We start from the raw sequence: 72,089 nt of genomic DNA, 5'->3' as shown, positions 1-72,089 counted from the left end.
AACTTTACTGGGTGTTTTTTATAGGCTGCCCAATAGTAACAGGGATATCGAGGAGCAGATAGGGAAACAGATCCTAGAAAGGTGTAATAATAACAAAGTTGTCGTGATGGGAGGTTTTAATTTCCCAAATATCGATTGGCATCTCCCTAGAGCAAGGGGTTTAGATGGGGTGGAGTCTGTTAGGTTTGTTCAGGAAGGTTCCTTGACATAATATGTAGCTAAGCCAACAAGAGGAGGGTCTGTACTTGATTTGGTATTGGGGAATGAACCTGGGCAGGTGTCAGATCTTTCAGTGGGAGAGCATTTTGGAGATAGTGATCATAATTCAATCTCCTTTACAATAGCATTGGAGAGAGATAAGAAAAGACAAGTTAGAAAAGCGTTTAATTGGAATAAGGGGAATTATGAGGCTATCAGGCAGGAAACTTGATGCTTAAATTGGAAACATAAGTTCTCAGGGAAAAGTACGGAAGAAATGTGGCAAATATTCAGGGGATATTTGTGTGGAGTTCTGCATAGGTACGTTCCAATGAGACACAGAAGTTATGGTAGGGTACAGAAACCATGGTGTACAAAGGCTGTAACAAATCTAGTCAAGAAGAATAGAAAAGCTTATAAAAGGTTCAGAGAGCTACGTAATGTTAGAGATCTAGAAGATTATAAGGCTAATAGGAAGGAGCTTAAGAAGGAAATTAGGAGAGCCAGAAGGGGCCATGAGAAGGGCTTGGTGGGCAGGATTAAGGAAAACCCTAAGGCAATCTACAAGTTTGTGAAAAGCAAGAGGATAAGACGTGAAAGAAAAGGACATATCATTTGTGACAGTGGGAAAGTGTGCATGGAACCGGAGGAAATAGCAGAGGTACTTATTGAATACTTTCCTTCAGTATTCACTATGGAAAAGGATCTTGCTGATTGTAGTGAAAACTTGCAGCAGACTGAAAAGCTTGAGCATGCGGATATTAAGGAAGAGGATATGCTGGAGCTTTTGGAAAGCATCAAGTTGGATAAGTCACCGGGACCGGATGAGATGTACCCCAGGCTACTGTGGGAGGTGAGGGAGGAGCTTGCTGAGCCTCTGGCGATGATCTTTGCATCACCAATGAGGACGAGTGAGGTTCCAGAGGATTGGAGGGTTGCGGATGTTGTTCCTTTATTCAAGAAAGGGAGTAGAGATAGACCAGGAATTTATAGACCAGTGAGTCTTACCTCAGTGGTTGGTAAGTTGATGGAGAAGATCCTGAGAGGCAGGATTTATTAACATTTGGAGAGGCATATTATGATCAAGAGTAGTCAGCATAGCTTTGTCAAGGGCAGGTCATGTCTTACGAGCCTGATAGAATTTTCTGAGGATGTGACTAAACACATTGATGAAGGAAGAGCAGTAGATGTAATGTATATGAATTTCTGCAAGGCATTTGATAAGGTACCCCATGCAAGGCTTGTTGAGAAAGTAAGGAGGCATGGGATCCAAGGGGACATTGCTTTGTGGATCTAGAACTGGCTTGCCCACAGAAGTCAAAGAGTGGTTGTAGACGGGTCATATTCTGCATGGAGGTCTGTCACCAGTGGAGTGCCTCAGGGAGCTATTCTGGGACCCTTACTCTTCTTGATTTTTATAAGTGACCTGGATGAGGAAGTGGAGGAATGGGTTAGTAAGTTTGCTGATGACACAAGGTTGGAGGTGTTGTGGATAGTGTGGAGCACTGACAGAAGTTACAGCGGGACATTGATAGGATGCAAAACTGGGCTAAGAAGTGGCAGATGGTGTGCAACCCAGAGAAGTATGAAGTGGTTCATTTTGGTAGGTCAAATATGAAGGCAGAATATAGTATTCATGCTAAGGCTCTTGGCAGTCTGGAGGATCAGAGGGATCTTGGGGTCCGAGTCCATAGGACACTCAAAGCAGCTGTGCAGGTTGACTTTGTGGTTAAGAAGTTAAGAAGGCATACGGTGTATTGGCCTTCATCAATCGTGGAACTGAATTTCAGAGCTGAGAGGTAATGTTGAAGCTATATAGGACCGTGGTCAGACCACACTTGGAGTACTGTGCTCAGTTCTGGTCGCCTCACTACAGGAAAGATGTGGAAGCCATAGAAAGGGTGCAGAGGAGATTTACAAGGATGTTGCCTGGATTGGGGAGTATGCCTTATGAGAATAGGTTGAGTGAACTCAGCCTTTTCTCCTTGGAACGATGGAGGATGAGAGGTGACCTGATAGAGGTGTATAAGATGATGAGAGGCATTGATCGTGTGGAGAGTCAGAGGCTTTTTCCCAGGGCTGAAATCGTTGCCACAAGAGGACACAGGTTTAAGGTGCTGGGGAGTAGGTACAGAGGAGATGTCAGGGGTAAATTTTTTACTCAGGGAATGGTGAGTGTGTGGAATGGGCTGTTGGCAACAGCAGTGGAGGTAGATACGATAGCGTCTTTTAAGAGACTTTTAGATAGGTACATGGAGCTTCATAAAACAAAGGACTATAGGTAAGCCTAGTAATTTCTAAGGTAGGGACATGTTCGACTCAACTCTGTGGGCCGAAGGGCCTGTATTGTGCTGAGGGTTTTCTAAGTTTCTATGTTTCTATGTTTCTAGAATTTCCTCCTCATCTCTGTACTAATAGTACATCCGTCTCAACTGAGGATGTGTCCTCTTGGTCCTAAATTTCACTGTAGAAAACATCTTCTCTACATCCACTTTATCTAAGCTTTTCACTATTCGATGGGTTTCAATGAGATCCCCTCAGTCTATGAAGCTCCTGTAAATGGCCGCACATTGTTGCAACTGGCAGAGCTGAAGTTTCAAGTCTCAGCTTGATTCTGTCCTGCAATGTTGTGTGTGTGGAGTTTGTACATTTTCCCTGGGACTACTTGGCTATCCTGCAACTATTCCACTTTCTTCCCAGGTACCAAAATAGTGCAAGTTCCCAGGTTAATTATTCAGTGCGAATTGCCCCTAGTAAATAGTTGGTAAAAAGCTTTGAGAATGTGATTACAGGCAAGATTAGGGGTGGAATGAATTGGAAAGGACAATGGGTTAAATGATCCCTTTCTATCTTGTGAGCAACATGGAAAATCTGTGTGATGTACCTATGATTCTATGTCAGTAATTGTCAATTTCTGTGAGTGAGGAGTGTCTGAAAGCATCGATCACAGAATGATGGCGGGCCATGAGGGAATTTATTTGTTGATTTGTGGCGACCCATTTTCTAGCACACACGAACCGGCTCACAACAACGCGCGCAGGCAGAGGGCCGACCCCAAAAAGGGTGCCAGGCCATCTTCACCAGCAGGGGGAAAATCCCGCGCGTGGAGAGGCTCTGGGATTATGCATACCCCACAGCAATCCCGCCTCAGGGAGGGCGGGAACGGGAAGGCTTTAAAGGAGGCCGCGAAATTTGAATAAATCTCTTTCATCGCAACTCTAACTCACCGACTCCGTGTGGTTATTCTAGCGCTGTGTGTAGCACACTGCTACATTTGGTGACCCGACGGCCCAAACGATATTTGGACCGGAGATGACCGACGCCGCATCTGTTCACGCTGTTTCGTTAAAACTGCCAAGCTTCTGGACGCTGCGATCTCAATTATGGTTCGAACAAGCAGAAGCACAATTCCACATTCGGCAGATAACCTCGGAGTCCACTCGCTACTACTACGTGCTGAGCTCCCTCGACCAAGAAACTGCTGCACAAGTTGAGGAGTTTATACAGTCGCCCCCGGAGGACGGCAAATACACAGCATTCAAAGCCCTGCTCATAAGGACTTTTGGACTCTCACGGCACGAGCGAGCTGCCCGCTTAATGCACCTGGATGGTTTGGGAGACAGGCCGCCGTCGGCATTAATGAACGAGATGCTGGCCCTGGCTGAAGGACACAAACCCTGCCTCATGTTTGAGCAGGCGTTCCTAGAGCAACTGCCCGAGGACATACACCTGCTGCTGTCCGACGCAGATTTCAGCGACCCCCGGGAGGTGGCGGCCCGAGCAGATGTGCTGTGGAATGCCAAGAAAGAGAGAGGGGCGCCCGTCGCACAGATCACCAAGCTGCGTGCCCAACGACAGATCAGATCAGGCTCGGCAGCAGAGCCTACAAAACCCGGCGACGGGAGTGAGGAGCCCAACGAACAATGGTGCTTCTACCACCAGCGGTGGGGCACAGAGGCCCGCCGCTGCAGACCGCCCTCCTGGACAGCCATCAGGACAGCCTCCTGTACGTCTGGGACAAGCAGTCGGGACGTCGCTTTTTGGTCGACACCGGAGCGGAGATCAGCGTCTTACCTCCAACGAGTTATGATACCCGCAATAGAGAACCGGGACCCACCCTGAGGGCCGCAAATGGCAGCACAATACGAACCTACGGCACCCACACGGTGCGGCTACAGTTCAGCTCCAGCCGGTTCACGTGGGACTTCACACTGGCCGCCGTGGCCCAACCACTCCTGGGGGCGGATTTTCTACGAGCCCACAGCCTGCTGGTCGACCTGCAAGGGAAGCGATTAGTCCACGTTAAGACTTTTCAAACGTTCTCCCAGGGTGAAGCACAGTTGCCAGCCCCACACCTGGACTCCATCACGCTGTCCGATGATGAATTCACCAGGGTCCTGGCGGATTTCCCATCAGTACTGACACCGCAGTTCACGGCAGCCATGCCCAGACACGGAGTACAGCACCGCATCCCGACCCAAGGACCACCCCTCCACGCCCGTGCTCGAAGGCTTCCCCCGGACAAGCTCCGACTGGCAAAGGAGGAGTTCAAGAAGATGGAGGAATTGGGGATCATACGACGGTCCGACAGCCCATGGGCCTCCCCCCTTTACATGGTGCCCAAGGCAACGGGGGGCTGGAGACCATGCGGTGACTACCGCAGACTAAACGAGGCTACAACGCCAGACTGCTACCCTGTGCCGCACATTCAAGACTTCGCAACAAACCTACACGGCGCAAGAATCTTTTTCAAGGTAGACCTCGTCCGGGGATACCATCAAATCCCTGTACATCCGGACGACATCCCCAAAACAGCACTTATCACCCCGTTCGGACTTTTCGAATTCCTCCGAATGCCGTTTGGTCTAAAGAACGCCGCACAGACTTTCCAGCAGCTAATGAACGCGGTGGGACGCGGCTAATGGACGCGGTGGGACGCGACCTGGACTTTGCATTCATCTATTTGGACGACATCCTCATAGCCAGCAGTAGTCGGCAGGAGCATCTGTCCCACCTCCGCCAGCTCTACTCCCGCCTGAGTGAATTCGGCCTTACAATCAACCCAGCCAAATGCCAGTTCGGACTCGACACCATCGACTTCCTGGGCCACAGGATTACTAAAGACGGGGCAACCCCGCTGCCCGCCAAGGTAGACGCGGTCCGCAACTTCCCCCGACCCAACACAATCAAAGGCCTGCAGGAATTCGTGGGTAAGGTGAATTTCTACCACCGTTTCTTCCCCTCAGCAGCCCGAATCATGCGCCCCCTGTTCACCCTGATGTCGGGTAAGGGCAAGGACAAGGACATTACCTGGGACGAAGAGGCCGCAACCGTTTTCGTTAAAACCAAAGAAGCCTTGGCAAATGCTGTGATGCTAGTGCACCCCAGAACGGACGTTCCTACTGCCCTCACGGTGGACGCATCCAACACAGCGGTCGGTGGAGTGCTGGAACAACTCATCGAAGGTCGCTGGCAACCCCTGGCGTTCTTCAGCAAACACCTACGACCACCTGAACTCAAATACAGTGCTTTCGATCAGGAGTTATTGGCACTATACCTGGCAATCCGGCATTTCAGGTACTTCTTAGAAGGTAGGCCCTTCACCGCGTTCACGGACCACAAACTGCTTACCTTTGCGTTCACGGACCACAAACTGCTTACCTTTGCGTTCACGAAGGTGTCCGACCTCTGGTCGTCCCGCCAGCAGCGACATCTGTCCTACATCTCCGAGTACACGACGGACATCTGGCATGTCTCTGGAAAGGACAACTTCGTGGCGGACGCACTATCCAGACCTACCATACAGGCCCTGTCCCAGGGAGTGGACTACGCAGCGCTGGCAGAGGCACAGCAGGCAGACGCTGAGATCCCCAGTTACAGGACTGCAGTCTCCGGTTTGTAGCTCCAAGACCTCCCCGTAGGCCCAGGTGAGAGGACCCTACTATGTGACGTAGCTACCGGCCAACCCCACCCCGTCGTCCCAGCAGCCTGGCGCCGGCGGGTTTTCGAGTCCATTCACAACTTAGCGCACCCCTCCATTAGGACAACCGTCCAGCTGGTCGCCAACAGGTTCGTGTGGCATGGGCTTCATAAACAGGTCAGTGAATGGGCCAAAACGTGCATGCAGTGCCAAACGGCCAAGGTGCAGCGGCACACCGAGGTTTGAACCCACCCGCCGGAGGTTCGACCACATCCATGTGGATATCGTGGGGCCCCTGCCAGTGTCACGAGGAGCGCGGTACCTCCTAACTATCGTAGACCGGTTCACCAGATGGCCAGAGGCAGTCCCGCTCACCGACACCGCCTCCGAATCCTGCGCCCGAGCACTGCTCGCAACCTGGATAGCCCGCTTTGGGGTACCGGCCCACATTACCTCCGACAGGAGCGCCCAGTTCACCTCCAGCCTGTGGTCAGCTATGGCCAACCTTTTAGGATCGCAGCTACACCACACAACTGCCTACCACCCACAGTCGAACGGACTAGTGAAGCGCTTCCACCGTCACCTGAAATCGGCCCTCATGGCCCGCCTGCAGGGACCTAACTGGGTGGACGAGCTTCCCTGGGTCCTGCTCGGAATCCGCACGGCGCCCAAGGAGGATTTGCACACCTCGTCGGCCGAGTTGGTGAACTCTCCTGGTAGTCCCAGGAGAGTTCATACCAGTCCCAAGGGGGCAAGAGGAAGAACCCACAGCAGTCCTGGACAGACTACGGGAGAGGCTCGGTAACCTGGCCCCTATCCCCACTTCACAGCACGGACAGAGCCCAAAGACCTGCAGAACTGTAAGTTTCTTTTTGTACGACGGGGCGGACACCGGGCACTGCTACAGCGGCCCTACGAGGGGCCGTTTAAGGTGATCAGGAACAAAGGGTCCACGTTCGTGCTGGACATTGCGGGGAGAGAGGAGGTTTTCACGGTGGACCGACTCAAACCGGCCCATGTGGACTTGGCGCAGCCGGTCCAGGCTCAGGCACCGCGGCACAGGGGCAGACCTCCCAAACAGAGGCCGATCCAGACGATGGACACTGGGGGAGGTATCGCCGGTTCTGGGGGGGGGGTGGTATGTGGCGACCCACTTTCTGGCACCCACGAACCGGCTCACAACAACGCGCGCAGGCAGAGGGCCGGCCCCAAAAAGGGCGCCAGGCCATCTTCACCAGCAGGGGGAAAATCCCGCGCGTGGAAAGGGTCTGGGAATATGCATTCCCCACAGCAATCCCGCCCCAGGGAGGGCGGGAACGGGAAGGCTTTAAAGCAGGCAGCGAAGTTTGAATAAATCTCTTTCATCGTAACTCTAACTCACCGACTCCGTGTGGTTATTCTAGCGCTGTGTGTAGCACACCTCTGCAGATTATCCTTTTATTATGCAGTACAGATTGTGCTTAGTTACGTTCTTAAGTGCCTTGATTCTGGGAAAGGTACACCCAATAACCTTTGGAAGGCATGTTCCATGCATGAGTGTCAGCAACAATAAAATCTGAATTGCACCACACACCAGAGGAACAAATGCAGTGAGAGGGACATTGACCCGAAATAAATTGATGTTTGAAATCACTGAGAAGATATGTAGCTTGGGTGGTTGATGGTTGGGCTGAGTTGTTCTCGAATCGTGGTAATTCACTCGCCAACTCATCTCAGCCATAAATTCATGTATCTGTATGTTGTGAAATTATAACAATCTTGAGGAGCCTTGATACATTCGTTTCTGGGGATGTGCGGAGAGTCCAGGGCCCAACTCCATGGAAAAAGTGGCCAGGTCTATTTTAACACAGAGTAAGTTGGAAATTGGCTTATTATTGTCACCTGTACTGAACTACAGTGAAAAACTTTGTTTCGCCTGCCATGCATACAGAGCATTTCATCATATCAGTGCATTGAGATAGTACAATGGAAACAATAATAGAACTCTGAATAAATCTTTACAGTTACAGAATGTCCAGTCTTGGAGAATCAATAATGCCAATCTCTTAAGCTTTACCAGAATTTCTGTGATGCAAATGAAGTCTCCAATGATTCCCTCAAACCTACATGTGGCCTATATCTTGCTACATCCATGCACTTTGTTTCAGCCCATGTCTGGAGAGGGTTTTTTTCCTGAGAGGAATTAAGGGGAATAGCACTGTGCTGAGGTCACATATTTTTCATTGTCCTGTACGTTAAGATCAGAATCTCTCCCTTTCCAAGAAACCAGAATCACTTCTAAATGCAAACCTATGTTCCACAATTTAGTAAACTTCAAATGTAGCTTCGATTAATTTCATTCTAATTAAAGTCACTCCGTAAGCCACCATGGCTCTTATTCCACCAGAGTGAATGATGTCCAGGGAATGTTAATCCAGCATCCCATTTCCTTCACTATCCACCATAAAAAATTGCTGTCAGTATCAGAAGACTGGTGGGATGAACAGTAAGAAACACCAAGGAGATAATTGTTAAAATGCAAATTGGCAAAAACCTTGTATTTTCAGTATTTAAAAGATTTGTCAGGTCTTTTACATGATAACTTTTTTAATGATTTTACTAGTCAGATTAATTAATTTCCTAAGTAGTTAATGTCAACTTCATTAGCATTAGGGTTATGAATTAGGTGCCAATGAATGAATGGTCTGACTGGGGTTTAATTCAGGTAAGATTGAGGTATTGCACTTTAGGAAGACAAATGAGGTGGAACTTTCACAGTGAACAACAGTGCCCTAGTGAGCAGAGTAGGTTGGAGGGCCATAGGAGTAAAAGTATATGGTTTCCTGAAAGTAGCATTACAGGTGAACAGGGTGGTGAAGAAGTCTTCTGGCACACTGGCAATTGTTAGTTGAGCATAGAAGTTGACAAGTGCTACACATGCCCTTACACTTCCTCCCTTACCACCATTCAGGGCCCCAAACAGTCCTTCCAGGTGAGGCGACACTTCATCTGTGAGTTGACTGGGGTGATATACTGTGTCCGGTGCTCCCGATGTGGCCTTTTATATATTGGCGAGACCCGACGTAGACTAGGAGACCGCTTTGCTGAACACCTACGCTCTGTCCGCCAGAGAAAGCAGGATCTCCCAGTGGCCACACATTTTAATTCCACATCCCATTCCCATTCTGACATGTCTATCCACGGCCTCCTCTACTGTAAAGATGAAGCCACACTCAGGTTGGAGGAACAGCACCTTATATTCCGTCTGGGTAGCCTCCAACCTGATGGCATGAACATCGACTTCTCTAACTTCCGCTAATCCCCCACCTCCCCCTCGTACCCCATCTGTTACTTATTTTTATACACACTTTCTTTCTCTCACTCTCCTTTTTCTCCCTCTGTCCCTCTGAATATACCCCTTGCCCATCCTCTGGGTTACCCCCCGCCCTTGTCTTTCTTCCCGGTCCTCCTGTCCCATGATCCTCTCGTATCCCTTTTGCCAATCACCTGTCCAGCTCTTGGCTCCATCCCTCCCCCTCCTGTCTTCTCCTATCATTTTGGATCTCCCCCTCCCCTTCCCACTTTCAAATCTCTTACTCACTCTTCCTTCAGTTAGTTCTGACAAAGGGTCTCGGCCTGAAACGTCGACTGCACCTCTTCCTAGAGATGCTGCCTGGCCTGCTGCGTTCACCAGCAACTTTGATGTGTGTTGCTTGAATTTCCAGCATCTGCAGAATTCCTGTTGTTATAGAAGTTGAGATGCTATGTTACACTTGTAGAAGTGATTGGTGAGTTTTGGTCACCATGTTGTAGGAAAAAAATGCTATTAGGTAGGAAAGAGTGCAGAGGAGATTAATCAGGACGCTGCTATGGCTGGAGGAACTCATTAAATGAGAGTGGTTGAACAGGCTGGAACTATATCATTGTAGAATGGGAGAATAAGGAGTGATATTATAAAGCTGCATAAAATTATAAGGGGCATCAATTGGGAAAATGTGCAGTCATTTCCCTGGGTGGAAAATCAAGAGTTAGAGGGCAGATGGTTGAGGTGAGAGTTTTTATAGGAACCAAATGGTATCTTTTACACCCAGAGAGTGATCAGTATATGGAATGAGCTGCCAGAGGAAGTGTCTGAGGCAGGTATATTAACCAAATCTAAAATATGAATGGACAGTTTCATGGGTTGGACTGATTTAGAGGGCTATAGACCAAATAAAAGCAAATATGACTAGCTTAGATGAAATAGTGTTTAACATGGACCAATTAGGCTTAAGGACATGTTTGTTACCTGTGGAGAGGCCACAGTGATTGAGCAGGCCACCATCTTACTGAGAGGTTTAGAGAGCATGTATTATAAGGAGAGGCTCAACAAAATGGGGTTGCTTTCTGGGGTAGAGTAAGCATCAGCAACTTTTCCCCAGGAAAAAATATTTAATACAAGAAGACATTATTTATGTAAGATGAGCAGGAAAATTTCAAAGGAGCTGTGTGAGGCAATTTTTTTTAAAATATGGAGAATGGTGGGTCTCAATACATAAACAAATTGCGGGGAAGTAAAAAGAGAAAAATATGGATAAAAGGCAGATTTCCACTGGTGGCTGGTATGAGTTCAAAAACTTAAAGATTCAGTAAATAGTTCAGATAATTGCTTAGTACTTTGGTTTCACAATCTTTTAATTGATTAACTCTATAATTAATCAGCTCCTTTCACAACTTCCAAAACTGGCTCCTCATATTTTGATATTACCTACTCTTGGTGAACCCATCTGTGGTTTGACTTGATGAGTTCTTCACTGAATTCCTGTCTCAGTGTCTCGAATGGTCACTGTCCACAGTCGTCAGTGCTGTCTGTTATCTCTCAGGACACTTTTTGTACATTTCTTTACATTACCTTCCTGACACTGTGTCATCTTTATAGTAAATTATAAGACTGTAAATCCAATCCTTACCAACACACGTTTTGTAACTCTTTCAAAATAAGTGCTTGGGTTATCCCACAACTTAAATTATTATTATCTCTATTTCTCTCTCTGTCTGTCTGTCTGTCTGTCTCTCTGTCTCTGTCTGTCTGTCTCTCTGTCTCTGTCTGTCTGTCTGTGTCTCTCTCTCTCTCTCTCTCTCTCTCTCTCTCTCTCTCTCTCTCTCTCTCCCTCCCTCCCTCCCTCTCTCTCAGCTGCAGGGACTGGAGGAACAGGTGAATGTAATCTGGATCATCCACAAGGCTGAGGAGGACATAATTTGTGTAGGATGCTCTCACTGATGATACAGGCTTCAGGACTCAGGAGAAACAAGGGTAGTTGTAGTCACTGCAATGTTGTCCTTTTGCCATCCCCTCAACAACAGGTGGAGGGGATGTTCTTTCAGGTTTCAGAAAACAGAGATTGATGTACACATTGGTACAAACACAACAGGTAGAGTGAGAAATGAGGCCCCACAGAATGAGTATCGGAATTAGGTAGGAAATTAAAATGGAAGATATCAAGGGAAGTGATCTCTGAATTACTCCAGTGTCATGTGTTAGTGAGTCCAGGAATAGAAGGATAGGCTAGGTGAATGTCTGACTGAAGGGATGTGGGGGTGGGGGGGGGGTTATGCAGGGATTCATGTTCTTGGCTCAATGGGATCTCTTTGGGAGAAGAGAAAAACTGTAGAAAAGGGATGGATTTCACTATACTACTCAAGAAGGTACTAATATCCCATCAGCAATGGTTTAAACTAGATTGGCAGGGGTGGGGGGTGGGGGGGAGGTGTTACTGGAGAGGGCAAAGTCAGTAAGATGACATGGGTATGTGCAGCAAGTAAAGTCTGAAAGGTACCAAGGAAAACATCAGCAAACACGAGGAAATCTGCAGATGCGGGAACTTCAAGCAACACACAGCAAAGTTGCTGGTGAATGCAGCAGTCCAGGCAGCATCTTTAGGAAGAGGTACAGTTGAAGTTTCGGGACAAGACCCTTCATCAGGACTAACTGAAAGAAGAGCTAGTAAGAGATTTGAAAGTGGGAGGGGGAAGGGGAGATCCAAAATGATGGGAGAAGACAGGAGGGGGAAGGATGGAGCCAAGAGCTGGATAGTTGATTGGCAAAAGGGATATGAGAGGATCATGAGATGGGAGGCCTAGTGAGAAAGAAAGAGGAGGAGGGAAGCCCAGAGGATGGGTAAGGAGTATAGTCAGAGGGAGAAAAAAGAGAGAGAGAAAAAGAATATATATATATAATGGATGGGGTACGAGGGGAAGGTGGGGCATTAACGGAAATTAGAGAAGTCAATGTTCATGCCTTCAGGTTGGAGGCTACCCAGACAGAAAATAAGGTGTTGTTCCTCCAACCTGAGTGTGGCTTCATCTTGACAGTAGAGGAGGCCGTGGATAGACATGTCCGAATGGGAATGGGATGTGGAATTAAAATGTGTGGCCACTGGGAGATCCTGCTTTCTCTGGTGGACAGAGCGGAGGTGTTCAGCAAAACGGTGTCCCAGTCTGCGTCGGGTCTCGCCAATATATAGAAGGCCGCATCGGGAGTACCGGACGCAGTATATCACCCCAGCCAACTCAGAAGTGAAGTGTTGCCTCGCCTGGAAGGACTGTCTGGGGCCCTGAATGGTAGTGAGGGAGGAAGTGTAAGGGCGTGTGTAGCACTTGTTCTGCTTGCCGGGAGGGAGATCGGTGGGGAGGGATGGGGGGAGCACGAATGGACAAGGGAGGAAGCGATGCCTGCGGAAGCGCGGAGGGTGGGGGGAGGGAAAGATGTGCTTAGTGGTGGGATCCCGTTGCAGATGGCGGAAGTTCTGATCACAAAAGCCAGACAGGGTAATCCTCCCACAGCTGGATGACCAGGTTATGTTAAGAGAGCTGCCAGAAAAGGCAGGATTAGGTCCCTGGCCGATAGAACCACAGCTGACCTTGCTGACAAATGATATCTGTGTCCTTGCGTAGACTCTGAGAGGCAGCCAGGTATTAGCAAAGAGAACAAGTTCCACAACGTTGAAAGCCGTGAAGACCAGGCCGAGAGAGAAGGAGAGAAAATATAGAGTGAGGAGGTCTGGGAGTGTGTGCGAGCAAATAGTGAGTAGGTTAGTCTCAGGCCTCAAAACACAGGCCCCGAGATTCTGGCTTTGTCCCACACAGACTGGGATCTAGTCTGGGCCATCTATGGTGGTGCTACAGAGGGAAAGATTGTCAGAGGTTGCGACTTCGAGTAGGTATGTAAAATTCCATCCCAGACGATACTCTCAAGTTTTGTGAAAGAATCCACTACTGAACTACGAGCCGATTGCCATCTTTTCCTATTTCTCCCAATTAATAACTCTCTTACTGATCTCAAGTCTATAATGAACAACAGGCTGAAATTTTAATGCCATTTGTGCAATCGCAATACACACTCAGCCCGATATCTGGGTACAGGTGTCGCCAAACCTCACGTCCGTGTCACGTCGCCTCCCACATACCCCAAGATCCGGGCTCTCAATGTGACTGTCTCCAGTCGTGCAGCCCTTCATCAGCGAGAATAACTGCCACACGGCCTCCCAGCTCTCCTCCATTGCTTGTACAGTTTGAACAGGGCAGCCCGAAAGAACGTCAGGAAGTATCGCTTGCAGCACTGGTATGAAGCTAATCCAACCAGCCCGCTCCCTCAAAGACTGACGTCTCCCTCCTTGGGAGTGTCCTCAGTCAGTACTCTCTTGGTCCGCTCTGCCGAAGTTTTGTGTTTAACCGTCATGTGAATTCAACCCTTCAATTCCTGGTTAGAAAACAAACCCTAGTCCCTTTGGCTCGTTGGCTCCCTTTGTCCCAGTTTGTGTATTTCATTCACACGGAGTCCTGAGTTGGGCTCCTCCGTTTTCGCAATTCAGAAACCGTCCGCTCCAGGTCATAAATTAGTGATTCGCTCCATCGCAGAGCGAATCCATTCTTTGCCTCAGTCCGCTCGCGAATCCTGGACCCAAACCATAACCCGGTGTGTTCCTCTCCTTGCCGACTGCTCTATGCGTCTTGCTGGGTCAGAACGAAGCAGAGTCAAAAGTTAACCACATTGCTCCGGGACTGGAGGGAGGCGCATGTGGAGAGAGGACGGCAGTGGCCTCAGTGAGATCGAGGGGTTTTACAGCATCCAGCAGTTCCACAGACCACGCTGCTAACGCCGCTTGATTTATTTATTTTGATAGCTTAGAATTTCCCATAGATGGCGTTGGATTTGAAAATAAGCGTCTCCCAGATTCACCGCTCAGATCTCCGGACAACAGTCAATAACTTCACGCCTGCCACCCCTGTTCTCTGAGTTGATATTCCCTGTACTGTTGGCGTCCCTTGTTGAGGTGCTCTTCTGCTCTACCGCTTACCCTGGGGGTGGGGTGGGGGGCACATACCAAACCTGAACTCATGGCTCTCATTCCCCGTCCCAACTGGTCATGAATACCGCCAACACCTGAAAACCCAGACAGCTTCTTTCGGGTCGTCACTAGTCCCAAGCTGCTGATTCTCCCTTCGGGCCCCTGCTGTCCACCGACTGCGAACCGCGCACGCACAGCTGCTCTGAGCGACATCACATTGTCATGGTACAACTAGAATTCAGCAGCGCTCGTACTCTGAACCCGGAGAACCACACCGGTCCGACCAGTGAAGCGGGTGGGGAGACTGAGACACTCACGTTATTGTCTGAAACTTTCCCGGCGCACTCCATTTCATTGGATCTGGGAGGGTTTGAACGCGAATGCTCCTGGTCAGGGTGATTGAGAGAGGCATAGGTCACTGTAGTGACCTTTAGTGAAACTACACCTTTTCCGAGAACGGGACGGAACGAGGACTGGAACACTGAGATCGGAGCCAAAACAATAGAACGACACCAGTTTTCACACAACCCAACTGTCTGAACAGAAAATTATTGAAAGGCAAAATCGAAATAACAGGTATGATGGGGCGGATCGTTTGAAGTGTGTCTATTTTAATGCTGAGAGTATTCTGGATAAGGGTGACGAACTTAAGCATGGATCAGTACATGGAACTACGGTGTTGTGGCCACTACTGAAACTTGGTTGAGAGAGGGCAGGGAATGGGTGAGTAATGTCGCAGGTTTTTGAAGTTATAGAAAAGATAGAGGAGAAGGTAAAAGGGGGGAGGGGGTTGATGGAGGGAGTTGCACGACCTTCTTCTGGGAAGTCCACATCAGACATGTGGAGGGTGTTTAAGGATCAACCGCACAGAGTTCAGAAAAGGTATGTTCCTGTTCGAAGGAAGGCCAGGGATGGAAAATAAGAGAACTTTGAATGTCCAGAGGGTGGTGAATTTAGTCAAGAAGAAAAAGGAAAAGTATGTCAAGTTTCAGAAGTTAGGATCAAAGGATCAAATCTCTCTCTACTCAGAGCGTGGTAGCTGTGTGGAACGAGCTTCCGGCAGAAGTGGTTGAGGCAGGTTTGATGTTGTCATTTAAAGTTAAATTGGATAGATATATGGACAGGAAAGGAATGGAGGGTTATGGGCTGAGTGCAGGTCGGTGGGAGTAGGATAGCGTAAGAGTTCGGCACGGACTAGAAGGGCCGAGATGGCCTGTTTCTGTGCTGTAATTGTTATATGGTTATATAGTTATATGGGGCACACAAGGAGTATAAGGAAACCAGAGAGGAATGAAGGAATGGAATTAGGGAAGTCAGGAGGGGCCATGAAAAGTCCCTGGCAAGTAGGATTAAGGCAAATCCCAAGGCATCCTATATATACATCAACAGCAAGAGCACATCTCGGGAAAGGGTGGGACCACTCAAGGATAAAGGGGGGAACATTTGCTTGGATGCCCAGAATTGGAGTGATGTACTTAATGAGTGTCAGCATTTAACAAGGAAAATGATAGGAAGAACCGGGAGATCAGTGCTGAGTGTGTAAATACACTTGGGTGTTTAGAGGTCAAGGAGGAGGAAGTGTTGGGCTCCTAATGAATATTAATGTGGATAAGTCCCCAGGATCTGATGTTATTTACCTCAGATTATTGAAGGGCGAAGAGATGAGATTGCTGGGGCCTAGACCAGTAGATTTACAAGGATGTTACCCGGTTTAGAGGGCATGCCTAATGAGAATAGGTTGAGTGATCATGACCTTTTCTCCTTGGAACGCTCAGAGGATGAGAGGTGACCTGATAGAGGTGTATAAGATGATGAGAGGCATTGATTGTGTGGATAGTCAGAGGCTGTTTCCCCGGGTTGAAATGTCTAACACGAGAGTGCACAGTTTTAAGGTGCTTGCAAGTAGGTACAGAGGAGATGTCAGGGGTAAGTTTTTCATGCAGAGAGTGGTGAGGGTGTGGAATGGACTGCCGGCGATGGTGGTGGAGGCGGATACGATAGGGTGTTTTAAGAGACTCCGGGATAGATACATGGAGCTTAGAAAAATAGCGGGCTATGGGTAAGCCTAGGTAAATTCTAAAGTAAGGACATGTGCAGCACAGCTTTGTGGGCCAAAGGGCCTGTATTGTACTGTAGGCTTTCTATGATTCTATTAAGTAGATTAACTCAAACCTTTGGGTTCGCCAGCTTCAGGGGGAGTGTGTGGACAGTTGAGCAGAGAAACCATCTGATTTTCCCAGGGTGCCCAAGCCAAGGAGCTTGTGTGCATCCAGAGAGAGAGGGGGCGACATTCTATGGCCATTAGCACTTTAATTATTTATGTAACGAAAAAGCTGAGGAAAACTTTGAACAACATCGATACCGTAGATACTGGGAAACGTTGCCCCATAACGGAGACCAGTGAATTCAAAGGGCAGGGATTTAAGCGTAAGATGTTTAAAGGGAATCACATGGAACTAAACACAGGAAGAAAATGCCTGGCTTCAGAGCTGACTGGCAGAATAGTTGTGTATAGTAACATAGACAAACTTTGATAATAACTTCAGATTGAAGCTTGAACTTTGAAACAGCAAATTACAACTCTTGTTGAAAGTTTCCTCTTACAGTTGTCAATCAAGAGAAGGAGGAAGGAAGCTGAGATTTTCTGGTTTGTTTCCGGGATAGATAGGGTTCATGTTAATTGGGCCATCAGTTAATGAGGTCAGCCGCTTATTTGGGACAAGGTTTAAAGAACAAAAGTTAATGGAGGAAATTGCCGGAATTTCCTTCCTTGATTTGGGACATGGCCACTTAATTGGGGAAGGAGCCTATTGTCGAAGAGGTCAACTAGCCTTGTTCATTAAGTACAATGGATGAATTCCTATGTCAATATGTTAGGAACTAATGCACAGTATTATTGGTAGTATTCTCGTTTGTTCTATATTTTATTTAAGTACTTAATTTGTTCCTCCGTTTTTTTCTTTTTTATACCTTTTTAACTATTTCCATGAAACTTTGGCTAATTGGGCAAAATGTATTGGTCCCGATGTGTCCCAGTTAACTGGAATTTACTGTATTTCCTAAATGCCCAAGAGAAGACAATGATGTACTCACTGGAACTGCTCTCAGTCTGGAGGTGAAGCTGTTCCTCCAGTGTTGTCAAAAACATTCCAGGACTTTGCCTCAAAGGAGAAACAGCAACACAAATCTAGAGTGGTGGCAACTCCACAGTTGGTGGCCATGTTTTGTCTCCAAGATTTGGATAATTAAAGAGCTCCTGAACTCAGGTTCGGTGTTCAATCATCAGCTCAACTTTGGTTCAGTCTGAGATTGTGTTTAGAATTTTTGTCCCGTTTGGGTTCCTGTCTAGTCTCATCAGGCTCAAATCTAACTTCTTCTCAGGAGCCCTATTCTTGTTTCAGTCTCAAAATCCTCTTGTTTCTTGTCCAGGATACTCCAGCATGTGGGTCTTCACTATCCTCGCCTCGGCCTCTCGTCACAGATACAGTACCTGTCACCTCATGCCTGCAGATTGACTTGGTTGTGGTCAATGCAGGCACAGCTTGTTTTATTATCTGAGGGACAGTAAATTGATGGTAAATTTGTGCAATCAGCAGCAAATATCTCAGCTTTCAATAAAGGAAGGAATATTCACTGATGGTTGGGTTCAGATCACTTCTCTGAATAATTCCTGTCCGGGGGATGGAGTGATAATCCCTCAACAACCAAAGCCAGATTCCGTTTTTTAAGATTTGAATCAAATCATCATACCCATTGACTTCAGTTTACCAGGACGCTCGGTCAAATTGGTGCCGAGGGCAGTCGTTCTCACACTGGCTCTGGGAATCACCTCTTTGTCTTTGTCTTTGGACCTGAATTGTTCAGGCAAACTTCGATAGAATCACTGGGATGCAGGTGATTGGAAATATAAAGACAGCATTTGACAGAGTGTGGCATCAAGGAGAAAGTATCATATTGAAGATTGTTGTTGTTGTTGGAGGTCAGCCCAGGATATCACTGTGGAAATTGCTCAGTTTAGCATCTTCATCCAAACCATTTTCAACTGTGTCCGTAATAAACTTCCTTCCACCGTGAAGTCTGAGGTGAAATGTTTACTGATGATTATACTGTGTTCATTTTGTTTCAGATATTCTCAGCAAATTTTGCGCTCATCAAGTGCCTGCGGCAAGGCCAAAGCAATATTTAATCAAAGGAAAGAAGTGTCCGGTAATATCAGTACAAAAGAAATGACAGGAAATGACTATCATCATCTAGGGAAGACCCAGACATCAATCTTTCTGACACAGTGTCATCGCCATTGTGAACTCTCCTCTTGGTGTGTACCAGTGATTCTATTAATATTTCAGTCCTTTGGCTAAAAGAACAGGTGAAAAACATTGGGTAATTCTTGATATCCAAACACTTTCAACCACCATATGTTTCTGTGAAGGACAAAGGGTGAACAGGCTCAGTGTTGATGGTAATCTGGTGTTTGAATCATGACTATTATGCAAGCTGGCTGTTTTCACCATACAGCAATTCATCCCCCTTCTCCTGTGGTGTGACCTGAACTCATTTTCTTCTGAGTCATCAGTCCATGCCTCTTCATTCCTCATCCAGTTACAGAATCCCTGTTTATTATTGTCACTTGAAAGGATGCTCTGTGGATGGTAAAATAGTTTATATTAGATTATGAGGACACGCAGTCCTCTTTTATTGTCATTTAGTAATGAATGCATTAAGAAATGATACAATGTTCCTCCAGAATGATATCACAGAAACACAAGACTAACCAAGACTGAAAAACTGACAAAAACCACATAATTATAACATATAGTTGCAACAGTGCAGAACAATACCGTAATTTGTTAAAGAACAGACCATGGGCACGGTAAAAAAAAGTCTCAAAGTCTCTCGAAAGTCCCATCATCTCACGCAGACGTTAGAAGGAAGAAAAACTCTCCCTGCCATGAGCTTCCAGCACTGCAAACTTGCCGATGCAGCCCCCTGGAAGCACCCAACCACAGCCGACTCTTGAGTCCATCCAAAAACTTCGAGCCTCCGACCAGCCCTCCAACACCGAGCACCAAGCACCATCTCTGCAGGGCACTTCGCCCCCAGCCCCGGCAACAGACAATAGGCAAAGCTGAGGATTTGGGGCCTTCCCCTCCGGAGATTCTCGATCGCACAGTAGCAGCGGCAGTGAAGCAGGCATTTCAGAAGTTTCTCCAGATGTTCCTCCGTGCTTCTCACGTCTGTTTTCATCAAACCAGGATTGTGCACGGCATCCTACTTACAAATACAATATCATTTCGGAGCAGCCGCACGCAATGTGTCGCACCGCCGTCTTCTCCTCCCCTCCTAGTTCGATCTAAAACCAGTAATTTATGGCTAAACAAGGGCAACTATAACAGGAGGAGGGAGGAGTTGGATCGAGTATACTGCGAACACAGGCTATAATGTGGAACAGTTGAGGAACGGTGGAAGACTTACAAAGAGATTTTTTTATGCTGCTCAACGTCAGTATATTCCAGTGAAAAGCAAGGACATTAAAGGTGGGGAAAGTCAGCCATGGATAACTAAGGAAATAAAGGAAGGCATCAAACTAAAAGTTTGTGTGTACAAAGTCACCAAGAGTAGTGGCAAACTGGAAGATTGGGAAAACTTTAAAAAGCAACAAAGAACCACTAAGCGAGCAATAAAGAAAGGAAAACAGCACACACAAAATGCTGCAGGCACTCAGCAGTCCAAGCAGCATCTATGGAAAAGAGCACAGCCAATGTTTCAGCCTGAAATGTTGACTGTATTCTATTCCATAGATGCTGCCTAACCTGCTGAGTTCCTTCAGTATTTTGTGTGTGTTGCTCACATTTCCAGCATCTGCAAATTTTCTCGTTTGTGAATAAAGAAAGGGAAGATTGACTGTGAAAATAAACTAGCAAAAAATATAAGAATGGATATAAAAACTTTTATCATTATATAAAGCAGAAGTACACAATACTCCAAATTTGGCCTTATCAATGCCTTATACAATTTCAACATTACATCACAACTCCTATACTCAATGCTCTGATTAATAAAGGCCAGCATACAAAAAGCTTTCTTCACCACCCCATCCGCATGAGATTCCACCTTCAGGAAACTATGCACCATTATTCCTAGATAGACATAGACATAGACATAGACATAGACTTAGACATACTTTATTGATCCCGTGGGAAACTGAGTTTTGTTACAGCTGCACCAACCAAGAATAGAGCATAAATATAGCAATACAAAAACCACAAACAATCAAACAACGATATGCAAACTATGCCAGATGGAAATAAGTCCAGGACCAGCCTATTGGCTCAGGGTGCCCGACCCTCCACGGGAGGAGCTGCAAAGTTCGATGGCCACAGGCAGGAACAACCTCCCATGATGCCCAGTGTAGTATCTCGGTGGAATATGGCTGGAGTCCAACAGCAAAAAGTTCAATATCCGGGCTACAAACATGTTCCTCGATCATAATATGACCAGGATTGCACCATCCATTGTTAACCAGATCAGCAAGCCGCCAACTCCTTTACGCTTACCACTCTCAGTGTGCTTCCGGTCAGCCTGAACGGTCTGGAAGCCCTCCATGGAAAAGTTTTGGTCGGGTATGTCCACGTGCAGCTATGTTTCAGTAAAACACATAACACTGCTCTCCTGAAATGTTTTCTGACTCCTGGCTAGCGCCGTAAACTCATCCATTTTATTACCCACCGAACTCCTCTTCTCCATAAGTCTCAGTTGTCTCGACCCGGTCCTCCTTCCTCGCCTTTTTGATCTCCCTCTGCATCCTCTGCTCTACAGCATTCTTCAATGCCCTACCATTTACCATGTATGTCCTATTTTGATTCGTCCTACCAAAATGTAGCACCTCACATTTTTCACCATTAAACTCCAGCAGCCATCTTTCAGCCCACTCTTCGAACTGTCCTAAATATCTCTGCAAGCTTTGAAAACCTACTTCATTATCCACAACGCCACCAGATTCAGGGCTCCAAAGGGACTGGATTTGTTGTGTTGTGTTTTATTACTTGTTCTGCTTTGATTTGGCTCAAAATACTTTAATATTCACAACTGTGCTCTCTAATCAATTCCGGTTCATTGCGCAACACCCAATCCAGAATGGGTGATCCTCTAGTGGGCTCAACCGTGTGCTGTTCTAAAAAGCCATCTCATAGGCATTCTAGAAATTCCTCCACTTGGGATCCAGCACAAACCTGATTTTCCCAATCTACCTGCATATTGAAATCCCGCATGACTATTGTAATATAGTCGACCACATCCTCACTGTTGTTTGGGGTCTGTATATAACTCCCATTAGTGTCCTTATACTCTTTCAGTTCCTTACATCTACCCACAACGATTCAATGCCTTCTGACCCTATATCACCTCCTTCTAAGGATTTCATTTCTTTTTTTGCCAACAGAGCCAGCCACTCTTCTGCTTACCTACCTGTCCTTTTGATACAATGTGTATCCTTTGACGTTAAGCTTCCAGCTATAATCTTCTTTCAGCAACACTTCTGTGATACGCACAAAGCCATACATGCCAATTTGTAACAGTGCTACTAGTTCATCTACCTTATTCTGTATAGAGTGTGCATTCAAATAGAATACCTTCAGTCCTGTATTCACCTTTTCGATTTTGTCCTCCAACTCCCCTCTGGTAGGTTGTCCCCTTCCATAGTATCTAAAGTGGAATACCTATTATTGAGGGGAATGGCCATAGGTGTCCTCTGCACTGCCTGTGCATTTGCCTTCCTTCTCTTATCACTTACCCAGTTACCTGTATCCTGCCGCCTAGTGGTGACTATCTCACTGTAGCTCCTATCTATCACCGCCTCATTCTCCCATATGAGCTGAAGGTCGTTGAGCTGCAGCTCCAGTTCCTTAATACATTCTCTCAGGAGCTGCATCTCACTGCACCTGGTGTAAATTTATTCATTAGGGAGACTTGTGTCTCACACACAGTATAAAACACTGCCCTGGAGCTGGTCTCACCACACTACGAAGCCCTAACAGATGTGGAATGAACAAGTAAGATCAAAAAGAGAAACTTACAAGATACTTTATGTCGCTAAAGCCTGAACTCACCTCAGCCTAATGTACTAAACCCACTCTAAACACTGGGACACTCCGAAGAGTGGCCACTCAAACAACGGCTGCTCTGCTTGCATTTGTGTACAAGAATGTACTGATATCCCAGCAGAGAAATGTGGTTTCCCATTAGGGAGGCTTTAAACTAGATTGGTGGGGGGTGGGGGATTACTCGAGAGGGTGAAGTCAGTAAGATGACATGGATATATGCAGCAACAAAGTGTGAAAGGGACCAAGCAAAATATCAGCAACATATTTCCAATCACAAGAATCTAGACAGAGAGAAGGCAATCTTCCCACAGCTGGGTAACCATGTTGTGTTAAGAGAGCTGCCAGAAATATCAGGATTAGCTCCCAGCTGGATAGGAGCACAGTTGGCCTTGCTGACAAATGATATGAACATCATTGTGTCATCACAGTTCGGATATGGCCCAAGTGCAGAATGAGAGACATTGAAACAGGTTGATAGTTCAGCCTTTAATTCGAAAAAGGGAAGGAGGGAGGTAGGGAGGGAATGTCGACTCAGACCATGAGAGGCCTGCGTCGGGCATTTTCATGCCTTTCAAGACACAGATTGGAAGTCTGTGTGGGGCTCCACTCCTCACACAGACACTAGAGCAATGTGTGATTAAGTGCCTTGCTCAAGGACACAAACACGCTACCACAGCTGAGGCTCGAACCAGCGACCTTGAGATTACTAGACGAACACCTTAACCACTTGGCCACGTGCCCAACATAAAAGGGAAAATAAAACAATAAATGCTAGGCCAAGCAGGGCCGTTAATTAAAACTCTCAAAAGGGAAACGAAGCCTACACTGCGGCCGAAAAGAATATCTAAACATTAAACGAACACCATTAGAAAATCCAATGGCTCAGGGAAGGCCGAATGCAAAACAGCAGCGAAGCTTTGCAATGCTCTGTCCAAGTCTCGACAAGCACTATGATGACAAGAGTGTAGTTAAATACTGTCATCATTAAATAATAATTACCTGACACATGCAAATTCAAAAGCACAATTGCTGAATCTACTGCGCTGCCGAATCTGTGGTTGTGACATATCACAGTGAGGCAGCCAATGGAAACAACGGATCATGTTGAGTGTTCATTCTCACCTTCTCCTCACCCACACAGGCAGACCAAGAGATCAAGTCCACGCAATCACAATGTCATTACAGGGAATGAAAACAATGAGCACCAGACTCTGCTTCACAGCTGACCACTCCTGATGGAATTAGAACAACCAATGAAAGGGAATGGGAATGAAAGTGCAGAAACACAGTGTAGATCACAAAGCTACAACAAAAGGCTGGCTCTGGGAGGTAGATGTTTAGTAATATAGATCAGAATAAAAAGATATTAGATAAGAATGAATCCCAAGTTGAGGCAAAGACAACAAATTCCATAACATTGAAGCCATGAAGGTCATGTCCAGATAGATAAAATAGAGAAAATATGCGAGAGAGGAGGTCTCGGAGTGTGTGAGAGCAACTGGTGAGTAGGTGAGGGCCTGCTGAATTGGCTCAGGTCTACAAACACAGGCCCCGAACCTTCTGGCTTTGTCCCATGCAGATTGCTATGCTAAGATCTAGGGTGGTGCTACTGAGTGCCGGATTGCTAGAGGTTTCAACCTTTGAGGTGGCATGTTGAATTGGGATCCAGACAATACTCCCACGTCTTGTGACAGAATCCACTACGTGACTGTGAGCCAATTGCAGTCTCTTCTTATTTCTCCCAATAAATACCCCTTTTATTGATCTCAAGTCTACATTGAACAACAGGACGAACTTTAAGCACCACTTGTGGAGTAGCGATCCGTACTGCCCTCGATGTCTGGGTATGAGTCATGCCTCCCTCCCACCCATCCCGAAAGCTAGGCTCTCACTGTGACTGTCTCCAGCCGCAAACCACCGGAACAACGGTTGTAGTTGTCCCCCGACCCCAGAGCTCGAAAAGTTTGAACAGGAAGTGTGGTTTAGTTGGGTGGAGTCTGTTATCGCTGTGAGCACTGGTGTGAAGCTACTCCACCCCCAGCCCACTCTCTCGAAACTGATGTTTCCGTCCTTGGGAATGTCCTCAGACAGCTGGTTTCTTGGTTCGCTCCACCCAAGGTTGTGTTTCACCGACATGTTAATTCAACCTCTCAATTCCAGGTTATAACACAACTTGCCCCAACCCCGTTAGCCTCCATGGCTCCCTTTGTACACAGGAGAAAATCTGCAAATGCTGGAAATCCAAGCAACACACACAAAATGCTGCAGGAACATAGCAGGCCAGGCAGCATCTATGGAAAAGAATATGTCAATGTTTCAGGCCGAGACCCTGCAGCAGGACTGGAGATGTAAAAGATGAGGAGTAGAGTTAAAAGGTGGGAGGGGGAAGGAGAAACATAAAGTGATAAGTGAAACCGGGAGGGGTCAGGTGAAGTAAAGAGCTGGGAAGTTGATAGTTGAAAGAGATACAGGGCTGGAGAAGTGGGAGTCTGATGGGATAACACTGAAGGCCATGGAAGAAAGAAAAGGGGGAGGAGCACTAGAGGGAGGCAATGGGCAGGTAAGGAGATAAGATGAGAGAGTGAAATGGGGATGGGGAATGGTGAAGAGGGAGGGACGTTACCAGAAGTTTGAGAAATCCATGTTTATGCCATCACTTTGGAGGCCATCCAGACAGCATGTGTTGTTCCTTCAATCTGAGTGTGGCATCATTACAACAGCGGAGGCGGCCATGGATAGACATATCGGAATGGAAATGGGAAGTGGAATTATAATGGATGGACACTGGGAGATTCCGCTTTTTCTAGCTAGCGGATGGAGCGTAGTTGCTCGGCAAAACGGTCTCCCAATTTACGTCAGGTCTCACCCGTATACATGAGTCCACAACAGGAGCACCGGACACTGTAAATGAACCCAACTGTCATAAAGGGGGCGCCGGGGAGGACCCAAATGCAAGACACAGACACTGGAGTACTAGGAACAGGACTAGGTGTGTCAAGCAAGCAAGGGAAGAGGAAAAGAAACGACGCTGGACATTGACATAGGCCCTCGGAGAGGCTAGGATTCGGGGCTTGGGTTAGGACTTGGACTAGAGACACAGGACCGGGACGTGGAACTAGGGACAAGGAGCCTGGACTAGGAAAGACCAGGGCTGTGTGCTCAGTCCACTGTTGTTCACTCTGCTGACCCACGACTGTGCTGCAACACACAGCTTGAACCACTTCATCAAGTTCGCCGATGACACGACCGTGATGGGTCTCATCAGCAAGAACCATGAGTCAGCATACAGAGAGGAGGTGCAGTGGCTAATGGACTGGTGCAGAACCAACAACCTGTCTCTGAATGTGAACAAAACAAAAGAGATGGTTGTTGACTTCAGGAGGACACGGAACGACCACTGATGAACATTGATGGCTCCTCCTTAGAGATTTTTTAAAGCACCAAATTTCTTGGTGTTCACCTGGTGGAGAATCTCATCTGGTCCCTCAACAGCAGCTCCATAGCAAAGAAAGCCCAGCAGCATCTCTACTTTCTGTGAAGGCTGAGAAAAGTCCATCTCCCACCCCCCATACTCACCACATTCTACAGATGTTGTATTGAGAGTATCCTGAGCAGCTGCATCACTGCCTGGTTCAGAAATTGTACCATCTCAGATTGCAAGATCCTGCAGAGGATAGTGAGGTCAGCTGAAAAGATCATCGGGGCCTCTCTTCCCGCCATTAGAGACATTTCCACCGTACGCTGCATCCTTAGAGCAAACAACATTATGAAGGACCCCACACACCCCTCATACAAACTCTTCTCCCTCCTGCCATCTGGCAAAAGGCACCAAACTATTCGGGCTCTCATGGCCAGACTATGTAACAGTTTCTTCCCCAAAGTCATCAGACTCCTCAATACCCTGAGCCTGGACTGACACCAACCTACTGCCCTCTACTGTGCATATTGTCTTATTTACTATTTATTATAATGCCTGAACTGTTTTGTGCACTTTATGCAGTTCTGAGTACGTCTGTAGTCTCGTGTAGTTTTGTGTTGTTTTTTTACGTAGTTCAGTGTAGTTTTTGTATTGTTCACGTAGCACCATGGTCCTGAAAAACGTTGTCTTGTTTTTACTGTACCAGCAGTTATGGTCGAAATGAAAATAAAAAGTGACTTGACTTGACTTGACTCGACTTGGCTTGAAAGCAGAACCAGGACAAGGAACTTGGAACTAGGCGCCTGCACTAGAACTCCAAGCCAGAGACTGGACAGGGACCCGGAACCTGGGTCTTGACTCGGGCTCGGACCGCGGAACTAGGCGAGGACAAGACGAGACTACAGGACTGGACGTGGCTACAGGACGAGGCACATGGACAGGACGAGAACACAAAGCCTTGACTTAGACTGGACGAGATTCTTGGACGTGGCCAGAACAGGACGAGGGAACTCCAGCACAGGGCTGGGAAAGGTACTCTTGGGCTGGATTTGGCTCAGCTCTTGGACTTGGCTGGGTTAGGCTCTAGGGTACGGAGCCGGTACTCCTTCTTGGGCTCGGAGCCGAGACTCCTTCTAGGACACAGGGCCGGAATGTTTACCAGGACATAGGGCCCGGGCCCTTTCTTGAATGCAGGGGCCGGGACCCTTTTCAGGACGCAGGGTCGGGATGACTGCCGAGGTAACTACCGAGGTCCCTGCTGAGGATACTTGCCGAGGTCCCTTGACAAGGATTCTGAGGAAGGTTCCAGGCGAGGGTTGCAGGCGAGGCTTCAGAAGGAAGGGTGCAGCATTTGCTCCACTTGCAAGGATAAGTGCCAGGAGGGAGGGACACACGGACAAGGGAGTCGCATAGGCAGCAATCCCCGCAGAAAGCAGAAAGTGGGGGCGAGGGAAAGATGTGCTTGGTGGTGAGACCCCGTTGGAGATGGTGCTTGGTGGTGGGATACCGGTGGAAATAGAGGACTTAAGAGGCTTCCTTGTCCCGGTTTCTGAATTTCATTCTCACGGACCCCTGAAGCGAGGCTCTCCCGTTTTCCCCATTCAGGAAGGGTCCGCCCCGGTCCTAAATTAGTGACTTGCTCCACCGCAGAGCGAAGCCATTCTTTGCCTCAGTCTGCTCGTGAACGCTGGACCCTACTCTACTTGCCAACTACTCTGAGCGTCTTGCAGGTTCAGAACGAAGGACAGTCAAAAGTTAACCAACACATATCAAAATTGCTGATGTACACAGCAGGCCAGGCAGCATCTCTAGGAAGAGGTACAGTTGACGTTTCGGGCCGACACCCTTCGTCAGGACTAACTGAAGGAAGAGCTAGTAAGAGATTTGAAAGTGGGAGGGGGAGGGGAGATCCAAAATGATAGAAGACAGGAGTGGGAGGGGTGGAGCCAAGAGCTGGACAGTTGATTGGCAAAAGGGATATGAGAGGATCATGGGACAGGAGGCCCAGGGAGAAGGAAAAGCGGGATGGGGGAAAAACCCAGAGGATAGGCAAGGGGTATAGTCCGAGGGACAGAGGGAGAAAAAGGAGAGAAAGAGAAAGAATGTGTGTATATAAATAAATAAATAACGGATGGGGTACGAGGGGCAGGTGGGGCATTAGCGGAAGTTTGAGAAGTCAATGTTTATTCCATCAGGTTGGAGGCTACCCAGACGGAATATAAGGTGTTGTTCCTCTAACCTGAGTGTGGCCTCATCTTTAAGGTAGAGGAGGCCGTGGATAGACATATCAGAACAGGAATGGGACGTGGAATTAAAATGTGATCACATTTGATCAAAGTTAACCACATTGCTCCGGGACTGGAGGGAGGCGCATGTGCAGAGAGGGCGGCAGTGGCCTCAGTGAGTTCGAGGGGTTTTACAGCATCCAACAGTTCCACAGACCACGCTGCTAACGCCGCTTGATTTACTTATTTTGATAGCTTAAAATTTCCCATAGATGGCGTTGGATTTGAAAATAAGCGTCTCCCAGATTCACCGCTCAGATCTCCGGACAACAGTCAATAACTTCACGCCTGCCACCCCTGTTCTCTGAGCCTGCCACTCCTGTTCTCTGTAACTGTTCACGTCCCATGTTGATGTGCGCTTTGTTCTACAGTTTACACTATTTCCTGGTGGGGGGGGGTGCTCCTCTCCAAACTCAAATCCTCATCCCAACCGGTCATGAATACCACCAACATCTGAGAACTCAGAATGCTCATTTCGGGTCATCACTACTCGTACGATTGTCATTCTCCCTTCAGGTCGCTGCTGTTCACGGACTGTGAGCCATGCACACCCTGAGCTGCTCTCGCTGAAAACCCGAATTCAACGGCACTCGGGTTGTGAACCCAGAGAACCTTACGGAACCAGTGAAGCACACTTGATTGTGTGGAACTTTCCCTGCTTACTTGCTACTCTGGATCCGGGTGGGTTTCAACGCGTATCATCGTGAGCAGAAGGATGCACTGGATTCAGTGAGAAGTCTCGATTTAAAGTGAAGCTACACCCTTTCCGAGAACAGGGCGGGACGAGGACTGAACACCTTATTACCGGAGGTGAAGTCGAAAAGAGAACCCAACAGAACACCAGCTTTCACATAACCCGGCTGTCTGAGCACAGGAGAATTGAAAGGCAAAATCCCAATATCAGGTATGATGGGTCGGGTAGTTTGAAGTGTGTATATTTTAATGCTGGAAGTATTCTGGGTGAGGATGATGAACTCAAGCATGGATCAGTCATGAAACTACGATGTTTTGTCCATTACTGAAACTTGGTAGAGAGAGAGAGACAGGAATGGATGAGTAACGTCCCAGGTTTTTGAACTTTTAGAAAAGATAGAGGGGAAGGTAAAAGGCGGGGTGTTGAACCACCTTTTTCCGACAAGTCCACATCAGACATGTCGAGGGTGTTTAAAAATCAATTCCACAAAGTTCAGGAAGGAAAGTTACTGTAACCCAGATTAATTAAACCAAAGATGTAATGTTAGGAAGTTGCACCTTTCTAACATGAAGTGTTAGGGATGAAAACGAGGGTTACCGATTTTAAAAAAAGAATTTGAAAAAATAACCCTATGACGGGGCGCCAGGCTGGACGCGGAGCGGAAAGGAGAAAAACGCAGCAACGGTCAGAAGCTTAAGACATGAACCTTTAAGAGTGGAATTAGTAGTGAGTATCTTTACCCTACTAACTTGAAAACCTCAGGGTGAAACCCCTGGAGGAGAGACAATGGCGACAAAAGATTTATTGAAGCTACGGCTATAACACGCAGCAGCTCTAACGAGGCAATATCGGCAGTGTTGAGTGTTCAAAATCCCCACCGTGTGGTTGGGAATTAGTTCCACAAAATCACACCAAGGGATTTGGTCAAGTTTTTGTACAAGTTTGTGAGTTGACTTTCTGTGGATGATCAACTATTTCATTCCAATGCAACAAGAAACGAGGAAGACCGCCCCCCCCCCACCCCCCATGAAGAACCAGCGCGGGAACGAAATATGTAATGACGGTGAGGATTTAATACGGTTGAATGTACAGGGTATATGTTTATTTTCATTCAAAGAATCCGAATTTGATGTTCTGGAGGAACTGATTATCTTTGCATTGACTTAGATAAATTACTGAACGAGATTTACTGTAAGAGTTGTGACGTTGGAGAATTGTCGAGAAAGGAGTTAAGCTGTGTATATATAATTTTGGAATTTAAACTTGTAGATATGCTGCCTGGAAATGAAACTGAACTATAATACTTGAATATAATACTTGAGAATAGGAATTATATTTGGTTTTCTAAGTAACTGGGGATAAGTAAAAAGGAACGTTTAGTCTAAACTTTTAAACACTAGATCTAATGAATTAGATTAGAGTAATAAAAGAATCTCAGCGATTCTAATTAAAAAGGAATTTGTTGCGGGTTGAAATATAAGATTTAGAGTCTATGCTCCAAATGTTGGAATTTTGAATTGTTTTTGATCCTATAAATATTTTGTAACTATTGTGTTTTTTTTTCTTATGAACAAAACCTTATTTCCAGAAGTGTGTGGTTTCGATTCAGTGCCTCCTTCTGATACCTAGAACCTTCTGATGGCCTACCAGCACCGAATGTAGTTTCATTTTCCAAAGAGTGCAGCGACCAGTCACAAGCGATAAGACCCGTGCCACACAGGTGTTACAGTATGTTCCTGTTAGAAGGAAGGCCAGGAAGGGAAAGATAAGAGAACCTTGGATGTCCAGAGAGGCGATGAATTTAGTCAAGAAGAAAAAAGAAAAGTATGTGAAGTTTCAGAATTTTGGATCAAACGGGGCACACAAGGAGTATAAGGAAGCCATAAAGGAATGAAGGAATGGAATTAGGGAAGTCAGGACGGGCCATGAAAAGTCCCTGGCAAGTAGGATTAAGGCGAATCCCAAGGCACCCTATACATATATCAAGAGCAAGAGCACATCTCGGGAAGGAGTGGGACCACTCAAGGATGAAGGGGCGGGGCATTTGCTCGGATGAACAAAATGTGAGTTATATACTTAACGAGTGTCAATATTTAACAAGGAAAATGATAGGAAGAACCGGGAGATCAGTGCTTTGTGTGTAAATACATTGGGGTGTTTAGAGGTCAAGAAGTTTTGGGCTCCTAATGAGTATTAATGTGGACAAGTTCCCAGCGCCTGATGTGATTTACCCCAGGTGATTGAAGCGGGCAAGGGACGAGATTGCTGGGGCCTTGACCAGTAGATTAAGTAGATGAACTCAAACCTCTGGGTTCGCGGGTTTCCTGCGGAGAGTGTAGACGGTCGAGCCGAGAAACCATCTGCTTTTCCAAAAATGCCCAAGCCATGGAACTGGTGCGCATCCAGAGAGAGAGAGAGAGAGAGAGAGAGAGAGGGGGGGGGAGAGAGAGAGAGAGAGAGAGAGAGAGAGAGAGAGAGAGAGAGAGAGAGAGAGAGAGAGAGAGAGAGGGAGGGCGACACTCTATGTCTGTTAGAACTTTAACTATTTATGTAATGAAAAAGCTGAGGGGAACTTTGAACAACATCGATACCGTAGATACCAGGAAACGTTGCCCCATAACGGAGACTTGTGAATCCAAAGGCCACTAGTTCAAGGGCACGATATTTAGCGAGAATCACATGGAACTAAACACATGGAAGAAAACCCCTGGCTTCAGAACTGACTGTCTGAGTGCTCGTACATGGTAACATGGACATACTTTGAAAATAACTTTATATTGAAGTTTGAACTTCGAACACTGCAAATTACAGCTCTTACAGTTGTCAATCAAGTGAAGGAGGAAGGAAGCAGAGATTTTCTTGTTCTTTTCTGGGATAGAGAGAGTTCCTGTTAATTGGCCAGTGTTTAATCAGGTCAGCCACTTACTTGGGACGATGCTTAAAGAACAAAACCTAATGGAGCAAATTGCCAGAATTCCCTGCCTTTATTTGGGACACGGCCACTTAATTGCGGAAGGAGACTGTTGTCCAACAGGTTAACGAGTTTTAGTCGCACACGCTTATGTGGCTGGTAGACGTTCCACCATGATGAGAACAAAGAGTTTTAAGATAGCATCAGTGTGTTTGTGTGTTTGTGTGTTTGTGTTCAAAAGCAGTGATTTTTGTCACGCATAGTTGATGAGAAATAAGCAGGAAGACAATGGTGAATTGTTCTGTTTTCTGTGTTTCAAGCATTCAGGCTGGAGATGCCAAAAACATGCAGGAGTGATAATTAAACTTTTCACCACTTCATCAAGTTAGGATCTATGAAGTACTTGAAGGTATTAAAGATCATCTTGAATGTTACAATGAAAATGAAGGTTTGGAAGATACAGTCATTGATAGCATTGCATGAAGGCAGACCATTATCTGTACTGGGAGTTGGCAATGATCTTGTTAATTGTTTTACTGGATGAATTCCTCTATCCATAAATATTAGGAACTAATACACAGTTTTATAGGATGGTGGCGTTCTAGATTGTTCTGTGTTTAATTTAAATAATTTGTTCCTCAGTTTGTCTTTTTTATACCTTTTTAACTATTTCCATGAAACTTTGGCTAATTGGGCAAAATGTAGTGGTCCCAATGTGTCCCAATTAACTGAAATTCACTGTATTTCCTGAACGACCAAAAGAAGCTGTGTTGATGTAGTTACTGGAACTGCTCTCAGTCTGGAGGTGAAATTGTTCCCCCAGTGTCTAAAGCATTCCAGGACTTTGCCCCAAAGGAGAAATAACAACACAATTCAAGACTGATGGGACATAGACTTTCAGATATTCTCTTGCTGGGGATGATTATTGATTTATGAATGGAGTCTGATAACGCCAGCCTCCAATGTTTAGACATTCTGATTCTGCTGAGGATGGATAACTAGCATGGTCATTTTAAAGATTCTGGCCCACTCCACTAATCGGTGGACGTGTTTTGTCTCCAAGATTTGGATATTTAGAAAGCACCTGAACGGAAGTTCAGTGTTCAATCATCAGCTCAACTCAGGTTCAATCTGCGATAGTGGTTAGAATTTCTGTCTCATTTAGGCTTCTGTCTTGTCTCATCAGGCTCTCATCTAGCATTTACTCAGGAACTCTGTCCTTGTCTCAGTCTCAAAATCCTTTCTTGATTCTAGTCTTGGATACTCCAGCATGTGGGTCCTTACTATCCTCGCCCCGGCCTCTCATCACAGTTACAGTACCTGTCACCTCATGCCTGCAGATGGACTTGGTCGTGCTCCATGCAGGACAACTTGTCTCATTACCTGAATTGATGTGAATGTTGTGCAAACAGCAGCAAATATCCCAACTTTTCATAAAGAAAGGAACGTTCATTGATGTTTGGGCCCAGACAACTGGTGTCAGGTCATCAGACAAATGCAGGTCATTGTTCAGGCAAACTTCAATAGAATCACTGGGATGCAGGTGATTGGAAATATAAAGACAGCATTTGACAGAGTGTGGCATCAAGGGGAAAATATCATAGAGAAGATTGTTGTGGCTGTTGGAGGTCAGCCCAGGGTATCACTGTGGAAATTACTCAGTGTATCGTCTTTGTCCAAACCATGTTCAACTGCTTCCATAATGACCTTCTTTCCACCCTAATGTCTGAAGTCAGAAGTTTGCTGCTGATTATTCAGTGTTCATTTTGTTTCAAAAGTTCTCAGCAAATGTTGCTCCCAACTACTGCCTGCAGCAAGGCCAAAGCAATATTTAATCAAAGGAAAAAGTGTCCAGTAATATCAGTACAACTGAAATGGCAGGGAATGACTATCATCATCTAGGAAAGGCTCAAACATCAATCTTTCTCACACAGTGTCATTGCCATTGTGAACTCTCTTCTTAGTGTGTACCAGTGATTCTGTAAATATCTAAGTACTTTGGCTAAAAGAGCAGGTGAAAAGCATTGGGTAATTCCTGACATCCAGAGACTTTCAATCACCATATGTTTCTGTGAAGGACAAAGGGTGAACAAGCTCAGTGTTGATAGTAATCTGATGGTTGAATCATGACTATTATGCTAGCTGGCTGTTTTCACCATACTTCAATCCATTAAATTATATCTCCCTGCTGCTGTGATGTGACCTGAACTCATTTTATTCTGAATCATCAGTTCATGCCTCTTCATTCCTCATCCAGTTACAGAATCCTTGTTTACTATTGTCACTTGAGAAAATGCTCTGGTCATCACGACATTGTGTCCAAGTTCTCAGTCCCACTCTGACATGTCCACGTTTCCCACAGCAGATGTCAGTTTCATCAGCCTTCTTTCTCTTTCTTCCCAATGTGAAAAATAACTTTACAGTCAGAGGAAGATTTCCAAATCAGGGAAGCTGTGGAAGATCATGAGAGCATCATCTCACATATGCTGAGCTCGGAATCTCTTGGTAGTGGTAATTTATAATTTAATCTCAAAATTCTCAAACTTCAAATTACATTTATTATCAACATGTGTATGCTTTACACAACCCTGGGATTCATTTTCCCCACGTACAGTCACAAAACAAAGAAGTATCAGTTCAAAGCAAAAATATCAATTATCAACCCCCCCCCCACATCACATACAAATGGCAACAAAAAAAGAACAACAGCACATAATATTGAAAACATAATATGAAAAGGCATATTTCAGTACAGTTCAGCTCAGTGTTCATTATCTGCAGGTTGTCCTGATTTGATTGTAGTTGCAATGTCACACATGCAACAAGTTCCTGTGAATCTTGGAGCCGGAGTAGGAAACACCATCTATTCAAAGTGATTATCACAGGCAACTGTGTGGCATTTTGCAGATGATGATTGATTTGCAGATTCCATGTTGTCGAATGCACTATGGACAATGTTCTTTCTTATTTCCTTTCACCTTCAGCTCTGAGCATCCAGTGTTCCACCACATCCTTTCCTGAAACCTTGAGGAGGAAACACAACTCCCCTCATATTCTCCTCTGTCAGGTTGACAAAAATAAGCAGAGACAATACAGTTGTGTATTTTCTGTTGAGCTAGAAGAGAAAATTGGGCAAACATGGATTTGTTCCAGCTTTATAATGATGCATCTCTGGCTAGGCTACATCTGGAGGATTCCATTTATTTTTGATTGGCCGATTATAGGAACAATATGGAAGCTTTGGAGAAGGTGCAGAAGAGGTTTACTAAAATATTGCCTAGGTCAGAGGCCATGCGCTGTGAGGAAAGTTTGGACAAACCAGGGACATTTTCTCTGGAGTGTTGAAGGCTGGAGGTAGCAGAGGGGTAGCGGTGGAGGTTGGAGGAATGTGGAAAAGATGTCACATAGAAACATAGAAACATAGAAACATAGAAACATAGAAACATAGAAACATAGAAACATAGAAACATAGAAACATAGAAACATAGAAACATAGAAACATAGAAACATAGAAACATAGAAACATAGAAACATAGAAACATAGAAACATAGAAACATAGAAACATAGAAACATAGAAACATAGAAACATAGAAACATAGAAACATAGAAACATAGAAACATAGAAACATAGAAACATAGAAACATAGAAACATAGAAACATAGAAACATAGAAACATAGAAACATAGAAACATAGAAACATAGAAACATAGAAACATAGAAACATAGAAACATAGAAACATAGAAACATAGAAACATAGAAACATAGAAACATAGAAACATAGAAACATAGAAACATAGAAACATAGAAACATAGAAACATAGAAACATAGAAACATAGAAACTAGAAACATAGAAACATAGAAACATAGAAACATAGAAACATAGAAACATAGAAACATAGAAACATAGAAACATAGAAACATAGAAACATAGAAACATAGAAACTAGAAACATAGAAACATAGAAACTAGAAACATAGAAACATAGAAACTAGAAACTAGAAACATAGAAACATAGAAACATAGAAACATAGAAACATAGAAACATAGAAACTAGAAACATAGAAACATAGAAACATAGAAACATAGAAACATAGAGACATAGAGACATAGAGACATAGAGACATAGAGACATAGAGACATAGAGACATAGAGACATAGAGACATAGAAACATAGAAACATAGAAACATAGAAACATAGAAACATAGAAACATAGAAACATAGAAACATAGAAACATAGAAACTAGAAACTAGAAACATAGAAACATAGAAACATAGAAACATAGAAACATAGAAACATAGAAACTAGAAACATAGAAACATAGAAACATAGAAACATAGAAACATAGAGACATAGAGACATAGAGACATAGAAACATAGAAACATAGAAACATAGAAACATAGAAACATAGAAACATAGAAACATAGAAACATAGAAACTAGAAACTAGAAACATAGAAACATAGAAACATAGAAACATAGAAACATAGAAACATAGAAACTAGAAACATAGAAACATAGAAACATAGAAACATAGAAACATAGAGACATAGAGACATAGAGACATAGAGACATAGAGACATAGAGACATAGAGACATAGAGACATAGAGACATAGAAACATAGAAACATAGAAACATAGAAACATAGAAACATAGAAACATAGAAACATAGAAACATAGAAACATAGAAACTAGAAACATAGAAACATAGAAACATAGAAACATAGAAACATAGAAACATAGAAACATAGAAACATAGAAACATAGAAACATAGAAACATAGAAACATAGAAACATAGAAACATAGAAACATAGAAACATAGAAACATAGAAACATAGAAACATAGAAACATAGAAACATAGAAACATAGAAACTAGAAACATAGAAACATAGAAACATAGAAACATAGAAACATAGAAACATAGAAACATAGAAACATAGAAACATAGAAACATAGAAACATAGAAACATAGAAACTAGAAACATAGAAACATAGAAACTAGAAACATAGAAACTAGAAACATAGAAACATAGAAACATAGAAACATAGAAACATAGAAACATAGAAACATAGAAACATAGAAACTAGAAACATAGAAACATAGAAACATAGAAACATAGAGACATAGAGACATAGAGACATAGAGACATAGAGACATAGAGACATAGAGACATAGAGACATAGAGACATAGAAACATAGAAACATAGAAACATAGAAACATAGAAACATAGAAACATAGAAACATAGAAACATAGAAACATAGAAACTAGAAACTAGAAACATAGAAACATAGAAACATAGAAACATAGAAACATAGAAACATAGAAACTAGAAACATAGAAACATAGAAACATAGAGACATAGAGACATAGAGACATAGAGACATAGAAACATAGAAACATAGAAACATAGAAACATAGAAACATAGAAACATAGAAACATAGAAACTAGAAACTAGAAACATAGAAACATAGAAACATAGAAACATAGAAACATAGAAACATAGAAACTAGAAACATAGAAACATAGAAACATAGAGACATAGAGACATAGAGACATAGAGACATAGAGACATAGAGACATAGAGACATAGAGACATAGAGACATAGAGACATAGAGACATAGAAACATAGAAACATAGAAACATAGAAACATAGAAACATAGAAACATAGAAACATAGAAACATAGAAACTAGAAACTAGAAACATAGAAACATAGAAACATAGAAACATAGAAACATAGAAACATAGAAACATAGAAACATAGAAACATAGAAACATAGAAACATAGAAACATAGAAACATAGAAACATAGAAACATAGAAACATAGAAACATAGAAACATAGAAACATAGAAACATAGAAACATAGAAACATAGAAACATAGAAACATAGAAACATAGAAACATAGAAACATAGAAACATAGAAACTAGAAACATAGAAACATAGAAACTAGAAACATAGAAACATAGAAACATAGAAACATAGAAACATAGAAACATAGAAACATAGAAACTAGAAACATAGAAACATAGAAACTAGAAACATAGAAACATAGAAACATAGAAACATAGAAACATAGAAACATAGAAACTAGAAACATAGAAACATAGAAACATAGAAACATAGAAACATAGAAACATAGAAACATAGAAACATAGAAACATAGAAACATAGAAACTAGAAACATAGAAACATAGAAACTAGAAACATAGAAACATAGAAACATAGAAACATAGAAACATAGAAACATAGAAACATAGAAACATAGAAACATAGAAACATAGAAACATAGAAACATAGAAACATAGAAACATAGAAACATAGAAACATAGAAACATAGAAACTAGAAACATAGAAACATAGAAACTAGAAACATAGAAACATAGAAACATAGAAACATAGAAACATAGAAACATAGAAACATAGAAACATAGAAACATAGAAACATAGAAACTAGAAACATAGAAACATAGAAACATAGAAACATAGAAACATAGAAACATAGAAACATAGAAACATAGAAACATAGAAACTAGAAACATAGAAACATAGAAACATAGAAACATAGAAACATAGAAACATAGAAACATAGAAACATAGAAACATAGAAACATAGAAACATAGAAACATAGAAACATAGAAACATAGAAACATAGAAACTAGAAACATAGAAACATAGAAACATAGAAACATAGAAACATAGAAACATAGAAACATAGAAACATAGAAACTAGAAACATAGAAACATAGAAACATAGAAACATAGAAACATAGAAACATAGAAACATAGAAACTAGAAACATAGAAACATAGAAACATAGAAACATAGAAACATAGAAACATAGAAACATAGAAACATAGAAACATAGAAACATAGAAACATAGAAACATAGAAACATAGAAACATAGAAACATAGAAACTAGAAACATAGAAACATAGAAACTAGAAACATAGAAACATAGAAACATAGAAACATAGAAACATAGAAACATAGAAACATAGAAACATAGAAACTAGAAACATAGAAACATAGAAACATAGAAACATAGAAACATAGAAACATAGAAACATAGAAACATAGAAACATAGAAACATAGAAACATAGAAACTAGAAACATAGAAACATAGAAACATAGAAACATAGAAACATAGAAACATAGAAACATAGAAACATAGAAACATAGAAACTAGAAACATAGAAACATAGAAACATAGAAACATAGAAACATAGAAACATAGAAACTAGAAACATAGAAACATAGAAACATAGAAACATAGAAACATAGAAACATAGAAACATAGAAACATAGAAACATAGAAACATAGAAACATAGAAACATAGAAACATAGAAACTAGAAACATAGAAACATAGAAACATAGAAACATAGAAACATAGAAACATAGAAACATAGAAACATAGAAACATAGAAACTAGAAACATAGAAACATAGAAACATAGAAACTAGAAACATAGAAACATAGAAACATAGAAACTAGAAACATAGAAACATAGAAACATAGAAACTAGAAACATAGAAACATAGAAACTAGAAACATAGAAACATAGAAACATAGAAACATAGAAACATAGAAACATAGAAACATAGAAACATAGAAACTAGAAACATAGAAACTAGAAACATAGAAACATAGAAACATAGAAACATAGAAACTAGAAACATAGAAACATAGAAACATAGAAACATAGAAACATAGAAACATAGAAACATAGAAACATAGAAACATAGAAACATAGAAACATAGAAACTAGAAACATAGAAACATAGAAACATAGAAACATAGAAACATAGAAACATAGAAACATAGAAACATAGAAACTAGAAACATAGAAACATAGAAACATAGAAACATAGAAACATAGAAACATAGAAACATAGAAACATAGAAACTAGAAACATAGAAACATAGAAACATAGAAACATAGAAACATAGAAACATAGAAACATAGAAACTAGAAACATAGAAACATAGAAACATAGAAACATAGAAACATAGAAACATAGAAACTAGAAACATAGAAACATAGAAACATAGAAACATAGAAACATAGAAACATAGAAACATAGAAACATAGAAACATAGAAACATAGAAACATAGAAACTAGAAACATAGAAACATAGAAACATAGAAACATAGAAACATAGAAACATAGAAACATAGAAACATAGAAACATAGAAACTAGAAACATAGAAACATAGAAACATAGAAACATAGAAACATAGAAACATAGAAACATAGAAACATAGAAACTAGAAACATAGAAACATAGAAACATAGAAACATAGAAACATAGAAACATAGAAACATAGAAACATAGAAAATAGAAACATAGAAACATAGAAACATAGAAACATAGAAACATAGAAACATAGAAACATAGAAACTAGAAACATAGAAACATAGAAACATAGAAACATAGAAACATAGAAACATAGAAACATAGAAACTAGAAACATAGAAACATAGAAACATAGAAACATAGAAACATAGAAACATAGAAACATAGAAACATAGAAACTAGAAACATAGAAACATAGAAACATAGAAACATAGAAACATAGAAACATAGAAACATAGAAACTAGAAACATAGAAACATAGAAACATAGAAACATAGAAACATAGAAACATAGAAACATAGAAACATAGAAACATAGAAACATAGAAACTAGAAACATAGAAACATAGAAACATAGAAACATAGAAACATAGAAACATAGAAACTAGAAACATAGAAACATAGAAACATAGAAACATAGAAACATAGAAACATAGAAACATAGAAACATAGAAACATAGAAACTAGAAACATAGAAACATAGAAACATAGAAACATAGAAACATAGAAACATAGAAACATAGAAACATAGAAACTAGAAACATAGAAACATAGAAACATAGAAACATAGAAACATAGAAACATAGAAACATAGAAACTAGAAACATAGAAACATAGAAACATAGAAACATAGAAACATAGAAACTAGAAACTAGAAACATAGAAACATAGAAACATAGAAACATAGAAACATAGAAACATAGAAACTAGAAACATAGAAACATAGAAACATAGAAACATAGAAACATAGAAACATAGAAACATAGAAACTAGAAACATAGAAACATAGAAACATAGAAACATAGAAACATAGAAACTAGAAACATAGAAACATAGAAACATAGAAACATAGAAACATAGAAACATAGAAACATAGAAACATAGAAACATAGAAACATAGAAACTAGAAACATAGAAACATAGAAACATAGAAACATAGAAACATAGAAACATAGAAACTAGAAACATAGAAACATAGAAACATAGAAACATAGAAACATAGAAACATAGAAACATAGAAACTAGAAACATAGAAACATAGAAACATAGAAACATAGAAACATAGAAACATAGAAACTAGAAACATAGAAACATAGAAACATAGAAACATAGAAACATAGAAACTAGAAACATAGAAACTAGAAACATAGAAACATAGAAACATAGAAACATAGAAACATAGAAACATAGAAACTAGAAACATAGAAACATAGAAACATAGAAACATAGAAACATAGAAACTAGAAACATAGAAACATAGAAACATAGAAACATAGAAACATAGAAACATAGAAACATAGAAACTAGAAACATAGAAACTAGAAACATAGAAACATAGAAACATAGAAACATAGAAACATAGAAACATAGAAAATAGAAACATAGAAACATAGAAACATAGAAACATAGAAACATAGAAACATAGAAACTAGAAACTAGAAACATAGAAACATAGAAACATAGAAACATAGAAACATAGAAACATAGAAACATAGAAACTAGAAACATAGAAACATAGAAACATAGAAACATAGAAACATAGAAACATAGAAACATAGAAACATGAAACATAGAAACATAGAAACATAGAAACATAGAAACTAGAAACATAGAAACATAGAAACATAGAAACATAGAAACATAGAAACATAGAAACATAGAAACTAGAAACATAGAAACTAGAAACATAGAAACATAGAAACATAGAAACATAGAAACATAGAAACATAGAAACATAGAAACTAGAAACATAGAAACTAGAAACATAGAAACATAGAAACATAGAAACATAGAAACATAGAAACATAGAAACATAGAAACATAGAAACATAGAAACATGAAACATAGAAACATAGAAACATAGAAACATAGAAACATAGAAACATAGAAACATAGAAACTAGAAACATAGAAACATAGAAACATAGAAACATAGAAACATAGAAACATAGAAACATAGAAACTAGAAACATAGAAACATAGAAACATAGAAACTAGAAACATAGAAACATAGAAACATAGAAACATAGAAACATGAAACATAGAAACATAGAAACATAGAAACATAGAAACATAGAAACATAGAAAATAGAAACATAGAAACATAGAAACATAGAAACATAGAAACATAGAAACATAGAAACATAGAAACTAGAAACATAGAAACATAGAAACATAGAAAATAGAAACATAGAAACATAGAAACATAGAAACATAGAAACATAGAAACATAGAAACTAGAAACATAGAAACATAGAAACATAGAAACATAGAAAATAGAAACATAGAAACATAGAAACATAGAAACATAGAAACATAGAAAATAGGTGCAGGAGTAGGCCATTCGGCCCTTCGAGCCTGCACCGCCATTTATTATGATCATGGCTGATCATCCAACTCAGAACCCCGCCTCAGCCTTCCCTCCCTACCCCCTGATCCCCATAGCCACAAGGGCCATATCTAACTCCCTCTTAAATATAGCCAATGAACTGGCCTCAACTGCTTCCTGTGGCAGAGAATTCCACAGATTCACCACTCTCTGTGTGAAGAAGTTTTTCCTAATCTCGGTCCTAAAAGGCTTCCCCTCTATCCTCAAACTGTGACCCCTCGTTCTGGACTTCCCCAACATCGGGAACAATCTTCCTGCATCTAGCCTGTCCAATCCCTTTACGATCTTATATGTTTCAATCAGATCCCCCCTCAATCTTCTAAATTCCAACGAGTACAAGCCCAGTTCATCCAGTCTTTCTTCATATGAAAGTCCTGCCATCCCAGGAATCAATCTGGTGAACCTTCTTTGTACTCCCTCTATGGCAAGGATGTCTTTCCTCAGATTAGGGGACCAAAACTGCACACAATACTCCAGGTGTGGTCTTACCAAGGCCTTGTACAACTGCAGTAGTACCTCCCTGCTCCTGTACTCGAATCCTCTCGCTATAAATGCCAGCATACCATTCGCCTTTTTCACCGCCTGCTGTACCTGCATGCCCGCTTTCAATGACTGGCGTATAATGACACCCAGGTCTCGTTGCACCTCCTCTTTTCCTAATTGGCCACCATTCAGATAATAATCTGTTTTCCTATTTTTGCCACCAAAGTGGATAACTTCACACTTATCCACATTAAATTGCATCTGCCATGAATTTGCCCACTCACCCGACCTATCCAAGTCACCCTGCATCCTCTTAGCATCCTCCTCACAGCTAACACTGCCACCCAGCTTCATGTCATCCACAAACTTGGAGATGCTGCATTTAATTCCCTCATCCAAGTCATTAATATATATTGTAAACAACTGGGGTCCCAGCATGAGCCTTGCGGTACCCCACTAGTCACTGCCTGCCATTCTGAAAAGGTCCCGTTTATTCCCACTCTTTTCTTCCTGTCTGCTAACCAATTCTCCACCCACACCAATACCTTACCCCCAATACCATGTGCTTTAAGTTTGCACACTAATCTCCTGTGTGGGACCTTGTCAAAAGCCTTTTGAAAATCCAAATATACCACATCCACTGGTTCTCCCCTATCCACTCTACTAGTTACATCCTCAAAAAATTCTATGAGATTCGTCAGACATGATTTTCCTTTCACAAATCCATGCTGACTTTGTCCGATCATTTCACCGCTTTCCAACTGTGCTGTTATCACATCCTTGATAACTGACTCCAGCAGTTTCCCCACCACCGACATTAGGCTAACCGGTCTATAATTCCCCAGCTTCTCTCTCCCTCCTTTTTTAAAAAGTGGAGTTACATTAGCCACCCCCCAATCTTCAGGAACTAGTCCAGAATCTAACGAGTTTTGAAAAATTATCACTAATGCATCCACTATTTCTTGGGCTACTTCCTTAAGCACTCTAGGATGCAGACCATCTGGCCCTGGGGATTTATCTGCCTTCAATCCCTTCAATTTACCTAACACCACTTCCCTACTAACATGTATTTCGCTCAGTTCCTCCATCTCACTGGACCCTCTGTCCCCTACTATTCCTGGAAGATTATTTATGTCCTCCTTAGTGAAGACAGAACCAAAGTAATTATTCAATTGGTCTGCCATGTCCTTGCTCCCCATAATCAATTCACCTGTTTCTGTCTGCAGGGGACCTACATTTGTCTTTACCAGTCTTTTCCTTTTTACATATCTATAAAAGCTTTTACAGTCCGTTTTTATGTTGCCTGCCAGTTTTCTCTCATAATCTTTTTTCCCCTTCCTAATTAAGCCCTTTGTCCTCCTCTGCTGAAATCTGAATTTCTCCCAGTCCTCAGGTGAGCCACTTTCTCTGGCTAATTTGTATGCTTCTTCTTTGGAATTGATACTATCCCTAATTTCCCTTGTCAGCCACGGGTGCACTACCTTCCTTGATTTATTCTTTTGCCAAACTGGGATGAACAATTTTTGTAGTTCATCCATGCAACCTTTAAATGCTTGCCATTGCATTTCCACCGTCAATCCTTTAAGTGTCATTTGCCAGTCTATCTTAGCTAATTCATGTCTCATACCTTCAAAGTTACCCTTCTTTAAGTTCAGAACCTTTGTTTCTGAATTAACTATGTCACTCTCCATCTTAATGAAGAATTCCACCATATTATGGTCACTCTTACCCAAGGGGTCTCTCACGACAAGATCGCTAATTAACCCTTCCTCATTGCTCAAAACCCAGTCCAGAATAGCCTGCTCTCCAGTTGGTTCCTCGACATGTTGGTTCAAAAAACCATCCCGCATACATTCCAAGAAATCCTCTTCCTCAGTACCTTTACCAATTTGGTTCACCCAATCTACATGTAGGTTGAAGTCACCCATTATAACTGCTGTTCCTTTATTGCACACATTTCTAATTTCCTGTTTAATACCATCTCCCACCTCACTACTACTGTTAGGTGGCCTGTACACAACTCCCACCAGCGTCTTCTGCCCCTTAGTGTTACGCAGCTCTACCCATATCGATTCCACATCTTCCCGGCTTATGTGCTTCCTTTCTATTGCGTTAATCTCTTCTTTAAGCAGCAACGCCACCCCACCTCCCCTTCCTTCATGTCTGTCCCTCCTGAATATTGAATATCCCTGAATGTTGAGCTCCCATCCCTGGTCACCCTGGAGCCATGTCTCTGTGATCCCAACTATATCATAATCATTAATAACAATCTGCACTTTCAATTCATCCACCTTATTACGAATGCTCCTTGCATTGACACACAAAGCCTTCAGGCACTCTTTTAAAACTCTCTTAGCCCTTATACAATCATGCTGAAAAGTGGCCCTTTTTAATACTTGCCCTGGATTTGTTGGCCTGCCACTTTTACTTTTCTCCTTAGTACTTTTTGCTTCTACCCTCACTTTACACCCCTCTGTCTCTCTGCACTGGTTCCCATCCCTCTGTTGTGAACTAACCTCCTCACGCCTAGCCTCTTTAATTTGATTCCCACCCCCCAACCATTCTAGTTTAAAGTCACCTCAGTAGCCCCTGCTAATCTCCCTGCCAGGATATTGGTCCCCCTAGGATTCAAGTGTAACCCGTCCTTTTTGTACAGGTCACGCCTGCGCCAAAAGAGGTTCCAATGATCCAAAAACTTGAATCCCTGCCCCCTGCTCCAATCCCTCAGCCACGCATTTATCCTCCACCTCATCGCATTCCTACTCTCACTGTCGCGTGGCACAGGCAGTAATCCCGAGATTACTACCTTTGCGGTCCTTTTTCTCAACTCCCTTCCTAGCTCCCTATATTCTCCTTTCAGGACCTCATCCCTTTTCCTACCTATGTCATTGGTACCTATATGTACCACAACCTCTGGCTCCTCACCCTCCCATTTCAGGATATCTTGGACACGATCAGAAATATCCCGGACCCTGACACCAGGGAGGCAAACTACCATCCGGGTCTCTGGACTGCGTCCACAGAATCGCCTATCTGACCCCCTTACTATCAAGTCCCCTATCACAACTGCCCTCCTCTTCCTTGCCCTACACTTCTAAGCTACAGGGCCAGATTCTGTGCCGGAGGCACGGCCACTGTCGCTTCCCCCGGGTAAGCTGTCCCCCCCAACAGTACTCAAACAGGAGTACCTATTGTTAAGGGGCACAGCCACCGGGGTACTCCCTATTACCTGACTCTTCCCCTTCCCCCTCCTAACCGTGACCCACTTGTCTGCCTCCCGTGGCCCCGGCGTGACCACCTGCCTGCAACTCCTCTCTATCACCTCCTCACTCTCCCTGACCAGACGAAGGTCATCGAGCTGCAGCTCCAGTTCCGTAACGCGGTCCCTTAGGAGCTGCATCTCGATGCACTTGGCGCAGATGTAGACGTCCGGGAGGCTTGGAGACTCCAGGGCCTCCCACATCCGACACCGAGAACAGCAAACTGCCCTCACATTCATACTGCCCCTCTCCTCAAATAACAACAGAAAATGAATGCCAAACCTTCCTCGCCTCGCCCGTTTCTGCCTAAGCCCGTTGAGCCGAAACCCTTAAGTCTTCACTCTGCTCCCGGCTCACTCCGCCGCCCGCAAACTACGCTGCCCGCTCTATGAGGCTCTGTTCCTTTTAAATCTGCCGCACTGCACAGCCCGACGTCACACGCCTGCGCAGTCCCGCCTCTCAGAACGCCGTTGGAGAAAAAAAATAACGAAAATGTTGAAAGTATATAAAATTATGAAAGACACGCAAAGAGGCATCCTAGGTAGAAATATCAAAAACTAGAAGGTAAAGATGAGCTGAGAGGGCATGTTTAAAGGTGATGTTTTTACTCAGAGATTGGTAGTGCCTGGAGCTTTCTGCCACAGATGGTGGTGGAAGCAGACATAACAGGAGCATTTAAGAGACATTTAGACAGACACGTGAACATGCAGGGAATGCAGAGATATGTATCTTGTTCAGGTCGATGGGATGAGTTTATTTTGTCATCATGGTCAGCAGGAACAATATGAGCCAAGGACCCTGTTTCTATGCTGTACTGTTCTATCACTGGTTTCTTGCATTATTCTCCAGTGATTAAAGGTGATTTGCTGAGCATCATACACTGATATCATTGTTCAACATGGTCACGGGGTCTACACTCAGGAATTCCAGATCCAACCCCACAATGGGATCAGATTTATCAGGATGGCAGCTGTTCAGCAAAGCAGATCCCATGCACCAATGAGAATGCTGAGCACTCAGTGTGCAGTGCACTGGCAGGAGTTGCTGAGGTAGGGTTAAATAATCTTGTTAGACAAACAACCAACAGTCACTCTTTTTACTTCCTTCAAGGTGAAACCTACACGAAGACAAAGAGGAGACCCAGACCCCCAACCACTCTGCACATTTGGTGCTGGGATTACTGGTTTGTTGCACAGGCCAGGCTCTGAGAAACAGGCATCAAGAATGGAAGGAGCAAGCTCCAGGTAGGTCAGAACATGCCACACTGTGTGTCTCTTCAATGAACCCTACCTCAGCAACTCCTGCCAGTGCACTGCACACTGAGTGCTCAGCATTCTCATTGGTGCATGGGATCTGCTTTGTTGATCAGCTGCCATCCTGATAAATCTGATGCCATAGTGGGGTTGGATCTGGAATTCCTGAGTGTAGACCCCGTGACCATGTTGAACAATGATATCAGTGTATGATGGAGGGGAAGCTGTAGATGATGGTGTTCCCTTGCACTAAATTCCTTGTCATAGAACACAGAATATTAAAGCATAGGAACAGCTCCTTCAGCTCACGATGTTATGCTGCACCATTTAAGATAATAAAGTCTCAAACCAATTACTCTGCCTGCAAATGGTCCATATCTCTCTGTTCTCTGCAATCACACATGCTTATAAAAGAACCTTTTAATCACCTTGATGATATCTATTTCCCACCACCAGCCATTTCACCTTAACATTCTTCAAGAGATCCAATATCACCTTTTTCTCTATCTCAAAATGTCCCAGCATATGAACATGCCCTACACTGTTCTCCATGACTTTCCCTTTGATGGATACTTGCTGTAAGTACTCATTTATGAGACACCAGAGAGACTGTAGAGCAGGATCAATACACAAAATCCTGCAGGAACTTGGTTGATCAGGCTCAGATACTGCATTATCTGCTGAGCTCCCTGAACACTGTGTCTGGTACTTATTTAGGATTTCCCTGCACCCTCCACCTCCAAGCGTATCTCTAATCATTTGTCCTTGACTAGTCCTACGCGATCCCTAGTTATTCTCTTCCACTTGGTGTATGTACAGAATTCCTTGGGAGTCCCTTTGAACTAACATATCAAGGACTTTCCATGGCCCCTTCTGGCTCACCTCATAGCCCACTTCAGTACTTCTCTCACTCAAGGACACTGTTGGATTATTTTAACTTCATAAACTGTACTTGTGTTTCCTATTCCCTCTTGACCTCTTTCAAATGCTCCCTATCTTGCCACCCTTATCTTTCCAACTTACTGGATCTCATCAATTCCATATTCTGTGAAGTTGGCCATTAAACACCCTACACAGAAGAGGTTTTCCAGGAAACAACTGTTCCAGAATAACTCTCCCTAGGTCTTGCTTAAAACATTGTGAACTTTGCTCCCCTATTCAATGCTTTTCTGCAGCATCTATACTTACTCAGAGCTATCAGATTTTAAGGTATTGTAATTACTGATTTCAATTATTTCTACTGACTGAATGGTCAGTCAGTTAATCAGTCACATTTCCCAATATCAAATCTAGTATGAATCCTGTTCTATTTGGACAATCCACATATTGATTTTGGAAATTGTTTTTGATGCACAAAACTATTCTGTCCTGTCTCACTCTCTCGCACATAGAAGGCCCCAGTTTATTTTAGTGTAGTGGCAGTTATGCAATAAAACAACCCTGTTGTTTTTGCAAATTTTCATAATCTGCCTGCATGTTTGTTCATCAATATCTTGTTTGCTACTGAGGTCTCTATAACGTAATCCAATCAGAGTAATTGCACCTTGAGTTTTACCCTTATGGGCTCAGTGGATAAGCCACCCATTATCCACTCCCTCTGAGAGCAGCTGTGATATTGTCCCTGATCAGTAGTGCCCTGTTTTACTAGTGGAGATCAGGGGGTTGTGAGTTGCTGTCAGAGTAGCCAAGAAGAAACAGTGTAGGGGATGTGTGTGTGGCACACAGTGACAAGTCTGTGTGGTATTGGTGTGAAGAGTAGGTAGTTAGACTCTCCTTGTTTGGAGATGGTCACGGCCTGGTAGATTTGTTACAAACATGTTACCAGTTTTTGTTTATCCCAGACATGAACATTTTTCATCTATTCAAATCACTTGTACTTTTTTATTTTTCTTTATGACACCCAGACTTGGTCACGGGAGATCATGCAGACTCCACACAGACAGCACCAGAGACCAGGAGTGAAGCCAGGTCACTGGTGGTGTCAGTCCGCTGCACCACTTGCAGTACAGTGTCACTGCACCCCCCTGGGTCACTTTGTTACAGCAGGCACGAATTTGTTTAGTTTTCATTATGAAGTTAATTGAATCTTGTGTAATTATCAGCAAACCTCTGTCATCTGACCTTGTAAAGAAAGGGAGGTCATTTATGATGAAGTTGATATTGGTTGAACTGGCAGCTGTCACGTAAGGACTTCTGCATTGATATCATGAGGTTGTATGGATAGATTTCCAATTCTCATTGTTCTAGAGAGCCAGATTGCAGCCTGACCTATGGTGTTATCCACATGAAATTTACAAGCATTCTTTGTGGTCCTGTAAGTCTGCCTGTATGTTGTAATTACCACCCACAACTCACAAGAGAATGTGGATCTGTAGAAATGGAAGTTTTTATGATTAGAAATTCTAATGGAACTTGGTTCCTTTCAGTCAACAGGGGCCTCAGTCTGAGATTGCCACATTCTTCACACTGGAGCAGCTCAACAAACTGAAATCCCACTTTGAAGAAGGTGGGGTAAAAGGAGTTACTGATCTGATAAAGCAGAAGCTAGCGGAACTGGATAAAATAGAGCTTAACATCGCAGTGACAGGAGAATCAGGTACAGGAAAATCCTCCTTCATCAATGCCATGAGAGGACTTCGGAACACTGATGAAGGAGCTGCTGAAGTTGGGGTCACTGAAACTACAATGGAGCCAACCAAATACCCACATCCCAGTCAGCCCAATGTCAGCTACTGGGACCTGCCAGGGATTGGATCAATAAACTTTCCAGCTGGTGAATATCTCCAGAAAATGAAATTTGAAAGGTACGATTTCTTCATCATAATATCAGCTGGTCGTTTCAAAGAAAATGAGGGAAAACTTGCAGAAGACATTAAACGACTTGAGAAGAAATTCTACTTTGTCCGCACTAAGATTGATCTTGATTTTTATTCAATGAGAATGGGGGGGAGTAAAATTAATGAGAAAAAAATGCTGCATGATATTCGGAGTGAATGTGTGAAGAATTTGCAAAAAACAAGGATTCTGACCCCACCTGTGTTCCTGATATCCAGTTTTGAATGGGATGAATATGATTTCAATCAGTTAAATAAAACACTTGAAGATAATCTGCCATATATAAAGAAAAGTATCTTTGTCTTGGCCTATGCAAACCGAAGTGTGGAGATTGTTCAGCAGAAAAGCAAGATGCTGCAGGAACGTATCTGGATGTCGGCAACAATTTCGGGAGCTGTGGGAGCAGTCCCCGTTCCTGGTGTCTCTCTTGCTTGTGATATCGGCATACTGACTGAGGAAATAATGTATTTCCGTAAATGCCTGGGTCTGGATGGACCTTCTCTTCAAAAACTGGCCAACATTACAAATAAACCAGTGAAAGAGCTTAGGGCAGTTGTTAACCCTTCTCTGCTGGAGACAATAAATGAAGATACAATTGCAAGGTTATGGTGGGGTGCTACAGCTGTTGCAGTTTCAGTTGCGGAAGTTGCTCTTGATTTCATTCCTGTCATTGGTTCCATTTTTGGCGCAGTATCATCATTTTACATGACCCGCAGAATACTGACCAATGCACTGAAGGACTTTACGGAGAGCGCAGTGAAGGTGGTGAAGGTAGCATATGGTATTGATTAACTGGTCAGCACCAACATCAATACAATGAGCTCATGTTATGCTCTTGTTAAAATATTTAAGAAGCCTGGCACTAAACCCTGCTGTAATTCTTAATGACAACTTTCCCCTTTGTTGATTTCCTTTCTGAAATATTGCTTAGCCATTTCTGAGGAACACTTGTGCCTGACCGAGGGAGTGCGACTCTGTTAAAGAAGACATGAAACAGGAGGACATAGATGACATGTGATCCTAATTTGAAGAGGAGCCGAGAAGTTATCTCCAAGTGTCTGAATGATGCTCACCTGTCAATCAATAGCCCAGTGTCAGACTGTTTGGACATTATAAGGTCACAGTGTATGCAATATTGTTGTATACAAACTAGTGGCTGTGTTTTCCCTTTAATATCTGTAACGATCTGATTGTGACATTATAAAAAGGACAATGGAAAGGCAATGAAAGAAATTGGAGTATCAAATGAAACAGCAGCCAGAGACACAAGTGAGTTGCAGTCAGGAATGAAAGAGAGCTGGAACAAAATCTCAGTGTCCAAAGAGAAAAGAGCCTGACCAATCGGATTGTGGACCGTTTGGGCAGGAGCTCACATACACCAGACCATTGCAGCTTTAAAGGTGAAACTTGCAGAAAATGCATTTCTGGCAAAAATAAATGGACTGCACAAGGAAGACAAAATGATAAAAAGTCAAAATGCAGTTTTAAAAATTCTATTAATAAAATATGATAATGATGAGAGTGACACTGGACTGGATAGACAAGATTTACAATGTGAAAACTGACAAGAGACATACAAAATGGCTAACACCAGAAGTAACAGCAAATTAATTAAAATGGAATTGTACAAAGGCCTGGCTGTTTCAGTCATTGCATGCAGTTTGAATGACATCTCTGAGGTACCCAACTGAAGCCTGCAGACATCCAGCTAAGAACTTATACTGGAGAAATGATAACTCCAGTGGGAGTGACAATTGTAACAGAGGCAATAATGAATAAGACACTTATGGCTTGTATGTGGTTAAAAACAGGAGGGCCAGCATTGTGGGGATGTGAGTGGCTGAGACAACTACAACTTAGCTGGAGATATATCCACCATTTGCATGCCACATCCTCTGCCAGAGGGTCAATTGAAAATGAACTCAGAAAGGTACGGGGTGATGCCACAGCAGTGTTCAAGGATGGCATTAGAAATGTCAAATTTATCAACAGTAAATGGTGTTAAATGAAAATGCTACACCTGAGTTTTATAAAGTCCATCTGGTTGCTTCTACCATCGGGGATAAAGTAGCCAGTGAGCTCGATCAGCTGGAGGCTGAATAACTGTTTGAGTGGAGCCCATGGATAACAGCAGTAGTTCCAGTAGCCAAGAAGAGTGGCCCTGACAAGATCTGTGTTGATTTTAAGGTCACCACGAACCCAGTCCTGAAAGTAGAGCAATGCCCTCTGCCCAGGATAGAGGATATCTTTGCAAACTTTTCTGGAGGGAAGTATTTCAGCTGTGAACTTCGCAGAGGCCGACCAAAAGATGGTGACATCAGACAGTGTACTCACACATTACGATCCACATCTTCCCATGAGCCTTTCCTGTAATGCCTTGCCTTAGGGTACAGATGCAGTCATGTCAACTCTTGACTGAGAGGCCTTGAGTCTGGTTTGGGGAGTAAAATGGTACAACCACTACCTGTATGGGAGAGAGTTTACCATCATTACTGATTATCAACCACTGGGGTCCATTTTCAATCCACTGAAGGATATTCCACTAACAGCAGCAGCACAAATGCAAAGATGGGCTTTGATTCTTGGAGGACACAATTACAAGATTGAAATCAAGAGGATGACAAATCATGATGATTGTCCTGTTTATACTTGGAAAAGGAAATACCTAAACAATTTACAAAAGATTTGTAATTTGCTCTTGATTCAGACAAAGCACATCTGATCTGCACCACCCAGCAACAAATGGTTTAGTGAAGAGGTTTGTCCAGAGTTTAAAGACTGCCCTGCGATCAATGTCAGCAGAACACATTATTCTAACACTGAATCTGCTACCGAACTCATATGGCAGCTTACTAGTCGCTCAAAAGGCACAAAATTTGACTAAAAACATCAGTAATTACATCTCTTCTGAAGTAAATTGTGGTAAATCTGCACCACAAACAAAGAAGAGGCATGCGAGGCAAAGCAAATTCGAGGGTGGAACCATCATGGTATTTTGCAGAATTTAGGTGATGTAGTGAGCCATTTGGAGAGGAGAAATCAAGGCAGGAGTGTTTTAATGCCCGTACAACTGGCCCAGGAGCCAGGGTGGATCGCTCTGGGCACCGAGCGAGTCGCTAGGCAGCGTGGCCCAGGCTTGGAGCCTTTCGGTGCAGCTTTGCCTGGGCCCTAGTGCGAGGTATGATACACTGTTTAGACAATTTAAACACTGGCCTAGATATACTGGAAAGGCAGGGTATCAGGATCAGAAGCAACAGCTGATATTACTCATCGTCCCGCAATGACCACTGCTCTCTTCATGGTACTGAGGCTATGAAGACTGCCCTGGTGCTGTGCTCCGTACTTGCTAATATAATGAACTGATACTGAGGCTTTGGGCCTACTCAGGGCTGCTCTGGGGTTCGGATCTCAGGACTCATTTTGGTTCAGAAAGTTGCTGCTCACTTCTATTGTTTGCACTGTTTGTGTTTCTTTTCCCTCTCTCTCTGTGCACCACGTGTTGGTCTTTATTTTATTTTATTTTCATTGGGTTCTTTTGGTTTTCTTGCCTTGTGGCTGCCTGTAAGCAAACAAATCTCAAGATCGCATGATTCATACATTCTTTGATAATAAATGTACTTTGAAACTTGAATCAGAAATTCACCAATTTCCTTTTTGCATGTCATAATGCAACACACTCCACAACCCACAACTCACCAGCTATTCTGTGGATGTCTATAGAGCAGTTGTATTCTGTGAGTGGCTGGGTGGGTGATATTGTAAATATATTGTTTGATTAAGCATTCTTTGTTTTATTTAATAATTAATTACGGGTTATATAAAACAGTGCATGAATGTCATACGTCATCACATCACCACATCGTAAGTGCACGCCTCAATAAACATAAAAATGAAGGGTACACATTTGTTCCTGTCTCCCCATGTTTCTCTTCTGATTAGTTTTATGATTTGGAATTACCAACGATAAGTGTTGTTCCTCCAACCTCAGAGTGGCCTCCGTAGAGGAGGCCATGGACAGGCATTTCAGAATGGGAATGGGAAGTTGAATTGAAATAGGTGGTCACCAGTAAATCCCACCTTTAGTGATAGACAGAGAGAAGGTCCTCGATGAAGCAGTTCCCATTCTACATGAGGTCTCTCCGATATACAAGAGGCCACACTGAGAGCTCTGGATACAGTAGATGACACCGACAGACTCACAGGTGAAGTGTTGTGTCACCTGGAAGGACTGATCCTCCCCGATTGGTGATGAGGGAAGAGGTGTAGGGGCAGGTTCAGCACGCCCATTTGCATGGATAAGTTGTAGCAGGGAAATCAGTGGAGAAGGATGACTGGACAAGGAAGGCATGTAAAGACCAATATCTATGGGCAGGATGTGGTGGGGTCTAGTGGTATAGAAAGATGTGCTTAGTGGTAGGATCCCACTGGAAATGGTGAATGTTACAGAGAATGATATGCTCGATACAGAGGCTTGTGGGGTGATAGGTAAGGACAAGGGGAACCCAATGGGAAAAGCTGCAGTATCGTCAGGATAGTGGGAGAGTCACTAGATTTATAAACAATATCAGTAGATTGACTAACTCCAGAGATGGATACAGCATGATCGAGAAGGAGGAGAGAGTTGTCCAGCTTGGACCAAGTAAATTTAGCAGCAGGATAGAAGCTGGAGGCAAAGTTGATGAAACAGATGAGCTCAGCATGGGTGCAGGAAGCAGCACCAATGCAGTCTTCAGTGTAACATACAAAGAGTTGGGGAGGGTTACCAGTGTAGGCTTGTATATAATGGAAATTCAGACATAGTTGGGTTTTTCGTGTGTGTCCATGGGTACATCTCGGGATTGGAGAAATTTGGAGAAGCCGAAGGAGAAACAGTTCTGACAAAGAAAGCAGGGGTGGTGGTGGAGCAGAACTGTTTAGGTCTGTTGTCCAGAAAGAAACAGAGAGCTTTAGATTCATCCTGATGAGGGAAAGAACTGTATAGGGACTGGACATCCATAGTGAATATGAGACAATCAGGAACAGGGAACTTGGAATATAGAAACATAGAAAACCTACAGCATAATGTGTGATGCAGGAGGAAGAGCTGGAGAACCAGAAATGTACAAATTAGAACTAGACAGAAAAATGATTCCAGATATTACTGCCACATTTGGAAGAAGTAGAGAAACCACAGTGAATAGAGAACATGAGAGAAATTTGGAGGAGATCAGTGGAAGAAGTCAAAAGTAAAAGCACTGTTGCTGTGCACGAAATACCAAATGTATTTTAATATTCTCTTTGTATGTTTCACTTCTGGTTCATAGATTGCAGGTTATCCATTAATAGGAACACATCAAGAGTTACAGAGAGATCCGACGTGGAAACAGGCTCTTTGGCCTCCCATGTCCATGCTGACCATCAGACAAACAACTGATTACTTGGAGACCAGAAATTATATTGTTTCCACCAGCACTTCTTGCTTCCAATTGACATTGATAAAGGATCGTCAGTGTTGCCTGTGAAGAAGCAGGTTTTGGATGACACAACGTGAGGATAGGAGAGGTGTGTAGTACCAAAGTGACAATGAATAAGTGTGACAATGAATAATCTTGTTGAAATAATGGCCAGTGATACACATTGTACTTCATACTGCTGGGGGTGTGAAGTTCAATGAGAATATAAATGTGTAAAGGTATCTGACAGACGTAAACACCTCACCTGTAGAATGCAGAGTAACGGACACAGCTGATATCTCCCAGACCACTCAGTCACAAACATCTTTTCATTACAATGGTTGTTCAGATATTTGGTAGAATTACCCTCTTCCATTAGATACGGGTCATCCTTAATGACATGTGGAATAAAGAAAATGATGACTCTACAATCCAGTGAATCAAAATAACCATTGAGATATACAATGGGTTGTTTTCACCGTGTTGGTCATTGATCTACAATATGTATCTTCACGTATGAAACATCTTCACACAAGTTTTTCATTGGTGAGTTTCTGGGTCGATGAGTCATTTCAACATTGTAACACTTTCACACAGGAGGGGTAAAGAAGCAGTCCCCATGGAAATTATGAAACAACTTACAGATGGCTAAATCACAACTTTTAGCTGGCTGTCTCAGCTTCTAAAAACTGAGGACAGTTTTTTAATATTTTTAATATTTTTTAATATATTTAAATGTTTTTTTAAAAAAGTTTGATTTAGGATCAGCTGTGCACTGAAACATTGAAACTTACAGTGAAAAGCATCCTTTGTATCAATGTCTAACACAGTCTGAGGATGTTCTGGAGACAGCCCACAATGGTCACCATGATTCTGGTGCCAACATAGCGTGGCCACGACTTCCTAACCCCAACCTGTACATATGGGAGGAAACCAGGGCATCCAGAGGAAATTCACACAATCACGGGGAGTACGCACAAACTCCTGTTAGACAGCGTGACAAGAATACACATAGATTAAGATGTAGCTGTCCTGTGCTGGCACCAGTGGGATCAGCAGTTGGTCTGCCACCTGTCTTCAGGAGAGAGAGAGATAAGGAAAACAATGGAGCAGCATTCGGAGATGTGTAATGAAGGAGAAGGAGAGCTGTCAAGAGCGGCTCCCCCTTTGAACCCTGAACTGTTTGAAGTGATGGACAGGCGATACCCTAGCAGGGGTATAAAAAGGGACAGGTTCGCTAAGGCAACACACACACGACACCCGAGGTAACGAGACCCTGGAAGCGGTGCGTCTCTCACAAGTTGGTGGGAAGTTTTGAAAGGCACGATCGGTGGGAACCTGGTGTGTGTCCACCCTCGCCTGGGTGCCAGGTTCACTGCAGGGAAACGATTCGTATCTGGAAACGGAGGGGTCACGGTCGGTGACCTCAGATGACATCACAAAGGACTCGCCCGAAAGCTGACTGCGAAGGTCTGTGTCTGGAATCCTTGAATATTCATTCGTTTTTGCTCTCTCTCTCCTTCCCCCCACTGTCCATCGCCACGGCAGCGATTACTGCGAACTGAACTGAACTAAATTGAACTGAACTTTGCGTCACTTTGAAACTGGTCATTTACCCCTGGAAAACGATAGAGCTTGATTGATCCTGTTATCTTAATTCTATGTACATGTATGTTTATCATTGCTGAACTGTTGCATTCATTATGGTTTTGATTAGAGTACTGTGTTGCTTGTTTCTTTAATAAAACTTTCTTAGTTCTAGTAATCCAGACTCCAACTGAGTGATTCATTTCTGCTGGTTTGGCAACCCAGTTACGGGGTACGTAACAACAGTGACAGGAATTGAACACTAACCTTCCAATCACTGGCAGTGTAAATCGTTATGCTACTGTGCTACCCAATATCCTAGAATTATTAAAAATCAAAAAACTGTTAAAATTGTATAAGAGAGAAAATACTTAAATAACTTACCAAGGTACTGAAGTAAAATCACCAATTGAAAATTAAAATTACATTAAATTCACTGTACTCTTTAACACCCATTTAGAATTATAGAGTCATTAAAAAAGTACAGAACAGAAACAGGCCCTTTGGCCCACCGAGTCCATGCTGAAACCATTGAAACTGCCTACTCCCCTCATCCTGCACTGGGACTATAGCCCTCCATACCCTTACCATCCATGTACTTATACAAACTTCACTTGTATGTTAAAATGCAGCAGATGACCACAACAAATGGTGAGGTACTCTTCAGCAACACCTAGAACAAGGTGAAAGAGCGATCCTGAGTCAGTTTGAGGAGCGGAGAGCTAAACGGAGAGCACAGCGAACAGCGGACAACAATTCCACGACGCCCTACAGACGCAGCAACTTGGCAGAGTCTGCCATTCCAGGATCGGCCTCAATAGCCACAGTCTACATTGCTCGACAAACCAGTGACTACCAGAGGCGCAGTACCCATGGTTGACCACGACCGATGGAGGCCAGACACACATCACTAGTACTGGCCGCTCGTTCCACTCTCTCAGGATACTTTGAGTGAAGAAGTTCCCTCTTATGATCTGCTTAAAATTTTTCACCTTTCATCCTTAACCAATGAACTCTGGTTGTAGTCCTACCCAACCTCAGTGGAATTAGCCTGCTTCCATTTACCCTATCTTTACTTTTCATAGTTTAATATACCTCTATCAAATATTCTCTCAATATTTTACATTCTAAGGAATAAAGTCTTAACCTATTCAATCCTTCCTTATAACTCAAATCCTCGAAATGCAGCAACATCCTTGTAAATTTTCTCGGTACTCTTTCAAACTTATTTACATCTTTCCCGTAGGTAGGTGATTGAAACTGCACACAGTACTCCAGACTAGGCTTCACCAATGCCTTATACAACTTCAATGTAACATCCCATCTCCTGTACTCAATACTTTGATTGGTGAAGACCAATATGCCAAAAGCTTTCTTTATCATCCTTTTATGATCCTATCTACCTGTGATGCCAATTTCAATGAATTAACACCTGTATCCCAAGATCTCTTTATTCTACCATACCCTTCAGTACCCTATCGTCCACTGTGTAAGACCTACCCTGGCTAGTCCTGTCGAAGTGCAACACCAGGCACTCGTCTGCATTAACTTCAATCTGCCATTTGTTCAGACCATTTTTCCAGCTGATCCAGATCCCTCTGCAGGCCTTCTGTCAACTACATTTCCAATCCTGGTGTCATCCACAAATTTGCTGATCCAGTTAACCATATTATCTTCTGGATCATTGATATAAATGACAAACAGCAATGGACCCTACGTCGATCCTACGGCACACTACTGGTCACAGCATCCTGTCAGAATAGGCAACCACGTATTACCACTCTCTGGCCTCTCCCACAAAGTCAATGTCTAATCCAATTTACTACTTCACCTTGAATGCCAAGCAACTGAACCTTCTTGACCAACCTCCCATGCGGGACCTTGTCATTCAAATGCCTTGCTATAGACCATGTAAACAACATCCTTGCTTCCATTAACTTTCCTGGTAACTTTTTCAACTAATTCTATAAGATTGACTGGACATAATCTACCACGCACAAAGCCATGCCGACTACCCCTAATCAGTCCATGTCTGTCCAAACACTTATATATACGGTCCTTTGGAACACCTGCCAATATCTTTCCCAAAACTGATGTCAGACCCACTAGCCTTTAATTTCCTGGTTTATGTTTTGAGCCTTTCTTAAAGAGGAGAACAACTTTGGCTACCCTCCAGTCCTCTGGTACCTCACCTGTTTTGAATATCTCTGCTACGGTCCCAGAATTTCTGCACTTGCCTCCCATAGGGTCTGAGGGAAATTCTTGTCAGGCCCTGGGGATTTAAGCTCCCTGACTTTCATCAGGACAGCAAACACCTCCTGTTCTGTATTCTATAAAAGGGTCCATGAGCTTTGCCTCACTTCTCAGGACTGTTTCCTGAGTAAGTACAGATGCAAGTCATTTATTTAAGTTCTGCCCCATCTGTTTTGGCTCTACACATGGATTACCATTCTGATCTTCCAGAGGACCAATTTTGTCCCTTGCAATCCTTTTGCTCTTAACATACCTGCACAATCCCTTCGGATTTTCCTTCAGCTTGTCTGCTAGGTTAAACTCATCCCTTTTTAGCCCTTTCTTATGTGTTCTCTGGCATGTCCCATATTCTATAAGCACCTCATTTGTTCCTTCCTGCCTATACCTGCTATGCACCTCATTTTTTTCTCTTTACCAGGGCCTCAATATCTCTTGAAAACCAATGTTGCCTACATCTGTTATCTTTACCTTTGATTCTGACAGGCACATACAAACATTGCAATCCCAAAATTTCAATTTTGAAGGCCTTCTACTTACCAAGTACACCTTTGACAGAAGCAGCTAGTCCACATTCACACTTGCCCGATCACTTCTGATTCCATTAAAATTGGCTATTGTCCAATTTAAAATCTCAACTCATGGACCAGACCTATCTTTTTCGATATTTTCCATGTTTGCAATGGCATTGTGATCACTAGATGTAAAGTGTTCCCCGGCCTACACAAACATCTGTTACTTGCCCTGTCTAATTCTGTAATAGAAGATTAAGATTTCATTGAGGCGTGACCATTCCTGAACATATTTAACAAATTCTTTCCTATCTAGTTGTTTCACAGTATGGGAGTCCCAGTCAATATCTGAAAAGTTAAAATCACCTACATTAATAACCTTATGTTTCTTGCAACAGTCTGAGATCTCTCCTCAAAATTGTTCCTCTAAATCCTGTGGACTGTGAGTGGTCTGTAATATAACCCCATTAATGTGATCAGACCTTTCTTATTTCTCAGTTCCACCCATAACACCTCATTTGTCATGTTCTCCAGTCTGTCCTGATGGAGCACTGCCTTGTCATTTTCCCTGACTACTAACACCACCCTTCCTGCTGTAATCCCATTCTCTCACATCTAAAACAATGGAACCTTGGAATATTGAGCTTCCAGTCCTGTCCCTCCTGCAACCAAGTCTCACAGATAACTGCAAAATCATAATTCCAGGTGTTGATCCATGCCCTGAGCCTTTCTGCCTTTCCTACAGGACTTCTTGCATTGAAGTACACGCTGCTCAGAACACCAGTGTCACCAGGCTCAATCTTTTGATCCCTGACTTTGTCTGAGGTCTAACCAACATCTTACAATTTCCCTAATAGAAAATAAATGGTGTCACTGCTCCTGGCAGTGTAAACTGCCTCAAAATCAAAGTTCGAAGGAAACTTGTCATCAACGTACTGTGATGGGATCCTAAGTTATCCCGTATGAACTGTGCCTTTAAAGAGAGAGAGAGAGCTGTACAGTACAAACAACTTGTTATTAAGAGAGAGAGAGGTGAAGACTACTCACAGTTTTCTGGAATTTCTGCAAGGATACTGCCAGCTTCTGAGTTCATGACACAAAGACATCACCTGCGAGAACTGTTATGAAAACAAATGAAGCTGTGGGACCTGGTACCGAGATACCAGATCATGTTAATGTACTCAGTGTAGTCTCCCCAAAGCTCAAACACACTATCATTTTGAAAAACATTACTGACAAAGTCCATCATTTGGAGCCTGCACGGCAAAAACAATTGAAAGGCTTAATTAGCAAGTATAAAGATTTATTCCCTGACATTGCAAGACAGTGCACGGCTGCAGTGCATGACGTCATTGTAGGCTCAACTGAGCCCATCAAGCAGCATCCCTACAGAATGAACTTAGAGGGAAATAGAATGGTTGAACAAGAAACTGGAAACAAGAAAGAACAAGGAAAGAGAGTTTCTGATGGTATTGATAGAGTGGGGAAGGCTAAATACCTTACAAACATTGACCTGTTAAAAGGATACTGGGGTGTCCCTTTGACAGAGAGGGCTAGAGAAATATCTGCATTTGTGACACCATCTGGACTGTATGAGTACAATGTTTTACTCTTTGTAATGAAAAATACTCCAGGGACATTTCAAAAGATGATGAATTCAGTAATTCAGGGTTTAGAAAATACAGGGGCTTATATTGATGATCTGGTTTTACGGAATGACACATGGGAAGAGCATATTGCAGCTGTAGAAAAACTGTTTGAAAGGCTGCCCAAGGCAAATCTTACTGTGAACCTCACTAAAAGTGAGTATGGGCCTGCTACTGTAACACATCTTGGCTATGTGGTAGGCCAGGGCCAACTGGCTCCTGTGCAGGCCAAGGTTCAAGCTATTGCTGAGGTTCCCGTTCTGATGGGCAACAAAGCTTTAAGAAGGTTTTTGGAAAGTTTGGATATCACTGTAGGTTTTGTAAGAACTTTGCTGATATCGTTCTCCCCCTAACGAAATCACTAGGGAAGAGTGAAAGATTTATATGGAGTGACCTTTGCCAGGGGGCACTTGAATGACTAAAAACTATCCTGTGTTATCATCCTGTGCTCAAAGCAGCTGATTTTAATAAACCATTTTTGATCACGGTAGATGCTAGTGATGACACTGCTGGGGTAGTATTGTTGCAAAAGGACAATGATGACATTGAACATCCAGTAGCTTATTACTCAAAGAAATTTAATACGCATCAGAAAAATTACTCTACTGTTGAAAAGCAGTTGCTATCACTTATTCTGGCTTTACAACATTTTGAAGTCTATGTTTGTCCTGCCCAGAAACCACTGGTGGTTAACACAGACCATAATCCATTGGTGTTTCTAACTAAGATGAAGGATAAGAATAGAAGGTTATTAAACTGGAGTTTGATCTTGCACAAATATGACCTGAAAATAAAACATGTGAGAGGTACTGACAACATTTTCACTGATTGTTTGTCCAGATGTTAAGTTATAAATTGTACATGTTTTGCTCTGTTATCTGATAATTATACGTATTGTTTCAAACATTGTAATTTACTGTTAAACTAAAAGTTTTGCTCCTGCATCAAAATTTTTCCTAAAAGGAGGAAGGTGTGACAGGATCCTGAATTATCCCGTATGAACTCTGCTTTTAAAAAGAGAGAGAGAGCTGTACAGTACAAACAACTTGTTATTAAGAGAGAGAGAGGGGCATAGACTGCTCACAGTTTGTTTGGAATTTCTGTAAGGACATTGCCAGCTTCTGAGTTCCTACAGAGAGAGAAGGGAGGAGCTGCTTGACGGACAGCTGGTGTTCAGCACTGTGAGATAAATACAAGGTCAGCTGGTTGTTACAGACACATGATTTTGGACACTGGATGAGCTTTGTTGTGCCCACAGAAAGGTCGGTTTTTGGAGGATCGATCAGGAGACTCAATCAGTGGCTCTCGCGGTGTGGAAAAGGTGTGACCGGTGGGAAGTTATTAGTGTGTCCAACTCTCAAATGGGTTGATAACTTAACAACAGAACACGGTCCCCTTGTTGTGGTCACATTCAGTGACTTCTAAAGGATTTCAGAGGACAACGGGAAGAATCGACAGCATCGGCTTACTGGAACAACCACAACACCTCTCTCTCCTTCACTTCTCAACTCAATGCCATGAACTGAACTGAACTGATTCCCTTTACCCATCACTGTAAGACTGTATCCATTTACCCCTAGGCTTGAAGAAGCTAGGTTTTTATATTTCTACACTTACATATATATAACCTTTGCTAACCTGTTTGATTTATCTGAATTTATATTACTGTATGGCGTAGTTACTAATAAATAGCATTAGTTAACAGCAATACCAGACTCCAAGGTGTTTTCCATTTCTGCTGGTTCTTTAACCCATCACAAGGTATGTGACAGTATGTATGTGATTCATTTACTTGCCGGCATTCACAGTAGAACAAAGAAATACCATCGTATCAGTGAAAAAATACACACAAAGACAGTTAAGAAAACTGTGCAAAAGAAGACAAATTGCATAAATACAAAAAAAAACTAAAACACAAATAAATAAATAAATACAGAAACAAACACAGATAGGCAGAAAGATAAGGAAAGAAAGAAAGAAAGCTGAGAACATGAGTCGTAGTCCTTGAAAGTGAGTCTATAGGTTGTGTTCACTGATCAGTTCAGTGCTAAGAAGAGTAAGGTTTAGGAGCCTGATAACTGAAGGGTATTAACTGTTCCTAAACCTGGAGGACTGGGATGTAAGGCTCCTGTACCTCCTTTCCAAAGACAGCAGTGAAAAGAAAGCATGGTTAGATAGTGAGGGTAGTTGATGATGGATCCATGTATAGATTTAACAGTGTCATTGTTAGCAAACAGTCAAAATTTCACTGATTGTGAGGATGTTGCCTCCTTTACAACATGTCTGGACCAGGAACATCAGGAATGGCATCAATCAAAATCCAATAGAATTACCACTTTCCTAAATAAGTCGGTTACTGCACACATAATGCACTCTGTTGGTTGCCACCAGGGTCATTAAATCAATATTCAGTGATGGTAAAGGTTACTCTGTGTTTGAAAATGTGACTATCATCAGGGACCAGTGATGTGAAATCCTTGAGACTGAGGGTAGGGAGAGGAGAATAACCTGAAAAAGGGCCTGGAGAAGACTGGTTACACTGGGAAGAACGATGTGGAAGTGTTGTACACCAGTTCACCGGAACTGCTGTTTGAACATCTCTAAACAACAGATTTATACTCATGATACGATACACCATATAACTAATTATTTGCCACAGATGGAGACCAAGTCATTGGGTATATTTAATACAGAGGCTGATAGGTTCTTGATTAGTAAAGATGTCAAAGGTTATAGGGAACAGGCAGGAGAATGGGAATGAGAAGGAAAATAAATCAGCCACGATTGAATAGCAGATCAGACTTGATGGGCTCAATGGCCTAATTCTGCTTCTATATCCTACGGTAGAATGGATAATCTGTGCATTGATTTACTGTGTGTGGGCTAAATCAACTGAACAATTTATGTAGACATAGATAGATCTATTATTAATTAAAAATTTCAGAAAATATTTCAACAATAAAACTTTGTGTTAAGACAGATTACTGGTCTCTGTCCCCTCAGTTTATTCTGCCCTGTAAGTAGCAGCACTGCAGATGACCTGTGTTAGTTAAACATGCAACAGTTAATTGTGCTTCTGTACAATGTAAATATATACAGACCATAGTTTGCGCTGTCGAAAAGAATCCAACATCATTACCAGGTGAATCAGATTCCACAAGAAGGGTACTTCTGTTGACAAAACTATCTGCTAGGCAATGTCCACAAACATTGCAATCACCCGATGGAGAGCCCACAGATGTTGAATGAGTAATGCATGTAGAAGTGTTTCTAGATGGTCTTGTTGACATTTATTTGGGATTTATTGCTGAAAATATTTAAAAGGTATCCTTTGAATTCAGGGCTTTTTTTCTTTTTTTAAAGATACTGTTATTTCTAATTGTTTAAATTACAGTACCAATTCCTGGACATGAGCTGATTTGCATTGGTGCAATCTGAATGTGGATGCTGGTGACACCCCACTCCCTCCCCCCGGAAGTTTTCATGTTTTATTGTTTTACAGCAATGAATTTAACAGGTTCACAGTGGAGTTAATTTGGCTATTTTTGACACTGACCCACAGAAAATACTCTTTCGTGTCAAAGTGAAAACAGATCTCTGCAAAGTGACCTAAATTAATTAATTACAAATGCAAAACACAAAATAATTGATTGCATCAGTATTCACCCATCCTTAATATGACACATTAAGTCACCACTGGTGCAGTCAATTAGTTTAAGAAGTCAGGTAATTAGTTAAATGGAGATCACTAGTGTACAGTCAAGCTGTTTCAATTGATTGTAGTAAAAATAAACCTGCGTCTGGAAGGTCCAACTGCTGGTGAGTCAGGATCCTGGCAAAACCTACACTATGAAGACAAAATAACACCCCAAGAAACTCTGCAAAATGGGTTATTGAAAAACGCAAGTCAGGACATGGATACAAGGAAATCTCCAAGTCATTGAATATCCCTTGGAGTACATTAAAGTCAATCATCAAGAAATGGGAAGAATATGGCACAGCTGAAATCTGCCTAGAGCGGGCAGTCCTTAAAAACTGAGTGATCATGCAAGAAGGAATCTAGTGAAGGAGGCCACCAAGAGACCTATGACAAATCTCGAAGTGTTACAAGCTTCAGTGGTTGAGATGGGAGCGACTGCGCATACAACAGCTGCTATCCAAGTGCTTCACCAGTCACAGCTTTATGGGAGAGTGGTAAAGAGGAAGGTACTGTTGAAAAATGCTCATGCGAAATCTCAGCTAGAGTTTGCCAGAAGACGTGGGAGACTCTTAAGTCAGCTGGAAGAAGGTTCTATGGTCTGAAGAAACTAAAGTTGAGCTTTCTGGCTATCAGACTAAACGCTATGATTGGCGTAAGTTTAATACCACACATCATCAAAAGCACACCATCCCTACCGTGAAGCATGGTAGTGGCTGCATCATGCTGTGGGGATGCTTCACTGCATCAGGCCCTGGAAGGTTTGTGAAGGTAGAGGGTAAAATGAATGCAGCAAAATATAGGGAAATCCTGGAGGAAAACCTGATATAGTCTGCAAAGGAACTGCGACTTTGGAGATTTGTTTTCCAGCAAGACAATGACCCTAAAGTCTTTATGTATGTTTAAGCCAGAGGTTCATAGATTCTGGATTGTTCGGGGCGTGAAGGGAGATGGGGAGATTGTGGAGAGGGACAATGGATCAGCCATGTTGAAATGGTGGAGCAGACTCGATGGGCCAAATGGCCTCATTCTGTTCCTATATCTTATGGTCTTGTATATGAGCATTTAGAAACCCATGGCCTAATTAGGGAGAACCAGCATGGCTTTGTGCGGGGCAGGTCATGTGTTAACAAATTTCATCATCACTATATCACTTTGTAAGACACCATGGCTCTTATTCTACCAGAGTGAAAGAAGATCAAGGAGGCGTTGCTAAAACCAGTATTGCATTTCATTCACTAGCCACCATAAGGATTGCCGTCAGTATCAGGAGGCTGGTGGGAGGAACAGTGAGGGACACCAAGGAAATAGTTGTTAAAATGCGAATGAGCAAACACCTTGAGCTGTCTGGTACTGAAATGTTTTGTCTGATCTTTTACCTGATGACTTTTGTTAATTAAATGGCTCATCAGTTAATTAATTTCCTAAGTAGTTAATATAAACTTTATTAGCTAATGAATGAATACACTGAATGGGGTTTAATTCAGATAAGTGTGAGACTTTGCACTTTTGGAAGGCAAATGAGGTGAAACTTTCACAGTGAACAACAGTGCCCTGGACAGCATTGTAGAACAGAGGGACATTGAAGTAAAAGTATATGGTTTCCTGAAAGTGGCATTGTGGATGAGCAGGGTGGGGGAAAAAAGCTTTTGGCACATGGGCAATCATTTGTTGAGTAGTTATGTTGCATTTTTAGAAAATATTGGTGAGTTTTGGTCACCATGCTGTCGGATAAAATGCCAGTAGGTAGGAAAAATTGATGAGGGCATTTCTGGTGTTGGAGGAACTCAGTTACAGAGAGTAGCTGAACAGTCTGGAGCTATAACCATTGTAGAGTAGGAGAATGAGGGGTAATCTTACAAAGGTGCATAAAATGCTGAGGGGCATTGATAGGGAGAATGTGCAGTCCTATCTCGAGTATTGTGAATCAAGAATTAGGGGTAGATGTTTAAGGTGAGAGGGGAGAGTTTTATTGGAGTCAGAGGGCATCATTTTCACCCAGAGAGTGGTCAGTATATGGAATTAGCTGCCAGAGGAGGTGGTTGAAGATGTATTTGTTGGATCCAGAGAGGCCACTGCAACTCATCCCACCAGCATTTCGGGCTTCTACTAAAAGGAGAGGCTCAGCAACTAGGGTTGCTTTCTCTGGAGCAACTGAGAGAGGAACTGATAGAATGTATAAAATGATGAGAGGTATGGATAGAGTATTGCTCCCCTGGAAGCTGGTATTGTTCCAAAGGATTGATGTTGATGTTGATGTTGTCAACCTTTTCTTTCCACAGAGGTGGTTTGCCTCATCGAGTTCTTCCAGCATTGAACTTTTGTCACAGATTTCACTCAGATATTTAGAGTGCTGATCTGAGTGTTGCTTTACTCATGGAATCTCCAGCTGCAGTAAACCAGGATTACAAATTGAACAGCTGTTGTCAATTTGATTCTATCATCCCATCATAAATGGCACCAGACAGTGGCTTTGCCTAACAACTGTACTTCTTTATTAAATGCAATGAGTTCAAACAACTTGAAGATTTGGTAAATAGTGATAATTGCTTTGTACCTTGGTTTCACAATCTTTAAATTCATTAACTCTTTAGTTAATCAACCCTTTTCACAACTTCAAAACTCACTCCTCATATTTAGATATTCCCTGCTCTTGGTGAACCCGTCTGTGGTTTGACTTGGTGATTTCTTCACTGAGTTGCTGGTTCAGTGTCTCAAATGGTCAGTGTCCACAGTCGTCGGTGCTGTCTGTTATCTCTCAGGGCACTTTTTGTACATTTCTTTGCATTACCTTCCTGACACCATTTAGTCTTTATAGTCCAATCCTTACCCATACAAGTACGTGTTTCTGTAATTCCTTCAAAATCCCTGCTGAGGTTATTCCACAATTACCTCAACCATCGATTCTTTAATTATCTTTGCAATTTATGTTTTTTACATTTATCAGATTGTTTCTTTCGTAGGAATTCTGTTTCTAGATCATTCTCATCAGCTTGTGCTGTCCTCTGGGATAGCTCACAAGACCAGGAGGCTGTTTCAATGTTCACACATTGATAGTTCACAAGACCATAAGGTTTTTTCATTTCCTGTGTGTTCTCACATTGATACTGGCCAGGTTTGTCTCTTTCTGTCCACCTCTCTCTTGCACTGGATTTTGATCGAAAGACACAGAAGTTTAAAAGAGAATTATCTCAGGGTCCCCTGGATGAGTTTTATTGAACAGGAGCATAACAGAGGGAATTTCCTAATTGCTGATTTGCTCTTTTAGCAGACTAACTGCAGTTAATAATAAAACAATTGGAATGAAGCAGACTTATCATTGTGGAGTGTTGGAGGAGGCCATTATTGTAGAAACCAGCTGTTATAGCTGAAGATGCTTCATTAAGAAGGCACAGTTCAGAATAGTTAAAGTATTATTTTGTTGTTGATCCTTAGCTTTTGATGAAGTGTAGCCAGGATGGTAGTTTTGGCAGTGAAATGCTCCACCTGCAAGATGTGGGAAGTCAGTGTAACCCTGATGACTGTATTTGTGGGCAGTGGACTCAGCTGCAGAACTTGACAGTCCAAGTCAAGGGACTGGAGGAAGAGGTGGGTGTACTCAGGATCATCCAGAAAGCTGAGGCTGTCATAGTTTGTCTGAAGTGGTCACACCAAAGATACAGGCCTCAGAAAGATGGGTGGCCCCGGAGAAGCAAGGGCAGTTGTAATTGTTGCCATGTTGTCCTGTTGCCATTCACCTCAACAACAGTTATACCTCTTTCTATACTGTGGAGAGAGATGTTTTTTCAGGGCTAAAAGGAGTAGTCAGATTTCAGTCACTGTGATTGGCTCTAGGGCTCAGATGAAAAGGTAGGCACACAAGGCAATGGCAATAGGAGATTAGATAGTGAGGGGTCAGACAGGCGATTCTGTGGCACAGAAGAGATTCTGGAATCATCTTGGATGTCTCTGAGTGGCTGCAGAAAATTCTTGAGGGGAGAGAAAACAGCCAGAGATTGAATGACACATTGGTATGAACTACACATTGATACGAACTATACAGGCAGAATGAGGAATTAGATAGGAAATTATAATGCAAGACCTTAAGGGTAGTGATCTGTGGATTACTACTGGTGTCATGTGTTAGTGAGTCCAGGAACAGAAGGATGGCCCAGATGAATGTGCAATTGAGGGATGTGTGCAGAGGGCAGGGATTCATGATCTTGGATCAATGGGATCTCTTCTGGGGTAGAGACGACCTGTACAAGAGGATGCTAATATCCTAGCAGATAAAAATGCTTTTTTCACCACGGAGGGATTAAACTGGATTGGCCGTGGTGGTACTCGAGAGGGCGAAGTCAGTAAGATAACACAGGTAACTGCAGCCACCAAAGTGTGAAAGCTTCGTTCTGAGGATGGCTGTGTTTACAGTAAAAGGTAGATGGGACCATTGCAAAAATACATCTACTTCAATGCATTTAGATTAACAGGTGAAGTGGATGAACTGAGGATTTGGATGGCCTGTAGAGACTGGGATATTGTGGCCACAACAGAAACATGGCTGAGAGAAAGGACAGGATTAGCAACTCAAAAGTTCTGGGATATCATAAATGGCACTAGACAGTGGCTTTGCCTAACTACTGTACTACTTTATTAAATACAATGAGTTCAAAAAACTTAAAGATTTTATTAAGCTTTCAGATAATTGCTTACTAATTTGGTTTCACAATTTTCAATTAATTAACTCTTTAGTTAATCAACTCCTTTCCAAAACTCACTCCTCATATTTAGATATTACCTGCTCTTGGTGAACCCGTCTGTGGTTCAACTTGGTGATTTCTTCACTGAGTTCCTGGTTCAGTGTCTCAAATGGTCACTGTCCACAGTCGTCGGTGCTGTCTGTTATTTCTCAGGACACTTTTTGTGCATTTTTTTGCATTACATTCCTGACACCATTTAGTCTTTATAGTCCAATCCTTACCCATTCAAGAACGTGTTTCTGTAATTCCTTCAAAATTCCTGCTGAGGTTATTCCACAATTACCTCAACTATCGGTTCTTTAACTATCACTGCCGTTTATCTTCTTTACATTTATCAGGTTGTTTCTTTCATAGGAATTCTGTTTCTAGATCATTCTCATCAGCTTGTGCTGTCTTCTGGGATAGTTCACAAGATCATGAGCCTGTTTCATCTCCTGTATGTTCACACATTGGTAGTTCACAAGACCCTTCAGTGTTTCATTTCCTGCATGTTTTCACATTGATACTGGCCAGGTATATCTCTCTCTGTTTCTGTCTCTGTCTCTCACTCTGGAGTTGGGTTGAATGGATTTGGTTTGAAAGGCACAAGAGTTTTAAAGAGATATGTCTCAGGACTCCCTGGTGGGTTTCACTGAACTGGAGACAATGTTGCTCTGAGTTGGACCCTGTGATCGTTAGCATGGATCACTGTTAGGAAGTCCATGGGAATGAGGGGACGGAGGGAGGAACTGAAGAAGGGCCTGCAGAAGACTGGTTACGCTGGGAAAAATGATGTGGAGCTTCATACCCCATCTCAAGGGAATTGCAGTTTGACCACCCCTGAATAACAGATTGATGCTCCTGATGTGACATACTATACTGTTACTCTGTGTTATGATCTATTGTATATGGGTTAAGCCAACTGAACAACTTCGGTAAATATCGATGTATCTATTGTTAATTAAGGATGTTTATTCAAAACAAACTTTTCAAACCTCTGTGCTAATGTAAATTACTAGTTTCCATCTCTTCCATTTGTACTTACCAGTGTAACGCCCCGGGAAAGGTTACACTGCTAATGTAACGAGTTTTCTGTAGCAACAGTGTTTGGGTTATGGCAGGAGACAACAGGGGCTTTAGAATGTGCGCCGTCCAATAGGGAGTGTTTTTTTCTTGTTGTGTCCCTGAGAATGAGGTGATCTGGGTCTTTTGTTCAGCAAGAGATGAAGAAAGAAGACACTAGAAAGGAGAGTTTGTAGACAGCAGGACAGACTGGACTTGGAGTGAGGCTGGGATTCCACGAAGCCTGGGAGAAATCGATGGAGGACCAACGGAAGGGAAACCGTGAGCTCCAACTTGTGCTCATTAGACCGTTTCATTAAATGAGCCCTTTTCCTTTTGTTTTTCTTTACTAACACTTTAGTCAAATTAAGAATTAAAGAGCCAGATCGTTTAATTGCATATGGTGTACTTTCTGTAATTTTGTGGTACTAATTTGTAACAGGGGAACAGAACACACAGCATCGACACAAACAAGAGATTTTGCACCTCAGATTTCACACGTTTGGCAGGGTCAGAGACTGTCCTCCCTAGACTAACACCACCGGCTGAACCTGAAGGTTACACCAGCATTGTGACCTGTGCTGGTAAAACAAGCTATGTTTAGTTGTGTTTGAATATATAGTAAATATACAGACAGATGTATGGGCAGGGCACATGATTCAAATATTGCTGCCAAGTTCTACAAACTTGTAATAAATCAGATTTTAATTCAAGAGTATTGTTGTTGAGAAAATTTTGTGTCAACTGAGGTAGGCGGTATCT

At 42.6% G+C, this 72,089-nt stretch overlaps 1 protein-coding gene across 2 annotated transcripts; it reads left to right on the top strand.

Moving 5' to 3' along the window:
- Positions 1-28,640: 28,640 nt before the first annotated feature.
- LOC134352918 (interferon-inducible GTPase 5-like) lies at positions 28,641-58,191 on the top strand. Of its 2 annotated transcripts, XR_010019507.1 has the most exons (4): positions 28,641-29,130; positions 47,446-47,579; positions 50,015-55,964; positions 58,075-58,191. XR_010019507.1 is itself a non-coding variant. In XM_063060532.1 (3 exons), the coding sequence occupies exons 2-3, from the start codon at positions 47,560-47,562 to the stop codon at positions 51,213-51,215; spliced, it is 1,221 nt and encodes a 406-aa protein (XP_062916602.1). In that variant the 5' UTR covers positions 28,641-29,130; positions 47,446-47,559; the 3' UTR covers positions 51,216-57,637. The 2 variants fall into 2 exon arrangements, 1 of the variants encoding a protein (XP_062916602.1); XM_063060532.1 differs by lacking the exon at positions 58,075-58,191 and having other exon boundaries at positions 50,015-57,637.
- Positions 58,192-72,089: the final 13,898 nt, after the last annotated feature.

The sequence above is a fragment of the Mobula hypostoma genome, chromosome 10 (genome assembly GCF_963921235.1).
Source record: "Mobula hypostoma chromosome 10, sMobHyp1.1, whole genome shotgun sequence".
Taxonomy (NCBI): domain Eukaryota; kingdom Metazoa; phylum Chordata; class Chondrichthyes; order Myliobatiformes; family Myliobatidae; genus Mobula; species Mobula hypostoma.
This window is presented reverse-complemented; position numbering and strand designations above follow the sequence as displayed.

Bases quoted from the DNA above. Each gene is read 5' to 3' on its own strand.
- LOC134352918 (XM_063060532.1), top strand. From the start codon at position 47,560: ATGGAAGGAGCAAGCTCCAG. The intron at 47,580-50,014 runs GTAGGTCAGAAC...GGTTCCTTTCAG, and splicing joins ATGGAAGGAGCAAGCTCCAG to TCAACAGGGGCCTCAGTCTG.